The following is a 69,786-nucleotide window of genomic DNA, read 5'->3' as shown; positions in this document are numbered from 1 at the left end:
AATATTTGGCAACCAATTCGGATGCATGCTTCCCAGTCAACTCTTTACCAGCATCACCAAGAATGGCAAAAACTGCTTGTTCACTCTTGTCATAAACAGCAATCTTAGTGAGATATCTGCAATGAAAGATGATTAGTTATTATTTCTTGCAAAAAGTAGATAAAACACTGTCTAAAATACTTACTGAGGAACGCCTGTAACCTCCCTTTTCACACACTTCTTATTGTTGCAAATCAGTGAAGTAGGCCCTTTGATTGCCTTACTATTACATCCACCGCAAGAAATATAATACCAAGAAGAACTCTGGACAATATCATCTATAGTTGCTGTGCACTCAAACCAAGCAACCTGCAAAATTGAGAAAAATATTCATAAATACCCAAGCATGTCACAATGAATGATAAAACAGATCAACCTTGTACCTTAGCAGTCTCCTGCTTGATGTAAGTGTATAGCTCCTCTAGTGTTACTGGCTCAGGCTTAGTGACAACCTCTGCCGTAATCTTATTAGCAATGTCCAAGTTAGAGCTCAGCCTGAGGAAATTGAGGAACACAAAAATATGTTAGAGAGTCACATGAAATGACAAAGCAGAAGCTGTATGAAAAATGATCTGACTACAGAAATGCCTACCATGCAAGATAATCCTTGGTAGGCTGGACATCAGTATCCATAAACACTCTAGATGATGCCATAGAAGCAAGAGCAAGGGTTCCTGATCATAACAAATAAATTGATTACCAACAAAAAAAATATAAAGGAAGAAAGCTATAGACTTGCAACGATTATTTCATTGATATTATCACATATTGTATTGAAACATTTTAAGTAAAATGATAACCTCCAAGATGTTTAGGGTTTACTGTGGTGACCAAAAGAACGGTTGGAGTCCGTCCATACGATATGAACTTCTGGCAGAACTCGGATGCAGCATTGTCCCATAGATAGAGCTTCATCACTGGTCCGCTGTGTAAGGATAAAAACCATTTGTTAAAAAAAGCACACAGAGATTGCGTCTAAAAAATAAATAAACAAACTTACTCATGTGTTTGTACATGAACACACAGATGCCGCCTCTCTGCTATGTCAACTTCATCAAGAGCAGTGTGGTCAGTGATAGTCTGCCCATTCACCAGTTTCATGTGGCCAACATAATCTGAAATAGAATATATAAAGGTCCCAGATATCAGACTTATACAACTAATATCATTTCAAACGTATATAGAAGTTATTCATCAGCTGTTCACAAATCACATATCTACTATAAATATGTAAAAAAACTCATTGAAATAGTAGTTACTGGATGTGATTAATTATTCTAACCAAAACATAAATATGTAACAAAATGAACTGAAATAGTAGTTACTGGAGGTGATTAATTATAACCTAAAGATCTAAGTATGAACACACAAAAAAAAGTCAGCAGAGCTTACCATAAAGATCAAGTCTGCGGTCGCAGTTGGCCTGAAACTCCTCGTAGCTATGGAACCTGAACCTGTCTTCGAGAATTGGGACCGGATGGTTCTCGAGAACTTTCAAATCAGAGTTCCAAGAGAACGAAATGGTGGCCCTATGATCAGCAACCCGAAACTGGACTTTGCTTCTGGATCCAAAGAAGTTACTCAGTTTATAAATAGAACCTGATGTCAGTTTATACATCCCAACCCGACCTGCTGTAATAAAACCTTGGATGACAGTTCCCTATAAATCATTTGGAATTGACATTATCAGAAATACCATCTCAATCAACCAATTTTAAAACAGTAGAAATTAATAAAGAACAATTTTTAGAAGAACCTCTTCGTCAATAAGAAGCATCTCCTGTCCGATGAGTTCTTTCGTGTTTGGATTTCGAGCCTCCCAAAAGTGAATCAGACGAAACCTCAGCTCAGCTTCGTGTGGGCCGAATGAAACATCTCTGAAGAACATCGATCGGTCGCCATGCGCGGAGGAGAGAGCAACAGCAGATTTTTGCTTCTTCGGAATGTCAGATGAAACAACACTCTTGCCGTTAGGTTTCGCCGCAATCGCCGAGGCAGCAGTAGACTTCCCGTGTGGCTTCATAGTCACGGAGGAAGCGAACGTCTTCTCGTTGGTCTTCTGATCGCTGGAGACCGCAGAGTTGTCTTTGGATTCCATCGAGATAGTTACTTGAGAGAATCTTATGGATTTTAATGGAAACATAAACTATGGAAAGAGATTTATAAATAGAGAAACGAAGAGGAAGGTGAAAGGAATCCATTGATTAAGTTCAATAAGATGATTGATTAGATCAGATAGTGGTGAAACGGATCTGGAGAAGAGTAACGAAAGAGGTGGAAGGGGAAAGGCAAGAGAAGAAGAAGATACGACAGTCGGCTGAGAAGAAAGAAACGATACTTTGGAAAATTGTTGGTGATGACCTGGGCTTAAAATATTTTTAAAAGCCCACTAAATCAGATTAGTTTTTATGACCCAAACACATATTCAAAAACTCGTATTTCTCTAATGAAATCTCTAATGAAAATATACAAAAACGTTTGTGACGTGGAGTAACCAAGCTGTGGGATTGGCTATAATTAACTGTCCTACGTGGACACCTTAGAATGCCATGATATCTGGCTTTTAGTAGTGTTAGATTAAGCAGCCGTAGATTATTATTTAGCAGACGACATTGTTTTGACAAAACAAAATAACCATAATCTAAACCTTCAAATCTCCAATTCATCTCCCTCAAATCTCAAATTCTCTCACTTCTTCACAATCTCAAACATCTTTTTCTCTCTTCACAAAACTGAAAACTCTATAGAAAAAGATGGGTCTGAAGGAGAGAGATAACTTCCTTATCGATAAGGAGGAATGGTCGAGTAGAGTCAAAAAAGTTCAAACCAAAAATATCAGAGGTGAAGATATTCGAGCCAAAAAGACTATAGTTGAAACAACTGTAAAAAGAAAAGAGGGAGGAGATGAAGAAGGAGAAGCAACTGGAGAAGATGATTGTGAAGCTATTGTGGATGATGATAATGATTAGTTAAAAGAGGAAGACGAGACCAGTGGAATCAGAGTTGATGAAAAAGATTGTTCATATTTAAAAGTTTATTTTGGGGATGTTGCTAGAGAAGCAGAAGAAGCAAGTGATGTGAATAGTGGCGACGACATATGGGATGAAGATATTATTCACGACTCGTTATCATCTTATGACGATGAAGAAGCTGTGGTGCGTAAAGAGATTTGTGCCAACACAGTCGACAATGAAGAGTTCTTGTTTCTGGAGCAATGCCAGCCCTGATGGGAAGTACGCCAAGCACCAGCTTACAGCCCATCCAAAAAACTTGGAAAACCCAGCCTTTTTAAAACAAATTATTGATATATATGGTATTTTAGTAAAAAAATATACAAAATAGGCCAAGTTTTAGAAAAATGCTTGTGGTCTTTCTCATGTCAGGAGTAGCTCCGCTACTGTTTTGGAGAAGACGTTTGACAGTGATGCTGCCTTTAAGGTTGCTTTGCTAAGGTACTCTTTACGGACTAGATACTAGATACGACATTAAGCTTTACAAGTCTTCATCGAAACAGTTTGGTTAAATGTTCAGACAAAGAGACAGAGTGTCTATGGAGAGTGTATTTCTCTAATGAGAGAAGGAAGCACAAAATGTAGATCAAACTATACATCAATGAGCATATATGTTTGAGATCGGGCCACTCAAAGATGTTATAATGTCATTAATTGCTTCAATATTTGAAAAGAGATTAAAAGTAAACCTGAAGTTCACAAAAAAAAAAGGCTGATGAAATAAAGAGAGAATTCAATTTAATTGTCACCGAGGAGCAATGTGCAAAAGCTAGATCAAAACTATACGGAGAAAGAAAAATAGGCCATAAAATACACTTCTCTCGCATATACGATTATAAGACAGAGGTTGTGAAAACGAACCCATCTTTGTGAAAACGAACCCATATTCTATGGTAGGGATTGAGACCATTTCAAGGAAAACTCCAGCAAGCAAACAAAGGTTCAGTGGCATATATGTTTATTTTATCGCAAAGGGAAGCTTGGATAGAAAGTTGTTTTTTATTAGTATGTTTCTTATTATACCATCAATATTTGTTAAAAAAGTATTTACAAAAACATTTACAAAGTATTTACAAGATGTTAATGTTCACTAAATGTTTTTACTCAATTCTCATATTGATCTTTCGAAGAGTATTTGCATTTTGAATTTATATATCTTTAAAATAATTATATGTACTTTATTTTATTTTATATCAAAACATTAAAAAATTATTTTATATCCAAAATTAATTTTAATTTTTATAATATTAAAATATTAAATTTTTTAAAACAATAATATTTCACTCTTAAAATATAATTTTCATTACTTTAATAACAAAAATATAAAACTAATAAATATAATATTAGATATAAATATATTTATATTATCTATAAATAAAGAAATTATATATCATATATTACTTTTTATTATAATCTTATATATGAATAATTTACTGCTTGACCAAGAACTTTACTAAATATATTAGTGATATCATAATTCTTCTATAGCATACTGGTTACTGCTTTATCATAAGCTATACCAACCAAGAGAGTTAGTAAATGATATAAAATTTTGGTCTCTTTTATTTTAAATTAAGAAATGGTTTTATTTCTAACAATAATGGTAAATAAATTAATTAATTAACTAATAATGTAAAAACAATTTTGGGGTTTTTTCAAATATTACTCAAAATTTGGAGTCAACCCCAAAAGTATTCACGTTTTTTTGAAAATTTCATTTGCCCTATTCACCTTAGAAGTTAGATATTCACGAAACACCATTGTTTTTTCTGAAAATGAGTGTTTTACTCTATCATCCTCATATTCATCAAGAACAACCAATATGAAGCTATTAATGCACCAAAAATTTGATTTTTACTCTTACTATCTCATTTCTTATGCACATAATTCACATCTCTTTCATTTTCTTTTTACATTCATCAAAAAAACCACGATTTTGATTCTAAACTTTGTAAGGGATCATATAAACATTGAATTTCATGATTCTTGATCATTCACGAGTGGGTCACTTTCGTTGTGAAGTTGTGTGTTTTGAGATGATGGTAAGCAAGTTATCTCACAAGTTCAACGCATGAATCAAATTTTTTTTTCAGATTTATTTGCGAATAAGACTTCTCTAGATGAATTGCCTAGAAAACTTTTCTAACTTTTCTTTGTTAAAAAAAAAACGAAAAGTCTTCTCGGATAAACATATTAGTTTTGAAATTAACCGAAATTTGTTAGAAATTTAACTTTTTGTAAGACTTCCCGATAAGTCTTATTTACTGTTAGATGAAGTCTTCTCAATTTCGCAAGAAGTCTGTGACTGTGTAGATTAGTTTTACAAGAAGACTTACCGAGAATAGAAGCCCACATCTTAATTCAAACACTAAAATACCAAATCGGCTAAAGAAATGCTGATTATAATTTTTCACAAAGCAAAACTGATTAATAATTAACTGAATCAAAGAATAATCATTGTGAAATACAAAGAACAAACGAAGCCGATTAAATCAATTAGTAGCAAATCGAATCAAAGTGGTATACAACAACATTCAAAATATTCTCACAGATTTAATCAATCAAACAGCGACAACCGCTTCTTTCTCTTCTTTAACCGGTTCAGCCTCGGCCGTTTTCGTGGCTTCCACGTCAACCTCAACCTTTTCCGGTGTGGCAACGACAACCGCCTCCACCGCTGCTTCAGCGTTTTCTGTTGCAGCCACATTCTCCGGTGCTGCAGCCTCACCAGCAGAAGATGACTCTTCCACGGCCGCTGCAACCTCTGGCTCAGCAGCAGGAGATGTTTCCTTAGTCGGCTCGACCTCAGATGCTTCTTTAGGTTCGACAGAAGTTGTTTCAGTCTCTGTCTGGTTCTGTTTCTCACTGCTTTCTTCTGTGTTGTTTTCTTGTACAACGGTTTCAGAAACAGGCTTGTTAGGAACAGAGCTTTCTTCGTTGTTCATGTCTGATTCCTTGGGTCTACTCGCACAGCCACCCATTATTTAGTTTTCTTTTTGGTTGGGTTTAGGCTGTGCAAAGTGAAAAAATTACACAATATTTTATTGTTGACCCGAGGACTGAACAGATGAAGAGGACATGGTTCGGGTTAAATAGATGAAGACGGGTCCGAACTTTATGGAAAGCCTTCGATCTAGTCTTGTGTGCTGAGAAATTTAATTTGGAGATTGCTAAGATTAGTTATCTACAGAAGGTTAGAGACTTATATTAGAGATTAACAGATAGACTCATGAGCAAATTTAGGGTTTCTGTATTTGAAATTGATATGGTCAAACTCAGACTTATGGAAGAAGTTTTGTGGACCACGAGATTTTCGCCCTGTTTTTAGTCGTTCCTATAGTTTACTGTATCTAACTAAATTAAAATACTGATTATCTTCCAAGTTTGGTTCAAGTTCAACTTTAGAGGCAGAATAAAATACCGGTTTAGTCAAATAAAGTAATTACTTTTCTTTATGTGTAAAGCTTTGTCAATGTCTTTTGAATAACTAGGACAATCAGTATTGTTTCTTTTGAGTAATGAGTTCTCCCTGAGCTTGCAGACAAAAAAAAAAGGAGTTAACTCCCCGAGCCGTCTCTTTCTGTATCTCCAGGCAACTTGAATCTGCGTAGCTGCTCGCACCCTGCAATAAGGAAACTCATACCTTATTGCTCCTCATCATGCAAGTTGTAGTCCATAATTAAAAGTTTGTGAAGCCAAGACACGTGACCACGTCTGCAACAATTTTTTTGTTCTTTCATTGTCGTCAAGGTCCTTTTTTGGTAGTATATAAGAAACGGTAATATCACTAACTTCAGTTTCTTCTAATATCTGGGGAAATTAGAACGTTATTACAACTAATTAACGTTTATAAAAAACTAATTAACGTTTTCGCTACAGTAGGCCAGACGAAAGTGCTCCCTAACATACTCAAATGGTTGCTGCTGCGTGCTTCATAATAAAGATCGTGGAAAGTTTCGAATATTCAGAGAATAAAAAAAAAGACAACTTCCCCCAAAAAGTCAAGATCAAGAAATCGAACCTTCCGAGAAACTCAACATCTGAGAGACCGACAGCGAAACTTCAATCCCTCTTCCACCTGTCATCATGCCATTTGTTATCTGACATAACACTTACCAACATGTCATACTAATTCCCTATTTTACCCCTAATTCTTGTAATTGTTACTGAGTCATCAAACTTCCTATTTACCTATCGTAAAGGGTAAAGTCGTACTTTTATTTCCTTCCATACGCGTAATGTACTCGGTTAAGCGCGTGCACTTCACGCGTTGCTCTCATCACCTCTATAAAGTATAAACCCAAAGAAAAAGAAAAAAAGAAAATCAAACTTCACATCTTCTTCTTCACTTTACCAAATAGAACCCGATCTTAGGTTTTAAAACATCTGTAAAATTTGAAATAGCATCTCTGATAAATAAAAAGAAATCGCAACAATGAATCAGAATATTAAAGAACTATCGCTAGATTCCTTACCAGTGGGATTAAGATTCCGTCCAACGGACGAGGAGCTAGTCCGTTACTATCTCCGCAGGAAAATAAACGGTCACGATGACGACGTCAAAGCCATTCGAGAGATCGATATCTGCAAATGCGAACCTTGGGATCTACCTGGTACACCTAACTTTCTTCTTCTTCTTCTTCTTCTTTAGTAAGTAGTGTGTGGACTAAATCAAAGCTTTTTGGTTGTTATAGATTTTTCAGCGATCAAAACAAAAGATTCAGAGTGGCTCTTCTTCTCCCCATTGGACCGGAAGTACCCTACCGGAAGTAGACAGAACCGGTCAACGATCGCAGGCCATTGGAAGGCCACAGGAAAAGACCGGAAGATCAAATCCGGCAAGAACAACGTTATCGGATTGAAGAGAACCCTGGTTTTTCACTCTGGTCGTGCTCCTAAGGGAACGCGAACGAACTGGGTTATGCACGAGTATCGCGCCACCGAGCACGACCTGAGTGGCACCAACCCTGGCCAGGTATTAAAAAATCTAGAGGTGTAATAACTAAACTGGTTATGTAAGTGTGACTTAATAATAATGTGTTTGTTTTGATAAATGCAGAATCCGTTTGTTATATGCAAATTGTTCAAGAAACAAGACCCAAGTTTAGTGGAAGAAGCTGTCTCGTCTCCCACATCTTCCCCAGATGAGACTAAAGTGGTCGTTGAAGCACAAGGGGTGAAGCCTGAGTCTTCTCTTGTGATCTCTGGTGATTCTCATAATGGTGCTTGGAATGAGGCTACAACCTCCCAGGTGAGTTTTCTTCTTATCTCAATTCTCATTGCTTCGTGGTTTTGTAAACTAAACGACATTTTTATTTTGATGTGTCACAGCTTGGAGATCTTGATTGGCTGTCTTTTCCAGAGCTGGAGTCCCTGACAGTGTTCTCTCCATTACACGAGCTTGGATCCTCCTCCTCCTCTTTAAACGCATTTCTTCAGCCTAGCTCTAGTGACCATGACAACACCTTCCAGATTCAGACTCAGTACGGTACAAACGAAGAAGATACATATGTATCCCGCTTTCTCAATTCGGTTCTTGATTTCCAAGACGATTTAGAGGATCAAGACTTTGTTTTCCCGTCTGAGTTCGACGGTGCAGTTCCAGATCAGGTTCGAAACTCATAACTTCATTTTGTGTGTGTTTCATTAAGAAAACAGTATCTCTAACTAACTCTTATTAATATATATTATATATATAATTCGTTGCAGACTGCACCAGCGTATCAGCAACAGCGCTCGGCAGGTGACATGAGCGATGATGTTTCAAGAACTGGTATCAAGTTACAGCCTCGGCGGGAACAACCCTCAGGTTGTTCCACTGACTATATAATCCATGGAAACGCCTCAAGAAGGTTGCGTCTGCAAACTATCAAGAGAGAGGTGAGAGTAACAACCATTTTCACATGAATTATTACTCTCTGTGAGATTAGTATGGTAACAAATAAATGGTAACTACACAGGTTGAGGATACGGACGGGGAAGCTATAAAGAAGGGGAAGCTAATGAGATCAAAGAACAGAACCGGATTCTTGTTTAAGAAGATTATATCCGTGAGATGTTCATACGGAGGACTTCTTAGGGCGGCCGTTGTTGCGGTCCTGTTCTTGATATCAGTGTGCAGTCTAACCGCAGACTTCAGAGCTTCACTGATGATCTGAAAACCGTAAAACCTTGTTGTTGTATATACTTTATAGTGGTTCTTTTTTGTTGTTGTTGCATGTGGTTGTTGTTGGTTTCAGTTTTCACCTTATCCGGGACCAGTTTATGAGGGTAACTTGCGTATACTGTATAATGTGGCTACTTCTTGACTTTGCATCAGTAATGTTTTTAAATAGATAAGTTCTCTTCTTTTTTCATTCTGACATGTATCTGTGGAATTTCACAGATACTCCAATTTATTATATAACTAGTTTGGAAATTGCTTTGTGTTCTTCTGAAAATTTTGATGGGGAAACAAACTTCTTGCCGTTTACTATCTACTTGGCTTTGCTTTCATTGTATTTTGATATTCTATACGAAATTGGCTTGGCGTTTGGTTTACCAGGAGTGGGCAGAAAACCCGCAGAACCCAAACCGAACCAAAGTATATGTTAATTTCATTTGGTTAAAGATTTTATCAACCCAAAACCAAACTGGAAAACCATAAGTATTTTTTAATTAAATTAATTAAATATACTAATAATATTAAATTTAATATATTTAACCATTTAGCCTAAACAACTAAACATAATTTTATACATTTACTTTAAAATAAATAAAATAAGCACAACTAAAAATAAAATAAAAGAATATGAATCTCATACATTAACATCAAAACGGAAAAGTTATTTTATAATTTTTATATTAGGCTTAAAAATAATAATATAAAATTATTGAATTACATTTTCTACATTTTATTGTGATGTTTGGTTTACGTTTAAATACGAAGGAAATAATAATTTAGCATCAAATGATGATTTGTTTATTTTTTTTTATATTTATATTTTTGTAGTTGAACTAGAACAAAACTAAAAAGTTAATTCGGTTGAACTGAAAAATACAAATAAAACCAAATTAAACCAAACCAAACACAAACCAAAGTAGAACCAAATCAAATCGAACAAAAACCAAATCATATTAATTTGGGTTGATTTTGGTTCAAGATTTTTTAGATCCAAATAAATCAAACCAAACCAAACTGAACCTATAATTAAACCGAAATGCCCACCCCTAGGTTTACATGTGAGACGAAAGAAATGAAGACGTGATTGTTCACAAGGAGGCACTTAGTTAAACAGTATGCTTTTTTTCATTTATTTGTACATTTAGTGTTTTGGGTTGATCAATAAAAAATATTCAAATGGAAATCTATTTTGTCAACCAGGAAATATATAAAAAGTTAAAAGAGATTAAATATTATATTTTTTTGTCTGAATTGTTAGTTTGTATCTTTTTATTAAACAACTAGGTGTACGCCCGCACATGTGAATATAAGCATCTTATTATTAATATATGCTTACTAATTTAATAATTACAATAATAAATTATTATTTATGTTTTCATTTAAATTTTTTTACGTATTATTATTTTTTGAATGTTTTTTTGTAAACTAAATTTATTATTAAAAATAAATCTCAAAAATCATTCATCTGTAAATTATATAAAATTAAGAATTTTATTTGATTAATATTTAGTTATGTGTTTTCTGTTTTTTTTTTAATTTTAAACTTTTTATTAAAAGATATTTTTCGAATAAGAATACAATATATATATAGAAATTAATTTTATTTTAAAATATATTTTCTAAATTTTGCATAATTCTTATTACTATTAATTTTAGTTACAGATTTGTGGTGATAACTAATTTGTTACTTAAAAAAACATTTTTCATTATATTAGTCAAAGATAATTACATGGTTTCTCTGGGCCATTAAACGGCCCATTAAGGGACTTCCAATGTTTATCTAACTATGATAAGTGATTAACTTAGCTGCAGAGACACTTTTATTTTCTTCTATCACACCAGTCGCTTCTACTTTTTGGGGTGGGAGAGAAAAACGATGGCAGATGGATATGGCTACGGCTACGGCTACGGCGGTTTCTCTGGAGTACCGTACCCGATCTTTCTTACCTCTCCGTCTCCTCATCCTCCAACTTCTGCGCCGCCGATCCAACCTTTTGATTCCTCCTATGATCCAAACCAAGGAGGGTTTGATCCGATGATTTCTCATGGCTCTTATCACCGATCGCCGGCTGATTGGTCCAATCATCCATCGTATGGTGATAATTCTCGCTCTCAGACGCCTTCTTCATCGTTTGGTATATATATATATCTTAATCCCCTTTTGAAATCATATTTGGGGGTTTAACTGTTTAGTGTTTAAATAGTACTGTGATAGGTTCGAACTGTGGGTTTTGAGGGGAGAGATTTAATTTGATGTTATCGGCTTTAGAATTTTCACCCGCCATGTTTGTTTTGATTCAGTACATGCTAATTTTTCGTCTCATGACCTGCTCTGTTAATAATAATGTATGATAATGAGTTTACTGTTTATTGGATCATTGTTTCTCCGTGAAAACACATTTTTTTTATTTCCTCTAATGTTTTGGTTCTTTGTTCGAAGATTTAACGCAGTACGGATTTGTGTTCTTGCAGGAAACCGTGGTCCCAGGGCTGAAGATTCTCATAAAGACATGTTCTCACCGAGTGGATTTAACCCTTCAAGGGGATCATCATCTGATGCTGTGCCATTTCCCACTGAGAATTTCTTAGAGAGGCAACGCTATGAGTGGGTGCCTTACACCTCAGCTTCTTTAGCAGATATGCTTATCAGAAATTCTCAGGAACCGTTCTATAAGCCTATGCCGCCTTCTGGTGTTAATGCTTTTGATGATAAACGTCCAGGATATTACCATCATCATGGCTATGATAAACCTGAGAGTATGAATGCTCCCCCTGGTCTTTCCGTGGAGCCTTGCGTACCTGTTCCGTCTTTACCAATGTCTAGCATGAAAACTGAAGCTCTCTTTGATGGAAGTCAGACTGGGCTTCGTTTAGGAGATGGGAGATCATTCTTTGGTGATGCACCTGAGAATATTCAATCTAGCTTGCACGGTTCTTCTGTTGAACCGGTGAATTTCGACGTGTTGCTTGGATATGGTGAAGCCACTGGTCATGTCAAGCCTTTGTCCGAGAAGACTGTTGGCTCGCCTAGTTCAAGGAGTCTCCGTTCTTCCCTCCCGCCACAATTCAATGTCGAGTCCTCGGGTTCTCTGTTTAAGGAAAAACGAGAAGGTAGTGGTGTCTCCTCCCTTTATCAGATGCCGAATACGTTGGTCGCTGACATTGAGAATGGTATTTCTGAGAGCTCCTTGAAGAATGCGATTGAAGATTTGAATTCCAATGAGCATAGATCCTGGAACCACTTCATGGTATCTTCTGAGGGGCCTTCAGCTCCTACTGTGTTTTCTATGGGAAGTGAGCCATGTGGTGCAATGAAAGCGGATAATGGCTATGCTGCTTATTCAGCTGTCAACTATAAAACCCCTTCCGAAGGTAGTGCTATTCAGCCTAATGAAGATGTTCAAGCCGGTGTAGAGACATGTAAGCCCCAGGAACAACTGTTCGATACGATGAATAGAGCTAAGAAGACCAGTTTGTTGACAGATCTTTGTATCAAAGGGAGTAGTAGATCTGATGGAGATGATGTCTCAACTGGCCGATCACCTGAAAAGCATTTAAGTGATGAAGGAGATTTCCCATCCCCGCCTTCTTCTCCAAGAGTTTCTTCCGTGATTAATGCCATGCATAATCTGTCAGAAGTGCTTGTATATGAATGCCTCAACAATGGGAGCTGGCTGATGCCGGAACAACTTGAGAACCTTGATAAAGTAGTAGAGAATCTCACCAAGTGCTTAAAGAAAATCACCAGTAACAAGACAATAGCAGGGGAAGCATCAGTTCCAACTCCAGCTATGAATGTTTCATGTCCAAACGTGGTTGATCTTAATGAGGTATGTGATGCAGCTCGACCCTGACATTTATGAATTATATCGTAGGTCGAAGTTAAGCAGATACTTATTTGCATGCTCTATGAGCGCATCATTTATTTCTTATGAGCAGCACTTGAGTTTTCACATGAGAATAGGTCAATTCTTGATCTGTGTGCTATGTTCCGGAGCTATTTGTTTTTTTTTTTTTTTGGATAGATGAAATACATTGATTGTTCTTGTTTGCTATTAGTTGCTTAAGAATACACTTTTCAGGCCCCAAATGTAGTTGCTAAAGACTGTCAAGGATTTAATGTCAAGCCACTAGACAGCTTTGGACTCAAAGAACCGGTGGTTAAGGATACGACTGATTTGACCCAGGTATTTACTTACATAATATTTGTGCCATATTTGTAAACTCTTTCTTTTATACGGAATCTTAACTTTGCAGAGTATTAAGAACATACTTACTTCCAAATTTCCTGATGGTGAAGAAATTCACCCACAAACACTCTTGTACAAGAATCTCTGGCTCGAAACTGAAGCTGCCTTATGTTCCTCGACTTGCATGGCTCGCTACCATCGTATCAAGAACGAGATTGATAATCTCAAATTGCAGAATAAAGGTTGGTAACTTTATAACTTACTCTGGACGTTATCTTGCAAATATTATTCAAAAGTATTTGTTTTACTTTTACTTTTCTCAGAACACCAAACTGAGACAGACACATATATACATACAAGTTACAGTCATCTTTTACTTTTAACAGTTCCATATTTTACATTTCTCAGAGGTCTCTGCAGATGCATCAACCTTTATGCAGGAGCCTTTTCTTAACCCGACGAAATCGGTTTCCATCATAAATACTGCAGAACAGGAGACGACTGAATCACTCATTAAGCACGGGAGCTATGGTGGGAACAATGTAGTGACAACGAGTCATGACGCACCACAAAGCTTTAAATTCAACTCTAATCCCGTGGATGCAGTATTTTCACTTATGTCCAGAAGCTTTACCGGTGGTTTAGAACAGGAAAATCATGGGAACGTCAAGCCCACAGCAGGGGAAAAGTATGATGACGTTATAGACCGGTTTCAGATTCTGAAGCTTCTGGAAACAAAGCGCAAACTCAAATCTCAGAACTGCCCGGATTCAGATATTGGTGTTGTAAACAGGCTTCAGATTCTGAGGCCGCAGGAAACAGATTGCAAACTCAATTCTCAGAACTTCACAGAGACGAGAGAGGATAATCCAGATCATCAACCTTCGGAGATGGCTAAAATTGGCAGAAGCAGCCACGTGACTGATGTGATGGATAGATTTCAGATACTAAAACGCCGAGAAGCTGAGCAAGTTCAGAAGAGCTTGGACACAAATTCAGATTCAGATTCAGAAGACGATCAGCCAAGAAACAAGACGCAAATTTGTGATCACCTCTGGCCAGACTCGATGATGACAGTAGGTAGAGATTCGCAGAACGAGATGCACGTCGGTGCTGAACCATCTGGATACTCGGACTGGGAACATGTCCTCAGGGATGATTGATTACTGGAACTTCCTTGGACAAGCAGTTTCGATCCTTTTTAATTGCTTTGTTTGTGTATAAATAAAACGGCTTTGTGTGACTGACATTAAATGAAACTGTGTGGAGTGGTATTTACTGTCTTTAAATTTGATGTGTTGTTCCTAAGTTTTACAAAGCGAGAGGGAGGGAGGGAGATTCATTATTGTACTAACAATGTCTCCATCGACATGCTCCCTTGAGTGCCATGACAGAGCTTTGCTGCGTGAACTCCAGCCTGAGTCAAGACCATGTCAATGTCAACACACACACATAGGCAAGGCAATGTTGCATTAAAGCGTTTAACTGTTTCCTGTTTCGTTTGCCAAGAATGGTGTCTCTGATCACAAGTTTGATTTCTGATTCCATGCAACCTTAATTTAAGTAAATATACATAAACATTAGGGTTTGTCTATAGGGTTTGCAATTGGGCCATAACCTAAGAACTTTGTAGTATATATATTATTGACCAGTTCCTCCTCCCTACCAACATTATTAATTATTGCTCTCTCAATAGGGTTTGTCCACCATGAGAAAACAGCAGAAGCATGTCTCAAAGACGGCTAATCCCAAAACTCGATCAGTTGAGAATTGAGAGTCGATCCCAGCTGATCTCATTTTGAGATTTTCTCGAGGCTAACCGCAAAATCTCTATCGAGATTTCGTCGCCTGTCCAAGGAATGGGCTTCTATTTTCTGTTAGTAGAAACTTCGCACATTCGTTCTTGACGAGGTCTTCCGCACGTCCGCGTCTCTTGTTCACGTTCCATGTTGACTGTAAGTTGTTTTCCTATTCGGCAGCTCAACCTCGAAATCCAGACCAGGACTTATCTCATCTAGTTGTCGATAATCATATGCCTATCCCGACCAGAATGGGGTCCTTTCTGATTCATCGCCCTGTCAGTGGCTTGATATGTGGTCAAAACGTGGATGTAATGATTCAAAGATGATTATGATATGTAACCCTAGCACAGGACATGTGAAGATCTACAGCGATTTGATCTTCTTCTCCGATGTAACCTCGAACCAACACGTGATATGTTGACCCGGTGTTCACCGCACCACACCGTTAACTAGGTGTGGCCGCTATAGCTCACCGGAGCTGGGATCAAACCAGCAAATACTAACCGCTCACAAGCGAGCTCCGATTTACAGACTCGATCGCGATCTCTCTCACTCTAACTGCTGCGACTGATACAATCCTAATCAGTTCACATCATCTAACAAACTCAAAGCTCGTTAGCTCTTATACTACGAGCTAACTCGCTCATCACACATGCGTACGGTTTACTAAGAGAGAGACCGGTTCAATTGGACTTACAAGACTTAACCGGATCAACTATAATCCTATCTAACCAATCAACCTAAACCTTCCGAGTCATGTAGAGTATCTCTATCTTGTCTACAACCTTCAAATCTCCACCTTAGACAAGATACCTTCATACATACCTGATGAAGATCTTTGATGAAGTCAGCACATTCCTCTTTACCGAGACATTCTTCTTATACGTCCTTTACCAGACGATCCTTGTAACCTTAACCGGTCACAAGCACTCCTTTAGTTCTTGGAGACTCGAAGCAACCTCAGTGCTTCGCGGAATTTGAATACTGGTAACACCTTCGTGAAGATATCTGCAGGATTGTACTCTGTTGCTATCTTCAAGACTTGTACTTCACCCGCAGTTATGAGATCACGAATGAAATGATACTTTGTCGCAACGTGCTTCGTCTTCTCGTGATATACAGCATTCTTTGATAATGCTATGCCACTTTGTGAATCACAGAAGATCTCTACAGAATCTTGCGGGAAGCCAAGCTCTTCTGCAAAATGCTTCAGCCACACACCTTCTTTCACAGCATCAGACAGAGCAATGTACTCTGCTTCCGTAGTTGACAGAGCCACTACCTTCTGAAGTGATGACCTCCAGCTTATGGGATTGCCTCCTGCTGTAAAGACCATCCCAGACGTTGACCTTCGTTGATCTAGATCGCCATTATAATCTGAGTCTGTGTAGCCTTTAATAACGAACTCTCCTTTCTTCTTGTAACTCAGTCTAGTATCAAATGTTCCTTTTATATATCAAAGAACCCATTTGACTGCTTGCCAGTGATCCTTCAATGGCTTCGACATGAATCTACTGATTAGACCAACTGCATATGCAAGATCCAACCTCGTTCCCACCATAGCGTACATTACACTACCCACTGCGCTTTGATATGGAATCTTGCTCATGTAATCAGCCTGATCCTTTAGTTCCTTCTCTGTTCCAGACTTAAGCTTAAAATGAGCTCCAATAGGTGTAGTAACTTGCTTTGCTTGATCCATATCAAAATTTGACAGTACCTTCCATAAGTAACTCTCTTGAGAGACCCACAACTCGTCTGTCTCTCTGTTTCTGTGTATCTCCATCCCTAGTATCTTCTTCGCATCTCCTAGGTCCTTCATCTCAAACTCAGAACTCAAAATTTTCTTCAGTCGATCCACTTGAACCTTATCAGCTGAAGCAATCAAAATGTCGTCCACGTAGAGAAGCATATACACATAAACTCCTGAACTGTTCTTCTTGAAGTATACACACTGATCATACTCACTTCTCGTATATCCTTGAGCTCTGACAAAATCATCGAATCTCCTATTCCACTGCCGAGGTGACTGTTTCAAACCGTACAAAGACCTCTTCAAGAGACACACTTTCTGAGGATTCTTCTTGTCTACAAAACCCTCCGGTTGATCCATGTATATGGTTTCATCAAGTAACCCGTGGAGGAAAGCCGTCTTGACATCCATCTGCTGAAGCTCCATGTTGAAATGTACCACTGCAGACATAATGTATCTTATTGACACATGCTTGACAACTGGTGCGATGATCTCTTGAAAATCCACGCCTTCTCGCTGCGAGTAACCTTTCGCAACTAGACGTCCTTTGTGCCTTGGTGGCTCAACTCCTACGATTCCTGGTTTCCTCTTAAACACCCATTTACAGCCAATTGTTTTCTGTCCTTCTGGTTTATCAACTAGGACCCATGTTCCGTTCTTCTTTAACGAAGACATCTCATCACCTGCAGCTTCTTTCCAAAGATCACTATCAGGATCTTCCATTGCTTCTCTCCAAGAAGATGGTTCTGTTATTCCGTCTTCAGGTAAATCACATATATAACACGCATATATGTCTTCCCCATCAGCTGCATCGCACTCATAATCTTCGAGTCTCTTCAGAGGCCTCACCTGTCTCCTTGTTCTATCTTTTGCTAACTGATACTCCCCGAGATATTCTCCACATTCTTCTTCATTCTCAACTGATGTCTCTGTAGCTCCACCTTCAGATTCTTTCGATGCTTCTTCAGTAGCTCCACCTTCCAACTCCAAACTTATCAATTTTGGAGCTTCACGCCTTGAACTATCATGAGATGTAGACTCACGTCTGTCTTCTTTGTATACTATCTCCTCCCTGAAGACTACATCTCTTGATATAATGACTTTCGTTTCTTCAGGGATCCACAGCTGAAAACCTTTAACCCCTTCGGGATAACCCGTGAAGTAACCCCTCTTTGCTCTTGGATTTAACTTGCCATCACTTGTGTGTACAAACGCTAGACACCCAAATCTTCTTAAGTCTTTAAAATTCGGTGTAACTGTAGTCCATCTTTCTTCTGGTATCTCAAAATTGATAGCAGATGATGGTGATCGATTAATGAGATAAACAGCTGTTGCCGCAGCCTCTGCCCAGAACCTTACCTCAAACCCGCTCTCACTCAGCATGCTTCGAACCTTGTTCATGATCGTCCTGTTGAGCCTCTCTGCCACCCCGTTCTGTTGAGGTGTGTAAGTGCATGTCCTGTGCCTCACTATCCCTTCTTCTTTACAGAAAGAGTTGAACTGTATATTACAGAACTCAAGACCGTTATCTGTTCTCAGTTTTTTGATCTTTCTTTCACTCTGTGTCTCCACCATCTTCTTCCAATCAACAAAGCATTCAAAAACTTCATCTTTTCGCCTGAGGAAATAAATCCATACCTTCCTCGAGTAGTCATCAGTAAACGTGAGAAAGTATTGAGACCTGCTTAAGCTTGGTGGAACGTTAGGTGAACCCCAAAGATCCGAATGAATATAATCCAGCTTCTCCTTCGTAATGTGAAGTGCAGGACCGAAGCTTACTTTGTGAGTTTTACCAATCACACAGTCTTCGCAGAAGCTCATCTCGGTCTTCTTCAAATCTCCAAAGCAACCTTTCTTAATCAAAACTTTTATTCCCTTCTGTCCAAGATGACCCATGCGACTGTGCCATAGTTGAATGTCTGAGATCTGACCATCCTTCTGTTCTGAAACGTTTCCGGTCTCTCCAATATTGAAACCCGTTTCCCTAGCTTTAGCTTGTAGAATGTACAGAGACTGTCTTCTGGCTCCTTTCATAAACACCGTGCAACCTTTGATTACTTTGAGAATACCTTTAGCAGCCTTGAACTCACAACCTTTCTCTTCAAGACTTCCCATGGAGATTAGATTCCTCGCAATACCACGGTCTTTGAATCTTCTTTGACTTGAGGAGTGAGAACATCCTTTAAGCCTTGCACGCTGAGATTTGCGAGCATCCTTTTCTTCCAGATCCCAAAGTCTCCGGTACCGTCGAACATCGACATTTTGACTTTGATCTTGTGACTCGTCATCTTGAGGTTGATTGATTGCCGGATCTTGATTGTGACTCCTCTCTCGCCGTATCTTGAAACCTATGCTCTGATACCAATTTGTGAAGATCTACAGCGATTTGATCTTCTTCTCCGACGTAACCTCGAACCAACACGTGATATGTTGACCCGGTGTTCACCGCACCACACCGTTAACTAGGTGTGGCCGCTATAGCTCACCGGAGCTGGGATCGAACCAGCAAATACTAACCGCTCACAAGCGAGCTCCGATTTACAGACTCGATCGCGATCTCTCTCACTCTAACTGCTGCGACTGATACAATCCTAATCAGTTCACATCATCTAACAAACTCAAAGCTCGTTAGCTCTTATACTACGAGCTAACTCGCTCATCACACACGCATACGGTTTACTAAGAGAGAGACCGGTTCAATTGGACTTACAAAACTTAACCGGATCAACTATAATCCTATCTAACCAATCAACCTAAACCTTCCGAGTCATGTAGAGTATCTCTATCTTGTCTACAACCTTCAGGACAGTTCAAAAAATTACCTGCAGCGAGAACAAGAAGGGTTCATGTGAGAACCTACTTAGGGTATGATCCCATTCCCATAAAAAAGGAGTATAAGGTACTGTGCATGTCGCTTAGTAGAACATACCCTAAAATCTCTGAGGAGCATCAAGTTTTGACGTTAGAAACAGGAAAACTGTTTTGGAGAATGATTGAATGTTCCCTACAACGATGCCCTGAGAGTGGTGGGATATGTATCAATGGAGTTTTGTATTATTCAGCTTATCAAGACAACTTGTTTGGAGTTGTACAAAATTTTATTGTTATTTGCTTTGATGTTACTTCTGAAAAGTTCAAATCTCTGGAAATCAATTTAACTTGCTCTTCAACCCTGATAAATTACAAGGGTAGATTAGGTGCGATTCAATTTGATTCCGTTGGTTTTTACAGTGGAAGAACTACAAGTCTTGGTTTGATGGTTCTAGATGATGCTGAACAACATAAATGGTCGAAGAAAACCTACATATTGCGGCCCTTTTGGAAAAATCTTGGTGTGGATACCAGGTTAAATGTTGTCGGGATGACTGGTGACAGTGAAATTGTACATGTTTTCACCCTCCATTCTTTCTGATCCTTTCTATATTTTCTACTACGATGCGGAGAGAAACACCACCGTGAAAGTTAGGGTCCAAGGAATTGATTTTGTTAAGAATCAATACATTTACACCTTCATAGACCACGCTGAGGATGTAAAGCCTATGTAAGTGCTTGGCTTTAAGGTTTCATCAGCTACAGAAAAAAAAAAGAAAGAAGGTATTGATGTCCATCTTTCAATCCATTTATAAGCATTGATATATGTACTAACTATTATAAACACTAATATATGCTCGTAACAATTATTTTCTTAAGGATTGATTGTATTTTTCCATGGCCAAGGAAGAGATTGATTAACTATAAGCTTGATTTGCTTTTTTTCTTTTATCTTTGCTTAAAATCAACTTCTGCTTCGTTGACTGAAATTTAGAAACCCCAAAATTAAATTAGAGATTTTGTCTTTGCTTCGCCATTTTATTTTCCACATTTCTGGTTAGTTGGTTTATATCTACATGCAAGAATGTGGTTTGCAATCCTTCTTAATATTATACATTTAATTTAGGTATATGAATCGCCAGATTTAATTATATTCTATATTAAAAAAATTTCCATAAGCAATATTAATAATTTTATATGTTTAATGGACAATTTTTTTTTTTGAAACTATAATGGATAATATTTGATGTGTTCATCCTATCAAACTATTTTTTCTCTACAAGAAATCTACAACATGGCGCAAAGAATACCGTCAAGTGTAGATCCGATAGGGCGGCTCAGATGATGCAGTTAGGCGTGAATCTTCATACGTCAGGTAGAATTATCGGCTGTAGGCAATATTTCTCATAGTTGTAATAGCATAATTATCCAGCGTTAAAAAAAAAACTATTTTTTCTCTCCTTACTTAAATTATAGATTTTCACATTTAACCTTTAAATCAATCTAGAAATTTGAACTCTAATTGTAGCATCCCAAAGTCAATACAAGAATACTATTAAAAAAAAGAATCCTAAAAAAATTACTTAAAAAAGTTGTTTGGCTTATTAGTTTGTTAATATTTAGTCCTACCGTACATCACACCACTCCTTTCGTATTAATTTAAAATACAACAAACTATACATGTATATGCTTACAATCGTGTGGGCTTTATTGGTTTTTTTTTTTTGTCATCTGAACTTTCATTCACCAAGTATCGTAATTTTACAACCATCACAAATTTACAAACCCAACTATAAGAACACTGGTCAAAGAAACTAACAAACACAGATAATTTACCCCAACCAACCCTAGATCAAACCAAAAAAATTCCCCTAGTTAAACCACCCAATGTCAAGGAGAGGCCAAGCGTTTCTCATTCTCAAAGATATTCTTCAGCCAAAAGGGATAACCTGCAGCAACATAGGATTGAAACCTTCCACCTATAGTCACACTTTGAGCAATTAGAAAAGCACCTCTGTTCCTTCTTTTATTTCCTTTAAAAACCTCCACCATTCAATTTTTCTGAGCCTGATTGAGAAGTCAGAACTCAAAGCTTTGAAAGATGGCCAAGCCATAGGTCTTGTGATCGCTCCAACAATCATTTCATCATCAAAAGCAAAGATCACCCTATTCATCTTATGGCTCACCATACTATCAATCGCCCATAAACACACATGAACCTTCAGTTCATTTAAGTTACTGAGACCAGTAAAAGCTCTCCTACTATGCAATAGCACCTTGCCTTCAGAATCTCTTAAAACCCACGCAGCTCCCCCCCCCCCCCCCCCCCCATCAGTCTTTTCTCCAATGCACTCCAATATTGCATTTAACCCAAGAGAATTGGGGAGGCTCCCATTTCACTAATACTGCCATCTTTAGCCTCTTTTCTTCCTCTACTCTTTTCACTTGAAATTCATTTGCAATAAACCAAGAATCAGCTTCATGACTGATTTTCTGCACTATCTCAAGGGCATTGAATCTGTTTCCTTCAAAACCAAATATATTGCGATTCTTCCACAAATGCCATATAAACCAGGAAAACCTTCTTCTTGCCTCCAGCGTAGAATTTGAATTGTTCAACCCAAACATCAAGAAATGGATGTTAGAGTAAAACGAATTCTCATCAAATCTATTATGAGGAATAGGGATGAGCGACAGTGCCCAAACCTGACGCGCCAAGGGGCAGGTAAAAAGAAGATGGTTAACAGATTCATCCTCAAATCTGCAAAGCTGACAACACGGATCCAATTTGACTCCTCTCTTGATCAATAATTCTCCAACTGGAATGGCATTGGAAATAGATTTCCACAAAAAAGTTTTAATTTTGGGATCTGTTCTGACTTTCCAAATAGAGTCTTTCAAGAGGTTAAGAGACGGGAGAGCTTCAGCTTCTCGAAGCATAACAGAGTGTTTCTCATTATTCATCATCCAATAACCAGATTTCACCGAGTACACTCCATTTCTATTGTGGCACCAAGTCCAAAAGTCTTCTTCATCTACTGCTGGCTTCATCTTCATAATGCTTGCTATATCTTCAGGGTAGAATAGCTCAGCCAGCACCGACGACTTCCAAGTCCTGGAATCTTGATCTATAAGATGACTAACCTTAAGATCCAAATCGACAATGGGGTTCATCATGAGAGGTCTTCGCATAGTCTCCCCTGCAATCCAAGAATCCATCCAGACATTGATAGAATTTTCATTACCAACCTGTTTTCTAAGTCCCCGAACAAGCAGTTCTTTCCCAAATTGAATACTTCTCCACCCGTACGAAGGTCTGGCCCCCAATCGAGCATTTAAAAAGACGTCATTAGGAAAATACCGACTTTTAAAGACTCTTGCAAACAGAGAATCAGGCTGGTAAAGTAACCTCCATGCCTGCTTAGCAAGAAGGGCTTGATTGAAGGTCTGAATGTCTTTAAAGGCTAACCCACCTTGTTGTTTTGAAAGACACATTTTCTCCCACTTCATCCAATGGATCTTGCGTTTATGTTCCAAAGAATCCCACCAAAAAGCAGCCATAGCCTGAGTCAGGTTTTCACATGAACTTTTAGGTAACTTAAAGCATGACATAGCATAAAGAGGCATAGCCATTGCCACTGCTTTAAGTAAAACTTCTTTGCCACCCTGAGAAAGAAGCCTAGCAAAATACCCTGAGAGCCTGTCTTTTAATCTATCATAAATATCAGCAAGCAACTCAGATTTAGAGCTACTGAAGCACTCAGGCAGACCAAGGTACGTTCCTGTTCCTCCTTCCTTCTCAATACACGTGATTCTTTTGATACTAACCTGGTTCTGAATCGAAACCTTCCTTCCAAAAGTGATAGCAGACTTTTCCAGGTTAATCCTTTGACCTGTGGCTCTTCCATAAGTATTCAATATCTCCATCAACACTTTAGCTTGTTCCTCACCGGCTTTACATACAAATAAACTGTCATCTGCAAATAAAAGGTGATGAATCATCGGTCCTTTTTCATCAAACTGAATGCCTTCAAGTCTTCCTTCCTTCTCTGCCTTCTTAATAAGATGAATCAACCCCTCAGTACAAAGAACAAAAAGGAATGGAGACAAAGGGTCACCTTGTCTGAGTCCTCTACCCGGCTTAATATTTCCGAAAGGCTGATCATTAATTAGAACTGCAAACGAAACCGAAGATACACATTCCATAACTCTGTCAACCCAAGCGCCATTAAATCCCATTGCCTTCAACAGTCCTTGAAGGTAAGCCCATTCAACACGATCATAAGCCTTCGACATATCAGATTTGATTGCCATGAACTTATCCGAAATCTTGTCATTGGTACGAAGGTTATGAATCAACTCATGCGCAATAAGAATGTTATCGGAGATTAGCCTTTTATATATATAATGTAATTAAAAATATAATTATTTAGCCATTAAGAAATAGAGATGTTATAAAAAAGGAAAAATATTTATTCCTTCCTTTTCGATTATATTGAGTGTTGTATCCTTCAATTAAATCTGTGGGTGGAGTGATTAATTGTTGGTTCCTGGTGATAGCAACTTTTCTTTCGTTTGAAAATTCAAGACTTCGGGTATAAAGAGGGCTTTTACTGGTTGGGGTCTTAGAAGAGTATTGAAGGTGATTCTGGTATCTACGTCTCAAGAGTATGAAGGATATGGATCCTTTTTTGGATAAGGCGATGCATGGTATGACTTTAGAAGAGGGTGAAGAGCCGTTCGTTATTCCGGATTTGCCGGATTATTACTCTACAGAGCGGAACGCTGTAAGTTTGGTGGGGAGATTGCTTAATCCCCAGTGTCAAAATATTTCAGAGGTTATTCTGGAGATGCCTAGGAAGTGGAGGCTTTATGATCGGGTTAGAGGTGTGGCCCTTTCTAGAGACAGGTTCCAGTTTATCTTCAAGCATGAGCATGACTTGTTAGATGTTTTGAACAAAGGTGTTCATACTAGTAATCAGTGGACACTGGCAATGGAAAGGTGGGTGGAGAGACCACCTCCGGACTATTTGCAGTTCATTGAGGTTTGGGTTCAGATGCGTAATATTCCAGTGAATCATTATACGAAGGCGGCGTTAACGTCGCTAGGAGATTTTGCTGGCCAAGTCATCGAAGTAGCGTTTGATCCAGATAAACCTCAACTCAAAGACTATATAAGAGTCAAGGTTAAGTTTGATCTTTCTAAACCTCTTAGGCGCTTCAAAACGGTTACTGTTCCTGGAGGAGAGGTGGTGAAAATTCTGTATGACTATGAGAGATTGCAAAAAAGATGCTACTCTTGTCAAAGGCTAACTCATGAACAGTCCCAATGTCCTTTCTTTCAAGCGGCTTATGCTCATGCGGAGATGAAAGGAAAAGCTGTAGAAAAATTTCAAAGTCAGCTTGCGGAGAGAGTAATTAAAGAGGATGATCCACTTTTTGGAGTGGTGCTTGATTCCCAAGTTGGGATCAATCCTTTGAATGGGCAACTTTGTGCGACTAATTTGCTTTAACAATTAGCCAATGTTGGTATGTAAGTATTGTGTATTTTTTATTAATTTATATCTTATGGTAATTTACTCCGTGACACTTATACAAATTTGCATACCATTTTTCATAAAAGTGGTATCAACATATATAAACTAAATTAACTATAAAAATACATTTGAAGTTAGAGAATATTTCATGGAATAAACTTATTTAATTGAGATCTTTAATAATATGTCATACTACTATTTTTGAAATGTTGGTACATTTTTTAAATATGTATTGGCAAATTTTAACGCCCAAACTTAATGTTAACGACGTTTTAGGCTTATGTACATTGGTTCAGGCTTACGTGCATTGGTTTAGGTTTATGTAGATGTAGATGCACTATTAATCTTCGACATTTGGTTTTAGTTTGGGTATTTTGGTTATTGGTGTTTTGGTTCAAGAAATTTAGGAACCGTTCAAGAATTTACAACGTCTAGTCAGTTGTATTATTTCGTTTTTTTGGTTTGATAGCAACGCTGAGAACTTGCTAATATGCAAACAAAAAAATCGGATAATTTGTGAGTTTTCAGCTTAAAAATCAGGCAATTTAAATTGTTCAAATAAAAATATCAGATAATTTTTATATTTTGTATAAATAGTATTTTAAGATATTTTGTTATTTAGAAAATACATATAATTAATATTGGAAAGTACATAATTTGTATTTTAAAAATTCAAGTACCCATTTGGTTTTTGATTCAGTTTCATTTTTTTTATTCTAGAGATATATGATCTACTCGGTTCTTAATGAAATTCAGTTCAATTTTTTTATTTCGGTTTTTTATTTTGGTAAAGCTCGGTTCGCGTTTTCGAATAAGTGGTCTCAAACCGATACACTATTTTATATAAAAAATTTTATATTAAAATAATTTATTTACTTTTAAAAATAAACATGCATGCGCTTTCTAAGCACGGATCAAAATCTAGTTCTTATTAAATCTTGCTGGACCTTATAAACAAAAAATTATAATGATAGTATGTGTCATTGAACTGTAAGAAGCCAGAAGAGGTTTGAACTCAAATACATATGGAGAAATATTTGATTTTGAAAGTCTAGTAAAATAAGAATCCAGAAGATATAATGTCAGACTAAGAGATCACATACGGTGCATCTAGAAAATATAATGAGTGGAGGCAAAAACAGTGAAAAGGGGTTCATGATTATTCGGACCTTGGTTCAGTGTGTAGACAGAAGGTTTTAAACAAATTTAGCTGCAAGATATATATATATATATAAAAATTATGGTACATTTAAATTTAATTGTATTTTTTACTGAGGGCAGATGCACCCATCCTACTCTATCTAGATCCGCCGCTGATCAAATACAAATACAATTTAAAACAAAAACAAAACAAAAAAGACTAAAAAGTAAACAAATACAATTTACTGTAGTACGCAGACAACTAACTTAGATTCTCTCTTTAGAATTTCGCTCTGTCTTCTCTCTAAAAAGTCGCAAATAAATTTCAACGTGTACGGTGGCCGGCAGCGACCCTCGTCTCCAGCCACCTCCACTTCTTTTGTTTTTTGGTCCGATCTTGTATAGCCTCAGATCGGTGTGAATCCGGCTTAGTCCGGCTTAAAGTCCGATGTTTTCGGTTTCCTTTTGTTTGGTTTTTATTACCTCCTCACCTTCTGCATTTTAATGTTCACTCTCTGATTTGTATCAGATAGTTATATTACTGGATTGATTTGTAAATATCTCTGTTTTCTTTGATAATGCTTATTCTTCTCTCTTTTGAGAGTAAATCTACGTTCTCTCTAGTGAGATGTTTGGAGCGGAGTTTCTCTTCAGATAAAAGTTTCAAGAGATCCAGATCAATTGATTTTGTGCATGGAGAAAGGGTGTTTATTCGCCGTGTTAGGTGGTGCGCCAAGGAGTGTTTGATCTCATTTGTCAGTGGGCATAACTCTCCGACGTTTCAGATTTAGATTCACTATCAATCCGGTGATCAATAGAAGGTGTACCTGCAGATTTTTAGTAGGGATCGTGGAAGTGATGAGTCTGATGACTACTGTAGTGACACCTCAGATGGAGAACCAGGAGACGCTTTTTCGGCAATGTTCCAGACTGGAGTCGAGCTTCACCGGTGACGTCATCTAAACCCATACTATTTCAACACGTGGCTGGCTAGTGTTTCATGTTTATCATCTTTTATTATTTGGGCCAATATTGGACTTAAAATCGTATTGAGTTTAAATTCTCTCTCGAGTTCAATATAAATTATAAATGGTTGACAAAAAAAATATATAAATAAATCGTAGAAACACATCAAAGTCTTCAAAGATTGTTTATGTCCATGTCCATCACAATATAAAAAGAAGATTTTAAAAGGATGGGTGCATCTGATTAAATTTAACTAAAAAATGCAATTAAAGATTTTTTACTCAGGGCAGATGCATCCATCCTACTAATGGTATTCAAAAAACCTGGACCAAATCAGGTAATATGATTATTTTTGGTTCAAATATCCAGATCTGTTTCAGATATATTTGTTATTTAAATATTTTTAGATTCATATATATCATAACCAAATTTATCTAGACTCAAAATGACCAAACTCAAAACCCACACAAAAATTTTATAATATTCATGCGGGTATAATTTCAAAAAAAAAATGATACCCAAAAAGAACTACCCGTACCTAAATAGATATTCAATGTTCATGTCTAACTGGTTTTATAAACTTATAAAAAGATATTTTTATGTGTTTGGCTAAATTAAGTGAAATTGAAAGAGGTTTTTATTCAGTAAAATAATTATATGGAATGAAAAATTAAGTGAAAATAAATGTAATACATTTTTATTATTTTGATTTAAGTTATTATTTTACTCACAAAACATGTCTTTGAATTATGTTTTTGGCTACCTAATTTTCCATCGATTGAAACTAAAAGAAAACTTTAGTTAAACAAACTAAACCGAACATTTAACCATGTGCAAAACCCAGTTATTTTATATTTTTAATTTTATAATTGTCACAAAATTAATGTTGATTAACTAATAAATAAAAATCTGTACTATTATTATTATGGTAATATAATTAATGACGTGATGTATTGTTAAATTAATATAATTAATAAATTTTTTAAAATGAGTAAAATATAGAAAGACAATTAATGTAGTTATATTAATGAAATTACTAAAAAAACACAATATTTTTTTATAGTGCTATCCATGTTTCCAAATCATTCTCATTTATATTGCTATCATGTTTTCAAACAGTACCAAAAAATACTCCAATTTTAATAATATAGATTCAAAGAAGGCTAAAAAATGATATATAAAAAAATAATTGTTCGTAGGCATATCTCTGCAAAGTTTCAAACCTTCATGTGCTTTCAAATCTTCCAAACATTCATGTGCTTATAAAATAGGTATAAATTGCTGGAAGAAAAAAGTTCACCAACTCTTCAAACTCACCAACTTTCATTCTAAAGCGTTTCACGTTTGTCTTACAAACCGCACACTATATTTCTTTTTTGTAAGTACAAACCACATTGTGTGTGTGTTAATCATGAATGGTTACATAAATCACTATGTACATGTGGTTAGTTTCAACTACTTCAGACATCGTAACCTAAATGTGTCAAAATAGCTTCTTCATGTTTATTTGGAGTGTTCATGTCTAAATGGTCATGTCTAATGGACCTTTTCTTTATTTGAACATTGATGATAATTGTCTAGATCAATTTAGAGCTAGAAGTAAAATTATTTAGAGTGTCTACTGGTAACGACTCCAGTCACTCCACTATAATTGTCTATAACAAAGAATTACATTTTGAACATGTGTCACACATCCATTTCACACCTCATAACTGTTACCAGACAACTTAGCTGGTAAAATCTATTTGACTCTGGTCTAAAAACGGAACATCGCAACATTACTGTTAATCTTCCTTTGTGTTAGACAATTTACCCCAAAAAAGATCATGCACGCAAGTTCGCCTCTTAAATATTCTTGAACAAGACATTTAGAAGTAGAATGAAAATTAAGTGATGAAAATATCGTTTCACAAATATTTCAAAGAATCGCTAAAATAACATGTTGTAAACACAAAGTAGGCACATAAATAAAAAAAAAGTATTCAACAGAGAAACCAACTACAACTTTGAGCTTTATAATAAAACTCCAAGTCTATCTTTGGCTTGACAACTTTAGCAATCATCCACTGCCTTCCCGAACCTGAGAAAGAGACCATTTTCAACAAGTTTCAGATTAGTCTCTGCTTGGCCTTTTTCCCATAAAACTAAAATGCAACTTATTTGTATACCTTGGCAGGAGATTTTGAAAGAGACCTGGACCTGGACCTGGACCTCGATTTCGACATTGCCCTGAGTAAAAGAAGGATTAGAAACATCAGTGATTTTGATACAGAAAGGGTAGGGACGAGAAGTTTACCTAGGAGGACTCTTCTTCCTGTCGGGAGATGGAGATCTAGATTTTGATATCGATCTGGAAAGGGAACGTCTTGGTGATTTGCTGCAATAGAGATTTGATAAACACACAACTTTAACTACTTGTTCATAACGGGAAGATATACAGAAGGGGTTCAGTGTACAAACAAACGCACCTAAGATCCTTCCTTGGGCTCCTGCTTCTGCTAATGCTGCGGCTAGGGCTGCGACCACGGCCTCGGCTACGGCTTCGACTCCTGCTTCTGCTTGGGCTTCTCGACTGGGAGCTTTCGTATTTCTTAACCTGCATATGTAAGGGAAAACACAGACACACACATTATATGGTAAAGGATGGGAGACGATTAAGACTGTAAGAAGAAAACCACCATACCCTGATATAGCCTCTGGCCCAGGGGTTTCTGAACTCTGTATCATCAAGTTTCCTTATCTGAACAACAATCACAAACCTTTAGCATCGGTAACTAAACAAATTCATAGCTTTGATATACAGAAAGAGAGGGGAAACTTACAGCATACTTCATGTCATCATAATTGGTGTAATCAACAAGACCATACGTTCCTGGCCATAATTAAGATAAAGTCATGTGTAAGGAAAAAGACATAACCACAATATCCCAAACGCGGCTCGAGGCTGGAATAAAAGGTAAGGTAAGAACATATAACGCACCATCACTGTCACGAGTGACCTCAGCAAAGCACACATCACCAGCTTTCCGCATATGATCCTGAAATGACGGTTTTTAATTTTTTTTTTTTTTAAAGAAGCAAAAAAGAAAACCTGAAGTAGTTAGTAGTCATCACACCTTCAAATCTTGCCATGAAGCAGATGATGGAAGCCCACGCACAATAACTGCATAAAGCCGTCCAAGAATACATACAAACCATCAGAAACATGTGAAGACTCAAACCAAATTTTACAAATACCAATTTTCTAATTACACAAACCTCGGAACTCAGAGTGTCGTGAGACGCCAAAGCGGGCAGATCCACCACCACCACCATAGCCACCCCCACCACGGTATCCACCACGACGATCACCTGAAGACTGCCCTCGACCACCATGGGCAAGCTCAACCTGCATTCATAATGATTAGACACAACGATAACAAATTAAAAAAAAAAAACATCAAAAGGCAAGGCAATGAATGTCTTTATTACCCTCAAGCGACACCCGTCAAAGTTGTAGCCATCACGGCCATCGACGGCGTCTTCCGCATCCCGAGCATGCTCAAACTACAAACACTCAACATAGAGTGTTTGGTTAACTATTATCTTGAAAATTTTGGTTAAGACAATGTAATTTAAAACAAAGAAACGCACCTCAACAAAGCAATAGCATGGAGGGCGAGGTGGAACCTTCAATTCAATATCAACTATGCGGCCATACTGCAATTGAGATACCATTCTCTTAGAAACAGTTGAGATGTCATGCAAAAACCAACTGAATCAAAGGAAGTAGGCAGAACTGACCTTGTAAAAGAGATCTTCAATCTCAGACTCCCTAATGTCTCCGGGCAAGTTACCGACATAGATGGACCGAGAAAAACGACCACTCATTGTTCACAAAGGTTGTTAAAAAAAAGTAGAGAGGTGTAACTGCAGATACGAATAAAAGAAGACAAATAAATAAAGGACTAAAGTTCACTGCTATTGACAAAGAATCTCCACTCAGACCAGCTTTCCATCCCCAAAATATGTATGAAGCAAACCAAGTGAGAGCAATCCTTGGTGAGAGCAGTGCTCCACAAGCTCCAAACATGCTTATTTGCTCCCATGTGCTCCACAAGCTACTATAAGAAAATCTATTTTTTTTCTAGATCTTCCCAATATTTTTTGGAGCAAGAATATCCAAAATAATGATTTTTTTTGAAAAAAAAAAAAAACAGAATATGAAACAAGTCCAACATTGATCTCCCATTCCCTCTCTAAATCCCTATGAACCATTGCAATGCTCATGTTCCAAGCGCTTGCCATCTATCATAAAGAAAGCATGTGTCATGACATCATGAAACATAGACCTCATGCATCTACCTTGTTCAGCTTCCTTACTCAAAACATCATTCCGTTCAAACATATAGCACAACTGTTTATCTGATTTTTTCTAGAAACAAATTGATCTACAAATCGCTCACTACAGGGAATCTCCTGTTAATTTGAATACATACCTACGATTTGCAGCATGTTCTCACAGTAGAAAACATATGTTTCAAATAAAATTTCCTTACATGTGTTCAAGTTTAACATTTTCAAGGCCAATTAAATAAATATAATGAAACCTACCAAACCATTATACCTATGCAGGAGAAATTAACTCTCCAATTCATAGTATCGCAACCAGAACTAACAATTACGATAAATAAAAAAAAGAGAACGAAACTTTATAGCTAAGGGTATAGCAATACAGAAGACACCTCAAGAGTCTAAGTCAAGAAAGCAACCCCACGACCAAAGCCTAAGTTTTTTTTTGTTCAGTGTCTTAATCATAATCACAACAAGCTTCTCGGAAACAACAAAAACAAAACAGAGTATATTCGCGCCCACAAAGACATATAATCAATCGAACAAAGCTTATCAGTACAACGAATGAAACCAAACACAACAGTTTTGTATTCAGAGAGAGAGAGAGATGAGAACGACATCGTACCAGTAGGAGTAAGCAGCAGAGGCGGAGGAGAACTTTAGCCTCTAAATGAACGAAGCCAATGCTGCGACTCGGGAATCGAGAATAGATATGTCGGCCGTGAAAGTTTTATCTTCTAGGGTTTGTTTTGTTAATATTCATCATGTAAATTGCCGGAATTACCCTTCCGCGATCCCTCAAGATTATCCTTTTATTTTTAGGTCCCTTTTAAGTGCTTTGTTTACTAATACCATACTTTTAATGTAGAGGTGGGAAAAAATGAATCGAACCGAGACAAACCGAACCAACCGAACCTAAACCGATTCAAACCGAATCAAAGTCTATTATCAAATCATTTAGTTGGAGATTTTTTTAAACTGAACCGAGAAACCAATATATTTTTTTTTGTAGTTATTTAAATTAAACATACTAGTATATCAATGTACTAAAATTGTAAGACTAAACCCACGTATTTCTCTCTTTTTTTAATTCAATAGCAATAGCATATATATTTTTAACCGAATATCAAAATATTTTATTAGAAAAAAAAAATAAAAATGAATTATCAGAATTCTAATATTCTTATATGTAAATTAAACGGCAGCTACTTAAAAGTTAAACCTAAAACCTAACTAATTAACCAAATTTCATTAAAACCCTAACTAAAACACAAAAATTCTTTTCCACAGCATCTCTTTCTTCGAGGACTCCTGCATATTAATTTTACATCCAAATCTTTTTGTGGTGTCAATTCTAAATAACTTCAGGTGAGATTTTTAATATCAAGTTCTAAGAAATTGTTACAATATATTTTGACAACTGAAAAGTGAAAACATCAAACTATTATTTTAGCTTACTAGCGATTTAATATGTTTGTAGATGGATAAAAGAAAATCGACCAACAAGAGCCGAACCAAAACCGAACCGATAAAATAACCGAAGTGCCACCCCTATTTTAATGTAAAGAATTCAATATTCTCCTTTTCAAGAGAAAACAGAAAAATATTGTGCTATGCAACTATTTAATGCGTAAAATTTAAAATACATTTCAAAAGGGCAGCAGAAGTATTTTTAACAAAATTTAATTTAAATTAAAGAAATAAAAATGTTTTGGCACATATGATAATATTTTATAATTTTATTGCTTTATATTTATACTAAATATAAAATTATACACCATTATTCTATTTTATTTTTCAATCTATACTATGGATTCTCGTAATGAGCTATTTTAAATTTATTTATTTTATTTAAAAAAATATGATACATGAAACTTTTATTATAAAATTTACTTAATATTAATTTATTTCTTCTAACATCTTATTTATAAATTTTATATGAATTTTTTTTTTGGTTAAATGAATGTGTCTCACATATGAAAATATAAATAGACTAACCTGTTAATTACTTTACTTCATATTAAATGAAAATATTTTAGTATTTAAACCTGAAAAGTTAGTTGTATAAGTTATTTAAGTGTTTTCATTAAGTTTTTATTTTATCAAATAATTTGTATTATGATTAATAAGAAAATTATTAAAAAGGTTAGATCTAATGTTTTATATTATTTAGACACAATTTTAACAAATTACTAGAGCTTGATGCGTACACCCGCATGAGTGTTTGTTTTAATATAATAGATATATGAAATTATTTACAACATAAGAAAATAATGGTTGCACAAACATGTCAGCATGGGTGTTTGTTTGATTTGTAAGATATAACATTTATGATAGATCGACGGTTTTTAATTGTTTATAATTTATTGGTTTTCTCATATTGTGGTAACATATAAAACCATAAAATGATATTTTTTATAAAATATTCGTCAATTAATAATTAGGGTATCTTATGTCATTGAAATGCATTTATATTTTTGGTTACTATTCAGAAATAACTTCATAGTTAAGCATAGTTAAATTTAGAGTAGTCGAATGACGGATGACTTACCATAAGTAATTCATAATACCATGCAAATTAAGTCAAACCACGAGAAAAGATGACGAGGTTATTGTAGAGTATGTAAGAATTCTTATGAGAGTCCAACAACTTATGCAATAACCATCGGTCAGGTGGTGGGTTCTGGCTGAGAGAGTGGGTGTGAGGATCCATTGGTGGAAGTTTTCGGGTGTTACAGTTTGGTATTAAAACTGGTTGGCCAATCTCAGTTATGATCCAAGAAGCATCTGAGACATGCACAAAGAGGTTGCGTTCTGTAAGGGTGACTTTAACATCTTTTTTGTTGGTATAAAGTGGTATATATTGAGAAATTAAGAGAATGCATTTGGCTATGGTTGTCATGCACTTGCATTTTTGGTTATTTATTTAGAACAAACTCCAAAATTATGTGTGCTTAAATTACTATATTAAAAAGATAAATGACCTATCAAAAATTGATTTGCTATATTGTATTATAGAAGCCAAGACACGAGAAAAATCACGTAGTGATGCATAATTAATAAATACTAGGTTAAGATCCGTGCAAGAATATTATATATAAATTATTTTCAAATATTCTATATTTTTTACATATTATGAAATAATAAATATATATTGAATAATTAAAAATTTAATAACTATAATAACTATTACGTATATAATTAAATTGGTACAAATACTTAAATAAATTTTATTAATCCAGCCAAATATTTTTTTCTATTTTATATGGCATAAAATTAAGTTTAAATGATATTAACATAGATATATATTACATTTTTAATATCGACATCTGTTAAAAAATATTTTATACTCATATTATTTTTGATCATTTGTATTTATTTATAAAAAAAATTAAATCAATGATAACAATAAAAAATTTGTGGGATGTTTAATAGTTTTAGTAATTTATCATTTTAAAAACATTCAATACAAAATTTAAAATCTAAATATTAAGTTGTCAATAATTGTTCAAAATGTTTATCAAAAAAATTCAAATCAAATTCGAAATTAAAATACTTATGCATTTTATATGGTATATAATTTATTTTAAAAAACTATTAATATACATATATATATATATAATATTTATTATATGAGACTTCCTACTTATGTAATTTCGTAATCATTTGTATCTTGTTATAACATAAATTTTAAACTATGGATCACAAAAAAATTTATGTGAGATTTTAGCAACTTAAGTCATTTATATTCCTTTTTAAAAATTCAAAATATAAAATATACGAAAAAATCTAATTTTTTATTATATAGTTAATGTGGCTGTTTAATTTATTTTAATAAGTTAAAATTTTAAAAAAAATGATAGAGAATAGACTAATTTTTATCAAATCTTTATTATTCAAAATCATTGATTGTCATATATATACTTTAGCCACATTAGGTAATTTTGTGATTTTTATTGAAGGAAACAATGAAAAACATATATGATTAATTTATGGTTAGTTTAATAAAATGCTTATTATATATTTATATGGACCACATATTTTTCTAAGAATTCTAAGAATAATTGTGGTGATGACATGTGGCTACAAAAATATGTTGTAATGTTTTTCTTTTAATATATAGGGGATTTTTTGAACTTTCCAAAATTAATACACGGGTTGTCGGCTGAATAATAAAACCCACATGTCAAGAAAATGGCCGTGAAGGGTCATTGGCACATACACAGTCAGGAGCGTTACGTAAAATGTTATTTGCTGCAATTGGCTCTATTATGTATCCAAATTTTTTATCATTTTTTTTTGCATGACATATTGATCCAATCAACTATATCATTGGAGGCATTTCTGCCTTTTTATCACAGGATTAAATGGTACAACATGATCATCAAGAAGATGAAAAAAAAAAATTCCTAAGCTAGAAAAGCGAAAAAAGAACGAGCATAGACACATAAATATATATTTTCTTTTATATACTATTTAACTTGCGTTGTTTCTCTTTCAGATATTTTCTGAAATATGTTTCATATTCTAATAAATCCACCAAACAAATATAAACAACGCATGTCAAATAATATTACTCACCAAAGAAGAAAAAACAAGCCAAAACATGTCGCAAGCTTTGAGAGCATCTCCAAAAAAGACTTTCTATTATAGAGTTTTGCAAACTCTATATTTGAAAAATCATAGTATTTTTCTCTAAAAACAAAACTTCAAATTTAGCTTCAAAATTATTTGTAATTTACACTATACTCCTTATATTTGTCATAATTAAAATAAATCCATAAAACTTTTGTAGATAACTAGCATATATATAAAAATATTATAATAATATTAATTAATAACATATTACACTAAAATATAAAATTATAAATAGAAATATATAATTAAATATTAAACTACAAGAAAATAACACATTATTACATAAAATTATTTTATTAATGCTACATTTTCGGTTATACAAAATTTGTTTGAAAAATATTTTAGAAGTTCCGGAGAAAATTTACTAGACTATTAGTGTTGTTTTAATATTTAAATTTGTGTAATAATTATGTCTTCATGTATATATCTTTTTTTAAAAAAATATTAAGTTTCTTTTGTAATATTTATGTTGTCTAATTCTACCTTTAAAATATCATGAATCTTATTTTTATTTTAAAAAAACTTTTATGTGTAAAATTTTAATATATAAAAATAAATTTGAAATATTTAAAATATACAAAATATTTTAAAGGTTAAAACTATGAATGAGAAAATACTTAAGAATCATAAATGTGATGTATAATTAATTATAAGGACCAATATGCAAATAAAAAGATGAAACTTCAAATTTAGAGTTTTGAGTAGTGTTCTTAAAACTCTAAATTTGAAATTTTGAAGTTTTATTTTTTGAAAGCAAAAAACTCTATATTTGAAGATATAGAGTTTCTTTTAGAGATGCTTTGATGCATAAAGTTTTATATCTTGAGGAACAACTATTAATAAAACTCTGTTGTGCTTCTAGGTTCGATTCACCGTGGAAAGAAATCTTTAATGCCATAAATGGAGAAAGATTATGTGGACCGAAGGCCAGACACCACTTGATTAAAAAATATTATTGATAAAACTGCCAACAAAAACATTAAGTCTAATTAATTTTTCCATGTTTTTTTTTGGTTAAATGTATTTTTAGTACATCAGTAAAACAAAATATGAAATTTATTTTTCAAAGAAACCCCAACATGAACCACTGTACAAAAAATATTATAAAAATAAAAAAAATCCAAAAAAGTCAGAAAACTAAGAAATATTTTGTTTTTGTTCATAGTTCCATAATTTTGCCTTTAAGTTTGACAAAAATTCCAGAAAACAAATAGTCAGAGCTGTTTAACATTGACTCAATTTAATCTGCAGATGACACACTTACCAAAGACCAGTTCACATAGTTTCTTACGGAAATTAATTGAATGACATTTTTTTCCTTTTTAATATTGAATTAGTTTCATCATCTCCAAGTTACTGATACCATTGAAGGGCTTGTTTTCTTGTGTAATTTTGATATCTTCTGAAATTCTATATAATTTGTCAATTGTCATCATATGTGACGACGGACGACCAAAGAAAACAGTGTTGAAAAGTATGGATAAGCAATAGAAACCGCCAATAGCACACGTGTAAATAAACTTTATTCCAATGTGATATAGGCCTCCATTTTCTTAATAAATTATATATTTACGACAAGCTTACATTATGAAACTTTTCAATGTAGTTTTGAACATTCACGTAACGTAAATTTTTTTTTTTTACCAATCCTAATCCTGGTTTTGGTAAAACTATTATTCTTAACTTTCTATATCAACATTAATAATCCAAAAACACTAAAAAAGTTAGTGGAACTTGCAATTTAATAAAGTTAGTTGATTTTTAAAGTTGAGAAAAAAATTATTTATAAAATGTTATGCTTTATACATATGTTTACTATACAAACAAGTAGTATATTTTACAAAAAAACAAATACAGTTCAATAGCGAGTAGAATCTTCCAAAAACGGTGCGGGAATACAATGAATGTAGTTTATGTGAACATCACATATTGTATGACCACCATGAATAGAGAAAAAGACATTCACTCAATTTTATGACTTTATCCACTATATTGTTAATAAACGCGAGAATGTTCACATAAGGCATATCTCTAAGAAATGTGATGTCTACTCTTCTCTATCACATTGCTTTATGTTTTGATTTGCATGCTCTCATGCACGAACATAAGGCATATTTCTAAGATATATGATGCCTACTTCTCTATCACATTGCTTTATGTTTTGATTTGCTTGCTCTCATGCACGAAAGGACGAGGGGATTGATGTCCGAGAGTGCATACAAAGAGTGAAGGAGAACTCGAACATAACAAGTGAATAAGACATCAGCCGGATGTATTAGCTCTAACATCACCCATTAGATCAACGATAGAGTTTGGGCAGCAATAGTGCAAAGTTGTTCAAAACGATCATATGCTTCTTGATATACTACATACTTCCATTCATTTTATTTTATATGTTGTTCAAAGATTCTTCACATACTAAGAAAATTATTAAATCTTCTATTACAGTTTTGGTAAAAGAATTTTGGTATGAGAAGCAGTTCTACGTACTTGATTTGTTAATCTATTACATGCATTCATGATTAATATATTGTCTTATTTGATTTTGTTAATCAATGAAATAAAAGAATCTATCCTATACTAAAAGTTAGATATACTCAACAGATAAGGTGTCCACATAGGATCCAATAATCAACCAATAGAAAGGTTTCTTTTTTACCACGTCAGCACTGCTCCAAAACCTAATGTTCTTCGTTCATTGTTGATCGTCTCACTATTGAACTTCGTTTCAGTTTTCTGTAATTTCATCTCCTCTGCTAATCATTCGTAACGTTTGTCTCCCAGTTCTAATACTCTTTAATATCCATTATTACTGCATCAATCCAAAGACGGGATGAGATTGTATCAGGAAGTAAGGGAGCTGAGTCAAATCGCTGACGAAATATCTCCGAATCAAAACCCTAATTCCTCAATCCTGATCCTTTCTCTCTCCATCTTAGTCGAATCCCCCAGCAGCGAAGATGGTTTTAGCGGAGCTCGGCGGGCAGATCGCCAGCGCCTTGCAGAAGATGAGCAATGGGACGAACATCGATGAGAAGGTTCTCAACGAGTGCTTGAAAGAGATCACTCGTGCTCTTCTCCATTCGGATGTCTCTTTCCCTCTCATGAGGGAGATGCAGAACAATATCAAGAAGATCGTTAACCTCGAGGAGCTAGCCGCAGGCCACAACAAGCGACAGATCATTGAGCAGGTTTTTTCAATTTGGGATTCGATTAGAAATCGGATTTGATTCGTTATTGAATCTGATCGTATTGTTTGTTTGTTTCAGGCTATCTTTAGTGAACTGTGTAAGATGTTGGATCCAGGAAAGCCTGCGTTTAAGGAGAGGTATTTGTAGATTGAGTTGGTTTCTTGATTGTTTGTGTAATCTCAGTGGACTATTAATGTTTAGGTGCTGGTAAAACCACAACGTGTACCAAGTATGCTTATTATCATCAGAAGAAATGCTACAAACCTGCTCTGGTGTGTGCGGATACTTTCAGGGCTGGTGCTTTCGATCAGCTGAAACAGAATGCCACCAAGGCTAGGATCCCCTTTTATGGAAGGTATAAACATTTCTTTTCTTAGTAACAGATTTCTTCTTGCATGTTTATAATATAACATTAGCTCACGTATAGGAGTGATCTAAGTTCAGTTGTCACGGTAGGGTGGGGTAAGTGTCTAAAGTTTATAAAATCGTTTGATTTAGTAGGTTTTGTCATACTTTATTGGCTCTGTTGAGGTCTTCTGTTGACTATGCTGTTTGTAGTTTTGGATTTACATCAATGACAGTAATAGGGGGAGATGGAAAAAACTGTTGACTATGCTGTTTGTAGTTTTGGATTTATATCAATGACAGTAATAGGGGGAGATGGAAAAAAAATGCTGTGATAATAGAATTGCTAATGCTGGGTTGTGATTCTTTGCAGCTACACGGAATCCTATCCTGTGAAAATTGCTGTTGAGGGAGTTGATACGTTTAAGAAAGAAAACTGTGATCTTATTATTGTTGACACCAGTGGTCGCCATAAACAAGAAGCTACTCTCTTTGAAGAAATGCGTCAAGTTGCTGAAGCAACTGTATGTTCTGTTGTCTTGGAGGCATTGTTTTTCCTTAGTTGATGTTGCAGGCTCTGAACATGGTTTAAGGAGCTTGAGGAATCTCTGGGAATTCTGAGACAGAGCATGAAGATGCAGCATGCGCAGAACAGAGAAGAGGTGTTTTAATCTCGAAAATACACACTATGTATTGAATTCCTACTGGTAAATTTTTTTAAATTTTTAAAAAAAAAACCCTTGATGGTTTGAAGATTGGATTACATGACAGTTTTTCCAAAGCTTAAAACAGACAGATGCATGTCAAAAGAGACCCAAAGGAACATAATTTCCAGAGGCTCCAACAGCAGGAGCATGCTAAAGTTGTTGATATAAGCAAGAGGTATGCATACATACTTACATAAATCCTGCGCTACTGGTGAAAACTAAATTCTTCTGATTTGATCTTCTTCAGGGCTTGGGAGTTCTCAAGCTTCATAGAGTTTCAAGAGAAAGAGATGAAAACTATTATGGGAGAGAGGGAGAAGAAGATGGCAGAGATGAACAAGAGATATTTCGAGGAGATGCTTGATCTAGAGAGGGAATTTGATGTCTTTGGCGCTGTTCATGATCAAGAACGGCTTAACGATGCAGATGACGCAGACTACTAGCTTTCATGTTGTGCTTTTGATATGTTTGTGAATTTATGGAGATTTTTTATTGCAAACCTAATGGAAGGTCCCTTTATATTCTTTGCAGTGGTTATAAGTAGAACAACAGTAGCCGAAAAGCAGAGGGATACAACTTCATATCGACAGGTCGAGACATTGAAGCAGAAGCTAATGAAACTGAGAAAAGAGAATGAGATCCTTAAACGGAAACTATCTTCTTCATAGAAGAGCCAGAAACACCTACTGCTCGGTAAAACAAAAACTTGATAGTAAAACAAGAAACACAGCTGTCTGGTTTAAGTTTTTAATTTTCAATATAAATTTATATCTTTTAATGCTATGTGAATTTTTATTCCATAGTTTATTTTCTATTGGTTGAGTTGTGATTTGGTAAATAGTTAATGTGCTTTATTTTCTAAATCTTAAAAAATAATTCTTTTTAAGTTTGTGTGCATAGATTTAGAACAAATATATAATTAAAATTATATAACTATTCATACTTTACTCATATCATTTGTTGATGTTATTGTTAAGAACTAAATAATAATTTACTTATGCATTTTGGTTTAAAAATATTATCCATCACAACATATATCACTACAAAATAAAGGTTGTTTACCATCATTTATATTATATATTTGCATTAGTTATAAATGATGTAAAATTATTTTACATCACTTAATTAAATGACTCTGAAAGTGGTGATGCAAATAATTTACATCATTTTATTAATAACTGATATAAATATTTTTATTATTTACATCAATTAGTGTAATTGATGTTAATATGTGTCAATTGCAAAAAGTGATATTAACACATACATCAGTTTAAAAAAAATGATGTTAGTATTAAATCAGTTGAATAAATGATTTCAACTATTTCTATGATTTAATGATAACTAAAATAAAAACGTAATATTAATTTTTAAAAACGTAATGATGTTAGTATACTTCTGTACATTTATGATCAGTCATTTTTCTCTAAGAATACATTTACACCTGACCAGAATTAGTTTCCTCCTCCAACACCTCATGCTTCTGCTGAAATCAATGTCAGATCTCTCGACATATGTTTCCAGTATAATCTGTAATGGTTAAAAAAACAGAAGAGAATGAACTTTTACAAATAAAGATCTTTAAGTCATAAGCAAAAGACAAAAAAAAATGTAATTTTAGAAAAGGATAAAAAACAGAAGATTCATTGGATTAGCAAACCTTAGTTCGTTGGATTAAACAGAATAAGAGGAAGAAGAAATAATAATACCTTTTCAGAATTTTCCATCAAGTTCGTTGATTAGTAAACCTTAGTTTTCTTTCAAATCATGCAAACGAAGAAACATAATCATCCTCATATAAGAGAAAAATTCTTCATGCCACCAATGGCTTTCTCATGGGACGTCATCCACTCATCTTTACTTACTGAGAAAAAAAATTTGATTGTTTGTAGAATTTATGTATCTAATAACAATATAACTGAAAAGAAGTTTAAACACCAGAGAGAAAAGTGGGGATCTAGATCATGAAGAAAGAATATGCTTTTGGATAAGAAAAAACGGTTAAGAATAAAGTACAATTAAATTAGTGCAACAAACAAATATTAAAGCCACAAAATCTTACCTACATCGTAATCTTTTTTTGTTGAAATGTTAGCTATTTAAAAAAAATTATTATAACAAATATTCAAATGATAAAACTAAGATAAATAACATCATTTTTATTAAACTGATGTTAGATTAATATATATTACATAATTTATATTAGTATCATTTTTGTAGTGATATAAGTTTTGTATCAATTATATAAGTGATGTTAAACAAAATGAGTAAAAGTATCAATTATTTAACTGATACAGCTACATATAATAATATCATTTGTGTTAAATCGATACAAATGAATAAAAAGTATATCACTTATCTTGAATTGATACCAAATAAGTTAATAATGACATTAATTATTATAATTGATGCTAAATAATGTATATTTGTCTCATTTGTAGATAAGTAATTTAAAACAGAATCATTTAATTTTCTGATACAATTTAAGTGATTTAATTCACCTCTTTTTTTGTAGTGTATCTATGTAAAATAAAAGTTTGAATATTCTTCAAATATAAAGTACGTAAGAAACTATTCCCTCCATTTCTTATTTTTTTTTAGAAAGTATCACCTTAAAATTGTTCACACAGATTTAGAAAAAAAATTGAATTCATTTATTATTTTATAAATTACATCTATTTGACCAATACTATTTGAGATAAATTAAATTATTTTCAGAATTAATGGATTTTGAAATTAATATTTTTTTTTGTCACTAGGATTTCGAAATTAATATTAGGCTGAAAGTATGTATAACTTTTGCATTGGAATTCTAAAGTGACATTCTTTGTTTAAGAAGAAAAATGTTAAAATGACATTTTTCAAGAAATAGATGAAGTATATATAACTAAAATAAAAAGTCTATACAATTTAGTTTTTTTACTGATTTTTAGACAAAAAAATATTTTCACGTAAAATAAACTAGAATATTTCAGAAACTATACTAGCTAAGTGATACATTAAAAATCTAAGATCTAAGATATGTGTGAAAATAACTTATAGAATCAGTTTTACAATTATTACTTTTTAAATACTGATATTTTTAAGTTTATAAACACTTTAAGTTAGCATTAACCAAATGTTGATGTCAACTTTTGAAAGTTGTTCTACAACGGGCATAAGTCCTGAAGACATCATAGTAAGTGTATCAACTCATATAGATTCTAAAAATCACAAATATTTTATAATCCTGTAAATTTGAGCTAAATTGTAAGTAAAAACTGCAAGCTTAGTGATTTAAAGTAAAAAATATATTAATCAACTGAGATTAACAATATATTTTTATAATAACCTAAATATGTAAGAAAAAAATATTTTGGATAATAACTAAAGTTTAACAAAGTCTATTCATTTCACACTTGACCATCATCCCATACATATTTTAGATGGTAAAAATAATATATTGTGAGTTTTACTCATATCTAATTCAATTTACTATTTATATTCTTATAACATAGATATAGTATATGTGTAATATACATATTAAATACAATGATATTTAAATAATTCCGGGCGTAGCCCGGATAAATTCTCTAGTAAAGATAAAAGTAGGAAAACTATCAAACATATGCATTGAAAATATAAACTACTCAATTAAAAAGTCAGTGCATTTTATATGGAAAGTTTTCAACATAAAGTTCTCAACTTATATCTATGTTTGAATATATAGAAGTATCATAATTTAATTATAAATACTTAAAATATTGATATGAGATTTTTGTAATTCAAGACATTCAACATAATAAATTATATTTTATTAGGTTTAGAGGGGAGTGCGCTGATAATGTGGATTGCAGAACTTCTAATTAACAACTATTTATAACTAATTTAATTTAATTGAAAATGAAAAATAGGAAGCTTCCTAGGAACAGTAAAAGAGGGAAATATATTGATGGAAATAGAATTTACAGCCAAACATTTATCATGAAGAGAGAAAGGTATATTGGTAATATACATCCCTTGGACTTTTCCAAGGTTTCTCATTTTTACTTTCTTTCTCTAATTATTTCCCAATTAAAAAAAATAAAAAATCAAAATTTGCTTCTTTGTTTCAGTCGCTCATTGATCTTTAAAGTTGGGTCTATGGAGTAACATTGATCGAGACATCTGCAAGCTCCTAACTTGTTTCAACTCTTTTGGAGACTCACAACTCTTTGGTCCGATCATGGCCGTCGCTGAGAATGCTGGTGTGAAAGTGGACTCTTCTGGTCACAATTTAGACAACAACAACACTGCTTCTTCAGCTACCGAGACCAATCCCTCCTGTCCTGATGATCAGAGCCCTAAATCCGATTCCTCTCTCGACTCCTCATCGGATCCTCCGACTCCAGACTCCGACGATCGGACCAATGAGACTGTCCAAAAGGGTGTAAAGAGTGAGATCAAGAACCTGTCTGATGCGTTCTCGAAGCTGAATCCGATGGCGAAGGAGTTTGTTCCTCCTTCACTTGCTCGAAGTCAATCTGGGGTTTCCAGAAATGGGTTAGCGTTTACTAACAGTTTCGCAGCGCAGCCTCTTGTTGCTGATGGAAATGGTCAATTCGCCACAAGGGTATCTATACTAATAAAGTTTTGACCTTTTGTGTGTGTGTGTGTGTGTTTGTTGGTTTGAATAAGCTTTTGTGTGTGTTAACAGATAACAGAAAGTTTCGATCTTTGCGTGTTCTATGATGAGTCTATCGCTTGATCAATCATTGTATGAGATGCAGTTTTTACTTTGTGTGTGGGTTTGTTAAGTTATAGGGTATTTCCTTTTGCTTATTCAGTTACACTTGGAGAAAACGATTGCAAATTTCCTTTTTGGTATGTCATTTTGTGAACTGTGTTGACTGACATTCTTCAGATGGCTTGCAAAACTTTCCTGTTGATTTGGATATCAATTGTTGTGTTTCTCATTTTACGGGTTGCTGCAGAGAAGGAGCTTTGGGCAAGGGAGGAGAAGAGTGAACAAAAGAACCAGCTTGGCTCAGAAGGAAGATGTAATCAAGAGAACTGTTTATGTCTCTGATATCGATCATCAGGTAAAGAAAAAAATAAACTATTGGCTTCCGTTACCATTTTTTTTTGTTTTCTCGTAAAGGAATCTATTTTATAACCTCTCTTAACTTTATTTGTCTGTAGGTTACTGAGGAGAACCTAGCAGGTGTCTTTGTTAATTGTGGACAGGTAGATCTTTGCTATGTTTAGAATGTTTTGATTACCTGCAGTAACTGTTTTCCTCATATGATCTTTTTTGGAGAATCAAAAGGTTGTTGATTGTCGTGTGTGCGGTGATCCAAACTCCGTCCTTCGTTTCGCCTTCGTTGAGTTCACCAATGAAGGTAGATTTCATTAGTAGTTGAGATTCGTTTACAGTACTGTATTACTTAATTACATGTTGCTGCAGAGGGAGCTAGAGCTGCTTTGAGCATGTCAGGAACAGTGCTTGGTTTTTACCCTCTTAAGGTGCTTCCTTCCAAGACCGCTATCGCCCCTGTTAATCCCACTTTCCTTCCCCGGGTAAAAAGCTCACATGATCATTGGTTAAACAGTTTTAGTCAAATCTTGAGGCATAATGATGCTTCTTTTTCTCAGTCTGAGGGTGAGCGTGAGATGTGCTTGAGGACTGTCTACTGTACCAACATTGACAAGCGGGTAACATTTTACCATTATCTGCTCAGCTCTTTGGAGAAACTAACATTCATCAATGTCTTTTTGTTTCTTAAATACTGCAGATTAGTCAAGTTGAGTTGAAAGGCTTCTTTGAAATGATTTGCGGAGAGGTAAGGATTTGGTTTTGGAATACCATTGTGTATTTTTTTTTGTTTCTGCTCTACAATCAAATATATATATATTTTTAAATATATATATATATATATATATGTTGTAGGTTTTTCGTCTGAGGCTTGGAGACTATCACAACCATACCCGCATTGCTTTTGTTGAGTTTGCCATGGTAACTCTCTCTCTCTCCCTGCCGAGTTTTGCAGTTAGCTTGTTCCTGTTTTGAACTTTTGTTTTGGTGATTGAATAGTTTCAGTTGCAACTGCATTGCATAAAGCTTCTTACTTTTAAAAGAATGTCTCTGAGCTTCTCTGAACCTCAAGAGTTAGATGCATAAATTTGAATATGGAGTTTGCATAAAGGAGTCCAAGCTTCAAACTTTAATCTTTTAGTTTCACTTTGATAAAGGTTCTTTTCAGCTATGGACTATGATTGTTAATGGAAAATTCAATACTTTGTTCTGATGTCTCAGGCGGATAGTGCAATTACTGCACTTCACTGCAGTGGTATGGTCTTGGGCGCACTCCCAATAAGGTAAAAAAGATTTTTATCTTTTCATTCTTTTTGCTCCCCTTTATGTCACTTTTTTTAGGCGTCACTAAACGCAAATTTGAATAGAAGCTAATGAAAATGTTGTTAGATTGCTTGCTCCTTTACTTCATTCTATTTACGATTCATTTGCATAAAATGTGACATCTTTTTACATATGTTAATAAATTAATAGCAGAATTTGGAGAATCTTGTATTCATCTTTGTGTTCATTTTATTTGGTGTGTTTAAAAGGGTAAGCCCATCAAAGACGCCAGTGAGGCCGCACATTCACCGCCCATGAATGCAACTGAAATTATCAAGTCTATTATAGAGAAAGAGAGAAAGAAGCAGAAGTCTAAAGAAGAAGAAGAAGGTACTTGAGGCGTTATGTGTTTATATATATATATATCAAAATGTTTTTAAGTCTTTTTAAATTTAAGTTTGCTTCGGAGTCGCAGAGCCCTGCCTGCCTGCCCGGTATCTTTGAACAACTTTAAGAACTTTGGTCTTTTAACTTTCTCCTTTCTATAGAGTCGCTCAAAAACCAAAGACTGTTTTTCCTTTTGTTATTATTATTGTCGAAGTACCCTTTTGGATATTTCTTTTATGAACGGTTTAAGACATTTGGTGCAATTTTTACTCTCTTTATTTCACTTTCATCTTGTCTGTTTCGGGTCTAGTTTGATTTTTGTTCTTCTTTGTATTATCTTTGGCATCACATGCTTTTCCAGCACGAGTCTTTTACATAGGATAAAAATTACAGTTTCTGCCGAAAAAAATGTTTTGTAAGTTTTTGTTCCGATAATTATTTTGAGAAATTTAGCTATTTCATGTTTATTTTCATGATTATATATTTTTTCTTACTAAAGAAAGAATTTTAAAATAATAAAATAAACTACTACGGAAAAAAAAGCACCTGCCTCAGCCGTGGCTAGGTTCCGGTCACGAAGCGTACCAATGCAGACATCAAACCAGACCAGTTTAGATAACGACGAACCAAAATTATATTTGGTTAGAAAGTGATTGTAATTTCATAACGACAATCTGCAATCGCATGGTTACTTTTGGTACGACAAGAAAACCGTGCTCATGAGGTTCTGCAATACTAAATTAGCCAATCGGTCAGGCAATTGATCCGGATTGACGATCAAAGATAGTTTATTTTATATTATATGTATTAATTTGACCCAAGTTGTTTTCTCTTTTTTTTTTTGTGAGAGCACCAACCAATTACCAAATTAGACTTCTTCAATGCTCAAACAGCGTGACTATTTCGATGTCAAACATATTCTAACATCCACAATTTTGTACCAAATGGACTTAACCGGTTGTATTTGAGTGGATTGGATTAGTAGGTAGCCGTATTCATTTGTTTTCCATTTTCACATGTACACTATTTGAAAGTGAAAGTTAGTGAGTCTTGGTTCATGATTATCAAAAAAACACATATTGTCCCTCACACACATTTATTTATAATATACAATGTAGTAAATAATACGTTATTACATAAACCTTTATATTCCACAAAAGTTTAAAATTGTGCCCAGGGTCAAACAATTGTCAAACTAATATATTTTAGCAAAAAAAAAAGTCAAACTATGTTGGTAAATTATAAATAGTATATAGAATAAAAATGAATGAAATAAATAAAAATATAGAAATGAAATATTTCTTCATATTTCTTCTTCATCGAAATTGCAGTGAACCATTTTGGATTTTGTTTATTTTTTACAATTGACAAGTTGCAAAAAAATTCCTTGAATTAGTGTAATAAACTATTTTACATCATATTATTATTCCATAAAATGATAGTTCCATAAAAGGATTTTAATACTATAATCATTTGTTTAATCCCTCCCAAAAATTATGTGACTGGCAAATAAACATTTTTAGTTAAAAACTGTCAAAGACATTTGTGATTTTGTATTTAAACATTTTTGTTCTTATAAATAGTTATTTACTACTAATTTCGATACTATCAATGTCTAACACCACTATAACGCTTATTTTGTGTTGTCCTTTCGTTACTTAATTACAGCAGGAAATTTCAGAAGGCAACACAGAAAGTAAATCATAATTGTCACTCACACGTAACATGGCTGTCGTAGGAGTCACGTTTCCTCCGCTGTCGTTTTAGCAAACCACCGGCATTCAACGCCTTCTCTTCCGTTATTTTTTATATTTTAAAATCTCCAACTCCCTTTTTATTTTATTTTTTATTTTCCGATTTAATTAATTTTCAATCATCGCCTTGTTTTTCCCTTTTTCTGTTGATCTCTCTAAAGCTTACTCTTCAACTTCTTCTCCTCACCGTCCGATGCTTTGACTTTTTAAACCGATCATATTACTTTGACTTCAGCGTTCCGGCAACGATGGGTCACTGTTACAGCCGGAACATTTCCACCGTCGAAGATAACGACGGAGATATCCCCGCCGGAGCCGCCCAGCTTCCGAATCATACTGATAACAACCACCGGACTTCAATTCCCAATTCTCCGGCTGCGTCCTCCTCTTCCGAAGTCAACCCTTACACCATCAGCCCATTTCAAAGCCCGTTGCCGGCGGGAGTAGCTCCGTCACCGGCGCGAACTCCGGGAAGAAAGTTCAAATGGCCGTTCCCGCCTCCTTCACCTGCGAAACCGATCATGGCGGCTCTGAGACGGAGAAGAGGTACGGCTCCGCAGCCTCGAGACGGGCCGATCCCTGAGGAGAGTGAAGAAGTCGATGATCACGGAAGAGGCGGCGGAAGCGGAGGCGGAGGCGGAGAGAGGTTAGATAAGAACTTCGGATTCTCGAAGAACTTCGAAGGGAAGTATGAGCTCGGGAAAGAGGTTGGTCGAGGGCATTTTGGTCATACGTGTTGGGCTAAAGCCAAGAAAGGCAAGATCAAAGGACAAACCGTAGCTGTCAAGATCATTGCTAAAGCCAAGGTCTGTCTCTCTGTCTGAAATGTTGACTTTGGAACATGTACTGATCATAGATATGTTCTTTTTGATAAAGTGAGGTTTTGTTCTGTTTCAGATGACATCAGCTCTATCCATAGAAGATGTTCGTCGAGAGGTGAAACTGCTGAAAGCTCTGTCTGGGCATAGACATATGGTTAAGTTCTACGATGTGTTTGAGGATGCGGAGAATGTCTTTGTTGTTATGGAGTAAGTATGTCTCTCTTGTTATGCTTTTATTAATGTGTTTCAATGTGTTCAGGTTTTGAATGAATTTTTGGGTTATATAGGACAAAGTTTATATTTTCTCTAATGATGACTGCTTTTGTGAATTTAAGTTTCATAATACAGTTACCTTTAAGATAGTTTTTTTCTAGAGCAGTGAACATTAGAGTTGTTATATAGTAGTACCAATGGTTAAGATTTTCTCTAATGATGGCTGTTTTTTTGGGCTGAAGTTACATACAGTCTCTTTTCAAGTAGTTTCTTGTAGAGCAATGAACGCTGGAGTTGTTATATACTACACCAATGGTTTTTTGAAAAATGATTTTGATATTTTACCATGTAATATGGGTTATAGGTTATGTGAAGGTGGAGAGCTATTGGATAGAATTTTGGCGAGGTAAATAAAACTATTCCACCTTGTATTTTTGCATAATCAGGTTAATTAGCTTAGCTGTGTATTGCATATGGATGTATAAACTTGTACTGACTACATCTTTTTTACTGCAGAGGTGGTCGGTATCCAGAGGCAGATGCTAAGCGTATCCTTGTTCAGATTCTATCTGCAACTGCGTTTTTCCACCTTCAAGGTGTGGTGCACCGTGACCTGAAGCCAGAGGTACACCTTCTTCTTCCACCACCACTGTGAAGAATATCACAAGTCGCTGTCGCTTGTTTCTTGAACAAACCCTCTACTATTTTGTGTTCAGAATTTTCTCTTTACCAGCAAAAACGAGGATGCAGTACTCAAGGTCATAGACTTTGGTTTATCTGACTTCTCCAGATTCGGTAATGGTCCTTGTCTTTGTTTCTAGAAGTTTACTTATAGAACTGACAAATGACAAGAATGGTGTGTGTTTTGTGTTTGATCTTTGTTAATCAGATCAGCGTCTGAACGATGTGGTAGGAAGTGCATACTATGTTGCACCTGAAGTACTCCACAGAAATTACAGCACTGAAGCAGATATATGGAGCATCGGTGTCATATCGTACATACTACTCTGTGGGAGTAGACCTTTTTACGGACGAACCGAGTCTGCTATTTTCCGCTGTGTGCTTAGAGCGAACCCTAACTTCGAAGACTTGCCGTGGCCTTCTATATCTCCTATTGCTAAAGAATTTGTGAAAAGGCTTCTTAATAAAGACCATAGGAAAAGAATGACGGCTGCTCAAGCTTTAGGTGAGTTCTTTGATCACTAGAGACATTGATAGGTGAAATGAAAAAAACATGAGTATGATTTAAAATATTTTGCAGCTCATCCATGGCTTCGAGATGAAAACCCTGGTTTGCTTCTTGATTTTTCGATATACAAATTGGTGAAGTCTTATATCCGTGCTTCACCTTTCAGAAGAGCAGCACTTAAGGTAACAGTCTGACATATGTGATCAAATCCATTCGTTGCTTGTGTAAATATTTATTTTGATGTCACTTGGTACCACAGTCTCTATCCAAAGCTATACCAGAAGAAGAACTCGTGTTCCTTAAAGCACAGTTCATGCTCCTGGAACCAGAAGATGGAGCCTTGTATCTTCGCAATTTCACTACGGTCAGTCTGTGATTTCTACACTAATCTTTCAGTTGGTAATTCAAACTGCTTAGTTTCAAACTATTGTGGTAATATGCAGGCTTTGACAAGATATGCTACGGATGCTATGATCGAATCTAGGCTTCCTGACATTTTAAACTTGGTACGCACGCACACACTAGCACGTGGATCTTCTTGAGTCTCAGCATTGTCTAATCTCTGTATAACTGTATCTATAATACTCTTCTTTTTCTTCCTTAGATGCAACCCTTAGCACATAGGAAACTTGATTTTGAAGAGTTTTGTGCGGCTGCGGTTAGCGTTTATCAACTAGAGGCTCTTGAAGAATGGGAACAGATCGCAACTATAGCGTTTGACGACTTCGAACGTGAAGGAAGCCGAGCCATCTCTGTCCAAGAACTCGCTGAGGTATGTTGAGACTTCAATAGAGTACCGTAACACCACGATCATTCTCATGAATCTTGGGTTTTACGCATATGCAGGAGATGAGTTTGGGACCAAATGCGCATCCTCTGCTCAAGGATTGGATCCGGAGTTCTGATGGAAAGCTGAGTTTCTTGGGATATGCAAAGTTCTTGCACGGTGTGACTGTTCGAAGCTCGAGCTCGAGACCTATTAGGTGACTTCTAACTTTGCAAATTCAAACCTAATCATACTCTGTCGTTTCAAGACAAAACACACCTGCACTGGAAACAAAGGTACCTACCTCTATTGTATTGAGCATTTTGTTTTCCAAGAGGAAACATTCCAAAATCAAAAACCAAACAAACAAAAGAAGAATTTTTTTTTTTTTTTTGTAAGTTATTTTTCTCTTTAATTTCCGGATTGTATAGATTATAGAAAGAACTGGATGGGTTGTTGTTGTTCGGTTCTGGTTTCCTTGGTATTGGAGGTGTAATAAATCAACCATTTTAGATACAATACAACTTTTACACTATACACACATTGGAAACTTAACTACCATCACTATTCTCGACAAAACACACACACTATCCTCATATTAGTGTAGATGCTCTATACTAATCTATGTAGCGGTTGTAAACTGTATAGAGTCAAAGTTGAGTTGCATAAGTTAGATAATGTAAACTAAAGTGATATTGGGAAGAAAAAAGAAGTTAAAACACACCGTTTTGGTTTTGGCTATTTTTTGACCGGTCTAGGATTTTGAGGTTTCGTTTTTGGCAAGGCTTCCTGCCGTTGCCGGCAAGACTTTCCGGTGAATTCGATGGCAAGTTTGGAGGCCCTAAGGGAGGACTTGGTGACGTTTCAGTCGGTGCAAGTTACAAAGCCTACTTAGAGTTGAGTTTCAGTAGCGCAGGATAATTAGAGTTTAAAGAAGTGTGAAATTGATGTGTGAACGAAGGATTAATTACATTTTGTGGAAATCTCAGATGAAGTGAGGATTTTTTGGTTGGAAAATTTTTGGTCTCAGTTCCCCACGTAGCAAAAATCCATATGATCCTAAATAAGATTTGGAGCTATGGTGATTTTTCATAAAAAACAGAGGTATTTGAAGTCAATTCTACTACGATAAGATTTAAGGTCAAAAACCCAAAATCTCGTGAGCGTATCGTGAAAAGAGGTATGTAGAATATTACGGGTGTGCCAATGGTGGTAACTAAATGGATGCCTAAAGCGGAAGATGAGAAGCATGAAGAAGACTCAATCACTACGTCAAAAATGTACCACTTCACATGTTTTCATGGTAAGGTCTCAGTTTTGTCACAAGTCTTGTATGTTTTTCAGTGAGACTTCATCTTGATACGATAGCTTGTTCATCCTTTGAGGAAGCAAAAGTGTTCGTGAATGTTGATGTTACTAAGGCCCTTCCTAGAGTAATCACGTTTAAGAAAAATGGGAAAGAATTCACTGCTGAAACCATCTCCAATCCACCTCTATTTTTATCTCTATATTTTCCTTTAAAATAGAGAAACTCTATTATAGAGGTGGATTTGCTCCAATGTATGCCTCTATAATAGAGTTCCTCTATTTATAGGGGAAAATATAGAGATTTGCTATTTTCATCTCTAAATATAGAGGTAAAAAATATGATTCTTCTATATTTTCCTCTAAAATAGAGGAACTCTATTATAGAGGCATACATTGGAGCAAATCCACCTCTATAATAGAGATCTCTATTTTAGAGGAAAATATAGAGATATACATTGGCGATGCTCTGAGTTTATCTATCTATGGCTGCCATCGAGGTGTAGTTTGTGTGATAAATGGGGACATAAGGAGGAAGTACGTGTGATTAAAAAGAAAGAAACGGAGGAAACAAGGGAGGTAACTACGCCTAAGAGTCAAAACAACTGTGGCAGTAGAGAAAAAAAGAGAAGTGCAAGATGATGCAGACACTTGAGAAAATGACATTGAAGAGCTGGAGAGGCAAGGAAAGTCAATGATCGAAAAAAATGATCAGGAAAGTAATAAAAAAGAGAAGAGGTAAATGAGAATTGGCTGAATGTTTTGCCTGGAAAGGTTGGACGTTCTCCATTGCGCTATACTGCGGAAAAACAAACAGATTTAATCATCTCAGCTTTAAAATTCTCTGTTCTCATTCTAGATGAGGAGGAAGAAGGAGAAATTCAAGAGGAGAAGATATATAATAAAGAGACAGTAGTATCTGAGACAAATCTCTCTAATACAGAGTTACAAACATTCAATCAAAGGAGTTGGGGAACATGTCCATGACTGATGCAGTTCATAATGAACTGCCACCACGTGAGTCTAGGAAAAAAAAACAAAGGCTATGGAGAACACAGCTCAGCTATCAGGTGCAAACCCGGTGGCAATGAGTACTAGGTCCTCCTCTCGCAAAAATCTTTAATGTCAAGTTTCTTTTGGAATGTTCGTGGTTTCAACAAACATCTTAAACATTCAGTTGTAAAAGAGTAGACACAAGGTAAATATATGTTATTTGGTTGTCTATTGGAGACAAGGGTAAATGAGGGTAAATCAGTAGGGATTATTAAATCGGTTTTCAGGGATTGGTCTTCAGTGGTCAATTATGAACACAATCAAGGAGGGCGAGTATGGGTTCTGTGAAGGGATACGGTCCGTATGAATCCAGTATATAAGTCAGGCCAACTGATTACTTGCTTAGTATGTTTAAAGAATGAAGAGGAGTCTTTTGCACCTTTGTGTATGCAAGTAATGGAGTTGAGGAGAGAAAGATGCTATGAGAGGATTTATAATCATTAAAGCTCCCCTCTGTTTCAGAACATAGCTTGGATGCTAATGGATGACTTTAATGAGATTCTGGATGGTGAAGAACACTCTGGCTACTCCCAAGATCCTATTCTGCCTATTGGTATGAAGAACTTTCAAATGGTGGCTTGATATTGCTCTTTCACTGATATGGGTTGTTATCAAGGACCTCTGTTTACGTGGTGCAACAAAAGAGATGAAGGAATAATTTGCAAAAATCTGGATAGAGTTCTATTAAATGATGTGGCATAGATCAAATTCGCTAATGCTTACTTTGTCTTTGAGGCTGGGGGCTACTCTGACCATATGAGATGCAGAGTCAAACTCACCCCAGGAACAACCAAGATTAAACATCCGTTCAAATATGTAAATGCCATTGGTAAGCTACCAAGTTTTCTTCCCATAATGGATGAATATTGGTCTTCCAGAGAAAAGCTCTTCTATTCAACTTCTGCCATGTTTAGATTCTCGAAAAAACTCAAGGCCTTGAAACCTTTGATAAGTGATATTGGTCGACAGCAGTTGGGGGATTTATCAAAGAGAGCTAGAGAAGCCCATCAACTTCTGTGTGAGAAAGAAAAGAAAACATTAACTACTTCATCGCAAGATGATATGTAGGACGAAGTAGAGGCGTATGAAAATTGGTTAAAGGTTGCTAGTCTAGAAGAGGATTTTCTCAAACAGAGATCAAAACTTCATTGGTTAGACGTGGGAGATCAGAATAACAAGACATTCCATAACTCAGTCAGAACTCGCCAAGCTCAGAACATGATCAGTGAAGTCACGTGCTCATGACTTCAGTACTGTTGTTCAGTCGGTTTTTCAGATGGATTTTAGCCTAAAGGAATCAACTCTACCATTCTTGCGTTTATTCAAAAGAAGACGGAAGCACCATGTATGAAAGACTATCGCTCGATTGCATGCTGCAATATGTTGTACAAAGTGGTGTCCAAAATTATTGCTAATAGGCTCAAAGTGGTGCTCTCGAGTATGATCACTGAGAACCAATATGCGTTTATCAAGGAAAGACTCTTGATAGAAAATGTCCTACTAGCCACTGAACTGGTTAAGGATTACCACAAAGCTGATATCAGTCCAAGATGCCCTATGAAGATCGACATTTCAAAGGCTTTTGACTCTATTCAATGGGATTTTGTACTGAAAAGTCTAAAGGTTATGGGATTTCCTGAAGTGTTCATTCACTGGAACAGGTTATGCATTACTATGCCTTCCTTCTCAGTTCAGGTCAATGGGGAGCTAGCTGGTCGGGGATTACGACAAGGTTGCTCACTCTCCCCATACTTGTTTGTGCTATGTATGAATGTTTCACTAAAACTCGACAAAGCAGTGGAGGATCAGAAATTTCAGTACCACCCAAGGTGTAAGTCCCTATACCTTACTCATTTATGCTTCGCGGATGACTTGATGGTCTTTGTAGAGGGGTCGAAACATTCAATAGAGGGTGCTATATCTGTCTTTTATGAGTTCGCCACTTGGTTTGGTATGAGTATCATCATTGAGAAATCGACAGTTTATATGGCGGGTGTCCCAGAACATACACGCATCTCTATCTTAGAGAAATTCCCATTCGCAGAGGATGAGCTCCATGTGAGATATCTTGGCTTACCGCTAATGACGAAGAGGACGACGTACCATGACTATCTTCCACTGATAGAAAGTATACGATCTCGTATAAGCCCAGGGACTACTCGATGCCTTTCATATGCAGGACGACTACAATTGATCCACTCTAAACTAATGAGTATAATCAACTTCTGGTCGTCAGCCTATAGACTTCCTGGAAAATGTTTAAAAGAGATAGAGTGTCTATGCTCTGCTTTTCTCTGTACATGACCGGAGTTACACACTTCAGGTGAAATGGTGGCGTGGAAGGAGCTTTGAAAACCAAAATGTGAGGGTGGGTTGGGACTCCGACCACTGAAAGAAATACACGTTGTAAATGAGTTGAAGCTCATTTGGAGAATACTTTCAGGAAAATCTTTATGGAGTAAGTGGGTTCATAAGAATCTGATCAAACAGAGGAATTTTTGGGAGTTGAATGGTAGGAGTCAGCTAGATTCCTGGATGTGGAAGAAGATTTTAACGCTTCGGGATAGAAATCAAAACTTCTATACAGTGGAGATAGGTAATGGAAGAAACACTTTCTTCTGGTATGATTGCTGGTCTGAGCTAGGTGTAGTATCCAAGCTGTTAGGAGACAGAGGTGTTACTGATATGGGAATCAGGAAAAGTGCAACAGTGGAAGAAGCTTTACTTACTGATGGGAGAAGGAGACGCCAGAGAACACATATGCTAAACAAGGTTGAAGAAGTATTGAGGCTAACACATGATCCAGAGAAAGGTGATACTAGTCTATGGAGAAGTAACACTGGTTATAAGACTCAATTCTCTCCACAAGAGACCTGATGTCTTATAAGAGAGGTGAAAGAGGAATGTAATTGGTTCAAGGGGTATGATTTTCAAAAGCCACACCCAAATTTGCATTTATCACTTGGTTAGCAATGTTGGATCGCCTATAAACCATGGACAGAGTGTCGCGATGGACAAATGGGGTGGATCAAGGGTGTGTTCTTTGCAACTCTTCTCCAGAGTCACGAGATCATCTGTTTTTTGATTGTTCATACTCCTCTGAAGTGTGGGAGTACCTCACCAAAGGAATTCTAAAACGATCCTACTCTCCTAAGTGGATTGAAGTCAAGAAGATTGTCTCGAACAATATTGTGGCAGTGGAGAAAGATTTTAGTCTTAGATATGCTATGCAAAGCGCCATCCATGCGTAGTGGAGGGAGAGAAATAGAAGAAGACATGGGGAGCCTCATACTCAGGTCCAAGTGTTTAAGAAGATTGTCGAGAAGAGTATAAGAAATAAGCTTAGCTTGAACAGCAAGAATGGACCCAAAAAGCTTAGAGGAACTCTTTCTTTTTGATTTGGCGGTAGAAAGTAAAAGTAAGTATAAGAAACAGTCTATTTAGATACTGAAACACTTGGATGTAAAATTTTTTTTTTGATGAATACCAATTTAACATTCATTCAAAAAAAAGTGATATTAAGAAAATTAAACAAACTGAAAACTTAGTTAACTGTTTCTTTACACCGTTTAATAATTTTACTTCCAAATTTCAGATATTTAACTATCCACAGAATTTTAACTTGATTAAAAATCACTTTACAAATTGTGTCTAGAGGATCATCATCAATGTATAAATTTTGAGAAGTCATCTCTATTAAATTGTCTATGTAGATTCATAATGAAAAGATATATTAGTGGTTCAAAATTTAAGTGGTTTAACTTTATTCCAGAATGTATTAATTTTAGAGACAATATGTTGAATATCTCCAATTAAGGTCCAAATTAGCTGAATGTCCATAATTATGGATAACCCAAAAAGGAGTAACTTTTTGATACTGTGTGGACGAAAATGCCCTCATGCTTTATAGAAAATAAGTAACTCTAGATCTATCAGCTAAATATTTACATAGCAGTTAACAATCTACATACCAACTAAAATATCAGCTAATAATTTCAGTATCATCTAACAATCTATGTATCAAACAAATGTATCAACTAACAAATCATATATTAGTTAATGAAACTATTAACAATTAATTGGTTATCTATCGAATAGCTCCAAATCTACTTGTAACAGCTAACACTCCATGTATCGATTAAGAATCCATTAAAAATCTAAATAATAGCAGGTAAGTAATAAAATACCTACTAACGTATATATTATCTAAAAGTTGATTGTGAGTCGAAATTAGAAACATTGGAATTGAAGTGAGATAATAAGATTAGCATTATGGGTGTCAAAAGAATCAGAATAAAAAAATAAAGATTTGTGTTGAATTAGAAGATGATTTGAAGAATCTGTACGAGAGATAAAGTGATTAGAACACATAAAAGAGAAAAGAGAGAGAGGAGGATAGAGATAAATGTATTATAGTCATAAAAATATTAAAAAGAAACAATGGTATATGGCAAATTATATGAGTTTCTGAGTATATCTACACCAATTTCTCTTAATTCTAATAATTTCATAAATTTTAATATGTAAGAATCTTTGAAACTCTTTACAAATTTAACAAAATTTTCAACTCTTAAAATTTAACAGATCTCTCAACTTTAATATCAATGAACTATCACTAATCCCTTTAAATTTTGTTTTTATGTTTTGGTAATAAAATAAAAAATAAGTAATTATCCAAGATAATACTTTTTACATAATTACGTTTTTATGACATTTTCTAAGATTGCTTTCAATATCTAGCATCTTAATATGAATCGAAGACTATACTTGTATTCAGATGTGGTGTAAGTTTTGATTGAGTTCATAGAAATGGATCACATCGACACATGACCTACAACTACTTAGGGCATGTTTGTTTCTCCATCTGGATGAGTCATCTGGATGAAGATGTGAGTTTTGTTTGTTTAAACACAAAAAAATACAATTTATTTAGATGGATCATCCGGATGACTTTTGGAAATTTAGGCTTAATTTTAAAGTCCATTCAGCTGAACCAGTTTTGATCATTTGAATGTAGATGGTTTATTCAAAATGGTATAATGTCTATTATGCCCTTAATGTAATTCACAAATTACAAACCTAAACATAATATCATTTTTGTCACATACGAAAACTGACAAAACTACAAAACACGTTTTCCCGCAAAAATTTAAGAACCATTTTTCACGCCAAAGCCCCAAAAATGTATTTTTCCGTCAAAATTGCAAAAACGTATGTTTGCCGTCAAAAATGCAAAAACGTGTAAAATCGAAAAACGTGTTTTCATGCCAAAATCACAAAAAACATGTTTTCACGCCAACACCCCAAAACATATTTTTCCGCCAAAACACAAAAATACGTTTTCCCGCCAAAACCGTGTTTTCTCGCAAAAACGTGTTTTCTCGCCAAAACCGCAAAACCGCGTTTTTCCGCCAAAACCACAAAAACGTGTTTTCCCGCCAAAACCGCAAAACGTGTTTTCCCGCCAAAACCGCAAAAACGTATTTTCCCGCCAAAACCGCAAAAACGCGTTTTCCCGCCAAAACCGCAAAAACATGTTATCCCGCCAAAACCGCAAAAACATGTTTTCCCGCAAAAACATGTTTTCCCGCAAAAACGTGTTTTCCCGCAAAAACGCGTTTTCCCGCCAAAACCGCAAAACGCGTTTTTTTCCGCCAAACCTGCAAAAACGCGTTTTCCGCCAAACCCGCAAAAACGTGTTTTCCCGCCAAAATCGCAAAAACGTGTTTTCTCGCCAAAACTGCGAAAACCGCAAAAACGCGTTTTCCCGCCAATAACGAAAGATCTCGTTTTCTCGCCAAAACCGAAAAATTTCATTTTCCTGCAAAAATCGCAAAAACGTATTTCTCTCCAAAACTGCAAAAACGCGTTTTCCCACCAAAAAACGTGTTTTCCGCCAAAACCGAAAATTTGTATTTTCCGCCAAAATCGAAAAATTTGTATTTTCCGGCCAAAACCGAAAAACCTCGTTTCCCGCCAGAACCGAAAAATCTTGTTTTCTCGCCAAAACCGAAAAATGTGTTTTCTTGCTAAAACCAAAAAATCTTTTTTTTTATTCCCGCCCAAACCGCAAAAAGAAAACTTCTTAATTTTAAAATAATTCTAATGTAAATATATTAAACTAAATAATTAAATGTAATATAGTTAAAATTAATATCATATGATTAAATCAACAAAAGGGTATTTTGGTAATTTGTTTACTAAACTCATTTGAATGAAAATGAAAATAAAGAAACAAACGTAAGATCTATTTAGATAATTCATCTGGATGAGCTATGTGGATGGACAAACAAACAAACATAAAAATCTGAATGAATCATCTGAATAGATCATACAAATGAATCATTTGGATGGAGATGACAAATGATGAAACAAACAGTCCCTTAATGAATTAACATCGAGCTGTAAAAAAAATTAGCCCAAACTTAAATAACAGAACATCCACTTCGAACCTGTTATACGTCCCGCTGACTATTAATTTTCATCGGAGTTTTATAACCCGGTTTTGAATAAGTAGGAGAAAAAACAGATTGAAAATTTAATCGGGATTTCCAGGTTTGTGGAGGCATCACCACCCATATTAGAGCTTTATTTATTACTGTAGACTGTAGTGTCAACAAACAGAATTTTGGTTGATTTAGACCGGATCTAAAACATTTTTGGAGCTATGCTCCTTGACCAGACGATTGAAGAGAAGCAGGCATGGGCATAAAATTCGGAACCCGACCCGAACCGAAAAACTCGATCCGTTATCCGATCTGAAATGTAAAATACCTAAACGGGTCATGTAGGGTGGTATAAAAAAATATCTGAACCCGAAGTGTTATTAACCGAACCCGAACGGGTAACCTGAAAGATCCGAAATTAATAGTCAATATAAATATTTTGAAATATATATGTTTTTCAATTATTAAATTCAATATTTGTGGTAATATGATATATAAAATATAAATATTTAAATTTTATAAAATACTTTAAGTATACAATTAGTTATAAATAAGTACTTTATAGTCTGCTCATTGAAATAACAAGTCTATTATCTATAAGGTAAAGCATATTGTGTATACAAAGATGTTTGTTTTCATGCTTGATTTAACTTTTTATTGTTATTTTAGTAATTTTATGTGTGGTAGATAAATTTTTATTTAATTTAGGTGTTTTTTTATGTTTTGTTTTAAAATTTTATTTTTTACTTCGGTTATATCCGTACTGAACCGATATAACCCGGATCCGAACGATATATGGTTACTTTATGGGTTTTAAGATGCAATACAATTTTGAACCAAACCCAAAGTGTTATTGTCCGAACCCGATCCGTACTAATAAAATTTTAGTATTGGACCTAGGAGCATAAACCCGAAAATCCGAAAAACCCGATCCGAACCGGAGCGCCCATGTCTAAAGAGAAGAACAAAATAAACTCATACGTATAATTAGTTGGTACTTACCACAACATGTTGAATATGTAAGTCTCCTAAGATGATTAATAACAGAACACGACTTTAAAAGAACTTAAAGGGTTCATATGCAAGGACTCCGACCATATAGGACGACGACCTACAACAATGCTACACTTTTACAATATATAGTTATGTATTGTTTTTGGGCTATTTACTACAACAAAGACATTACTGATTATATGTCAGATTCGCTTACTATACGATTTCTAGAATATAGAGAAGTGAAAAAACCCCAAGGTTTCAAATTCGAAGTTTTTCTATATGTTTAAGTGTATATATTATACATATTAACTCAAATCAAACATAAATAATCTTACCTAATCTAATAAAAAGCTAACTGACCTTTCCGACGTCCTATATTGTTATAGGAACACAAGATTTTATTATTCAAAAGGAAAAGTGTTATTGTCATATATATGAACTAATGTGTGATTCAGCTATCACTTCCCAAAGTCCTGTATAACAATGTTTAGGATAAAAAAAGTCCAGCTAATCAGACTACACACCTTACCAAGCCTCGTTATCATGAGGTTCGATTAAAAGATTCACCGTCGGATAAATAATTGGACCGAACAATGCGAATGATATGCGCTACTCCATTGGAAATTATGGCCCAACCCCCAGAAAACGTTTGCAGATTGCGCTAACACTTTTGAAATTGTTGGCCATTTACTTGACTTCGTATCGTATAGAAATTATACCAACGAAATTGTAGCAAAACTTGCGTTAGAAAATTCAAGAAAATATGCCACCACGCAGTTCATAGTCTATATAACACCACCTTCTAATACACTTTTATCGGCAAAGTCATACAAACCCATACCTTTTTGTAATTAAAAAAAAAAACATTTCATACATTTTCTCTTTGCAAGAATGGCTTCGATCACTATCTTGATCCTAGCAATTATTTTGAGTTCTAGAACTTCAGGAGCCACTTCTCGTGGGGGACTCTTTGAAGCTTCTGCTGCCACGGATAAACATGAGCAATGGATGTCTCGTTTCCATCGTGTTTACTCCGATGAGTCTGAAAAAACAAATAGGTTTGAGATCTTTAAGAAGAACGTGGAGTTCGTCAAGAACTTCAACATGAATACAAACATAACGTTCAAGTTGGATGTCAACCAATTCTCTGATCTCACCGACGAGGAGTTTCGGGCGAGGTACATGGGGCTAGTGGTACCGGAAGGTATGACCAGTATAAATTCAGAAAAAACGTTGTCGTATAGATATGAAGATGTCAGTGAAACCGGTGAAAGCATGGATTGGAGAGAGGAGGGGGCTGTTACATCCATTAAGTACCAAGGCCAATGTGGTAACTAATCATCATCATACTCTTTATTATTCTTTTAACAACATGAATTTCATTCCAAAAAAAAAACTAGTAGGCTACATGGTAGGTCCATAAATTATATTTTTGTTCTTTACATTTCAAAAATATGGAAAGCGAATCATAAAAATCAAACTGGTTTATAAATATAAACAAAAACTAAGTTAAATATTTGGTTTTCGTTAAATTAAATTCTACATAAAAAGATAATTCACTCTTTAAAAACGCTTATGAGAACCTAGTTCAATTTTAATTCCAAATATAGTAACAAACGACATATGAACCACTACTCCACTAGGCTACATGGCATGGTCGTTTTTTTTCTTTCTTCTTTACATTCAAAAAATGTATAGAAAACGAATCATGAAAATGCCACAGGAAGTTGTTGGGCTTTCTCGGCCGTGGCGGCTGTGGAAGGCATAACAAAGATTGCTAAGGGAGAGCTCATATCGCTTTCAGAGCAGCAACTTGTGGATTGCAGCAGAGACTACAACAAAGGATGCGGCGGAGGGATTATGTCGAAAGCTTTCGAGTACATAATCAACAATCAAGGAATCACCACAGAAGATAACTATCCCTACCAGGGATCACAACAGACATGTGGTTCAAACACCCAATCATCTGATTACCTTGCTGCTACAATCAGCGGATACGAAACCATTCCAAGTAATGACGAGGAAGCATTGCTAAAAGCTGTGTCGCAACAGCCTGTTTCCACGGTGATAGATGGGTCAGGGGATGCGTTTAAGTACTACTCAGGTGGGGTGTTTGATGGTGAATGCGGGACGGAGATGAGTCATGCGGTTGCGATTGTTGGTTACGGGATAAGTGAAGAAGGGACTAAGTACTGGTTGGTGAAGAACTCATGGGGAGAATCTTGGGGAGAGAATGGTTACATGAGAATCAAGAGAGACGTTGATGCACCAGAAGGAATGTGTGGTTTGGCCAGACTTGCTTTCTACCCACTTGCATGAGTCGGCTTACTCAAGAGTAACTGAGAAACCCTTATCCAATAATTTTATGAAACTATATTCTCATGTTTTCGTTGCAGTCATATGTATTTGGACTTAGTGTTGGTGGACGCATTTTTTTATGTTGGTGTGGTATTTATAAAGTTTGTATGAGGAAAACATTATCAGTGAGTTAAGACTATTAACACTGATATAGAAAACCTGATTGGTCTAAATTTTACAAAGTTGTTTAAGGATAACTGCTCAAGGGAAGCTAACTGGTAATATCAAATATTTATACTCTTTAATTATTTATACGTCTTTGATAATGTTTCCAAAACATAGTTGTTAGCCATCTATCTATTACCGTCTATGTTACATGAAATCAGAACCAGGTATACGTAAGTGGAATCGTATGAAAACACGGAAGAAAGATTTTTAAGAAGATTAAGAAGCAGGTTCGTATTGGAAATATATATATATATATATATATATTAAAAATATAAGAATAATTTCATAAAACATACGACTAAAAATTATATAATTTGAATTAAAAAAAATCACTAATTCATTTTTAGTAATTTTATATCCTTAAGCTGATTTCATACATAGTTGTAAAAATATAACAAATTAAGTTTATAATAACATATTATCCAACTAATCAAATTACTTATTTTTAATATCTCACAAATAATTGACACACCATTTTGAATATATATATGCAAGATCTCTTAAAAACTATTATGCACAAAGATAAATTTTTAATATTTGCATGTTTTTTCTAATTTAATAATATTAAATTTTAGATTTAATATAAAATAAAACATAATAACATAATTTTATATTTTTATTTATTTATGATATTGGGTTTTAGAAATAGAAGCGTGATTCCAAAGCGGAAGTAAGCTTCCAACATATTTGTAAAAAGGTTATTTTGAAAACGTTTTGGAATCGAGATTCTGAAAGCTTCCACAAACTTCCGATTCTGATTCCGAAGCGGAAAGCGGATGTCTGATGAAGGTTCAGTGGTACCTAAAATACATTATTACCCATTCGGTTTCGCAAAATGTCACTTTAACATTTTCACATAAATTAAAAAATGATTACAATGTATGTTTTTTGTTAATTATACATATTTAACCAATAGTATTTGAAATAAATAAAATTATTAAAAAAACTAATATATTTTTAAAAATTAATATTAAACTTAAAATAAGTATAAACTAGATTGAAATTGTAAAATGACATTGTATGTATAACAAAATAATACTCTTTATGAAACAGAAAAAGACATGTTCACGTCTTATTTTTTATTGATAGAAATCTTGGATCAATAACTCCCATGTACAGTTCAAAAAAACTCATATGCAAATCTATATATATATAAATTTGGACTTTTCCCTTTTTCTGACAAGTGGTAGGGAGGTTTTTCGACACATGTCCTCATATTATTTTTTGTAGTTTAGATCTTTCTTCTTTTATATTATTACAATTTAGTCCATCATTTTCTAATTATGCACTATCTAATTATTTTCACACTACCCTTCATCGTAGTTTAAGAATCTATTTTATTGGTCACTAAAATTCAAGAAATAAGTAAAATAATATAAATATATTTTAAATGTTTAATTTATTCACAACTGAAAGTATCATAAACTTTTACTATTTTATTATTTTTACTGTTTTCTATTATTTCTTACAAACTATATTTTTATTAAACTATTAAAATCACAAAATAACCAAATTTAAACCTAAAATCTCAACAATCGTTGAGAAAAACAAAATGTCATAGTAATACTAACTCAATAAAGGTCTGGAGAGGAAAAGAGATCAAGACCGAAGACTAACTTACCTTACCGAACTATAGAGTGTCTTGGCCAGAACAAATAGAAATAAAGAAGGATATAAAGATAAAATCTGAAACAAAGTAATCTCCAGAACACAAAGAAGCTGTATCAAGCACCAACAAAATCAGCAATATACTGGTGCCGTCCTCGAGTTATGAAAAAGAGCATATAAGTCAAATCACCAAAAACTAGATCTTAAAAACCAAGACGAGCAATGACTATTAACGGTAAGCCAACAACGAGAAAGACAACATCAAAAGACGACTAAATTCTGATTCAACCCAAGGAGATATAGTTTCTAACATCAGCTGAAATCTAAGGAAGAAGAGGAGCATCCAATATTGAATGGAACAGCCTAAAATGACACGAGAAACAACCGCACAACTGGAAACTCCTAAACCCCGATCTACAACAAATACCAAAAATCTCAAGGTGAAGAAGGCGATAAAGAACAAGAGCAGGAGGTGAGTCTTTTTTGGTGATGGTGAGAAACACCGCATGCCAGAAAGATAGACAAAATATATAGATGTTGACGGCTCAATGCCAAAATATGGGAAGAAGACAAAAAATATCTTAAAAGTTATAATTTTCAAAAATATGAAAAATATAAAAGACAATTTTATCTTAGAATCAACAAATACATAAATACAAAGTTATTGAAATTTAATATATTTTTATATTAGAAGCTCACTTGACTACTAACAAGCACACAAAACATATTATTGAAAAAAAAAGATAAAATAAATTAACATATCACTACTACTACTACATAACACAATAAAAACACCAAATAATGTTCTTTAACAAATAAAAGTGACCACATAATTACATTATCCGAAAAAATCATATTCTTAACAACAATAAATCAATATTATGCGCGAAGCGCGGACACCCTCTAGTCTATATTATAATGAGAGAGTTACTCTTTCCTGAAGGCGACACGTTATCATCAGGTGGGTCACACTTTAAAAAAGTGTGAAAAAGTGTCAAACCCATGGTTCGAACCCAGATTATTGAGATACAAACACCAAAATTTATACCACTAATCTAAAAGATAATTTGTACATTGATGGCCGAAACTAATATATATTTATGAAGGTCGGAAGCCCTTGCTTCTTCGGTTCTTCTGAGGGCTGGGCATGCAAGTGTATTATGGGTTTCATTTTTAAATGGGATCATCATGTTACATGAAGAAAAAGCTCAAGTTTGCAACAATTATAGTTTTCCCATATTGTATACCGTCGTCGTTTAACATGAGTTAGGATTTTTTTCATCATTGTCTCAGATATGTCTGAGCTACAAAGTTGTGTCGTGTGTCTGTTCGTAGTCTGTTTTTTCATCTATGAACTCTTCATCTCCCCATCTTAAATCGTTTGATCATAAATGTTCCTGATTTGTAGCCCATATGTAAACCCTATATATATGATTCTCATCTTTGATGAACCCAATTTGCATCTCCACAAAACTCATTGATTCATCTTACCTTTAACCATCTTCTAGAAGATGTCTCTCTGGCTCTCCAGTTCCTTAAACCGGCATCCCCGACATTCGTCACTCAACCTTCGAGTCTCTCCGTCTTGGTCAAAGTAGTCAGAGCATAGCCACTGGCCTCCTCCGCTTCTGGGATTCCCTGAACTTCAAGGAAGACACTGCGTTTATGAGAATCACGGTTATTTTCCTTGATGAAAAGGTAAGTCAATCTTCGATCTATCATACTTATTTAACATTATTGTTTTTAATTGATTTCCTGATTCTTTGTTGAATAATATTATTTGCAGATTCCGTGATTCATGGGTTGATTTCTGCTGGACGTGTTAATCATTACATGCCATCTTTGAAAGCCGGTTCCATTGTGAAAGTCGTTCGTTTTGAGGTTGCTAGGTGCTCAAGCATGTACAATATAATTGATCATCTATTCCTCATTTGTTTTATCCCACCAATCATTATTGATGAAGTCCTTACGGGTGTTCCTGAGATCAATCTCCAGTCATGATTAGATTGTTCGACAATCTCCAAGTGATTACGAACACAAACCTAGAACTCCCATGTATATTATCATATTGCAGTTGGGTTTATATTATGTTTCGATATCATAGCTGATATTTAAACTCGCAAATGTGGTTGGGCAAATCCGTTATGTCCAGGGCTATGACCTCACCAAAGAAACAGCTCGAGTCGCTATCCGTCTCCTTATTGACCCGTAAGAAACAATCAACACAAATTCTCTCCAGATTACTGTCTATATTGTGATAACATCAATGATCAAAAATATTTCCTACCCATGTGGTCGTCTATTTATCTCTCTTACTTATCAAACTAATTTCACACAAAACTTTATTTTACAACTTAAAAGAAACCACAACAACCCAAACAATCAAAACACCAAAAACTAGAATCCCAAAAAAGACGAATCATTAATGATCACTTCTCTTTTTGTCTAATCTTACAAATAAACTTCAAAATCTAACAATACTAAAAGCTAAATATACTCAATGGAGAGGCTGCCACGTCCTCAAAAAAAATCGACCAATAAGAGATTACATTTCCGCCACGTCAGAATCACTTTCTACCGAAGAAGAGTAAAACTGGGCCTTTTTTTTAGTTAACATTTTAACTCAGCCCATACCAGGCCCGCTTTGCCAAACCTTTGTTTTTCCTCTAGAGTTTTGAGAGTCGATGATCTTCCCCGACTCTTCCACTTCGTCTTCTTCTCCGAAACTCAGAACTTTCAGTTACCTTGAGACACTACTGATCAATCAATGATGATCTTTAAACTCTTCTTGATTGTTTTGTTTCACCTCCCGTTGATCCTCCTCCTATATAAAGCGCTACATCTAAACCTAAATCCTTTCAAAATCAAGTTGGCTGTAGAAACGCATCTCAGTGATACGATCGAAATCAAGAGGCACTTCAGGACCAACAACCACTAAACCCACATTCTGTTTTCGACAGAAGGAGATGACAGCTGAGCTGTCTGATACGTCGAGGTCAGGTACGCAAGTAGCATCTCCGGAGCTCGTGATGCCAGGGTTTCCAGGCGCGCATAGCACAGAGTTGCAGGAATGAGAGCGTTTCAAGGCGTGACAAAGGGCGTGTTCTCTCCCTCCGGTACCGATTACAAGAACTATCACTCTCTCTTCTGCAGTAACTGAAACGAAGTTAGTACACTGAATATTAAGCGAGCAAAAGGGTATCGCTGGAACTTACCAGCGCCGCCGTTACCGCCGGGAGCAACTGAAATAGAGGGCTCAGACTCTGACGTGACACAACGAAGCCAAAGTTGGCGGCTTTGGATATGGTTTGAAGGGAAAGGAGAGCTAAGGGTGTGGTTGGTGGTGGCGAAACTGAGAGGAGCAACAGAGGAAGAAGGAGAAGTAGAGGTGGAGAACCGGAGAGAGCTGAGAGATGGTTTTGGGGAGTTGTTGTTGTTGGAGAAGAGATTGATAGAGAAGATGAAGGGTGGAGATTAGATGTACACAACGACATGTCGGAAAGTTGGAACACAAGTTTGCGACAGAGATGAAGAGAGACACAGAGACAGTTAAAGTTACAGTCTTTGAGAGAGTTTGACTCAGACCAGATTCGCTCAACAAGGGGTTAACAGAGCACTCACTTCGTTTGTTTTTCATTAGTATCCTTAAACAGAACTACTACTTCGTGTACAAGTTATGTTTAGGTGTTATGGGTTTCCAAGTTCTCTTTGTTGTCATTAGCTTTAAATCGAAAAACTTTCTTATGGATGTGCTTTGTATATTGTTTAATGATACTAATGAGTC

General features: G+C 35.1%; 9 protein-coding genes and 1 long non-coding RNA gene across 17 annotated transcripts in view; 7 read left to right on the top strand and 3 right to left on the bottom strand.

Moving 5' to 3' along the window:
• LOC106392539 overlaps nt 1-2,513 on the bottom strand; it is a 3,209-nt gene extending 696 nt beyond the window's left edge. The window contains exons 1-7 of the mRNA XM_048781855.1: nt 1,432-2,513; nt 1,040-1,154; nt 840-964; nt 632-713; nt 423-534; nt 185-348; nt 1-116 (exon numbers count right to left, since the gene is read on the bottom strand). The exon at nt 1-116 is cut by the window's left edge and continues 5 nt beyond it. Of these exons, the coding sequence (XP_048637812.1) occupies nt 1-116; nt 185-348; nt 423-534; nt 632-713; nt 840-964; nt 1,040-1,154; nt 1,432-1,657 (940 nt within the window). The 5' untranslated portion in view covers nt 1,658-2,513. The remainder of the gene's footprint in view (nt 117-184; nt 349-422; nt 535-631; nt 714-839; nt 965-1,039; nt 1,155-1,431) is intronic.
• A 2,943-nt stretch (nt 2,514-5,456) lies between these two features.
• On the bottom strand, nt 5,457-6,130 carry LOC106351796 (neurofilament heavy polypeptide-like). Its single transcript, XM_013791533.3, has one exon. The coding sequence runs from the start codon at nt 6,029-6,031 to the stop codon at nt 5,612-5,614; it is 420 nt and encodes a 139-aa protein (XP_013646987.1). The 5' UTR covers nt 6,032-6,130; the 3' UTR covers nt 5,457-5,611.
• A 1,231-nt stretch (nt 6,131-7,361) lies between these two features.
• Nucleotides 7,362-9,406, top strand: LOC106347780 (NAC domain-containing protein 62). The gene is made up of 6 exons (XM_013787377.3): nt 7,362-7,663; nt 7,745-8,025; nt 8,110-8,301; nt 8,382-8,660; nt 8,760-8,930; nt 9,011-9,406. Exons 1-6 carry the CDS (start codon nt 7,486-7,488, stop codon nt 9,206-9,208), a joined length of 1,299 nt encoding a protein of 432 aa, XP_013642831.2. The 5' UTR covers nt 7,362-7,485; the 3' UTR covers nt 9,209-9,406.
• A 1,620-nt stretch (nt 9,407-11,026) lies between these two features.
• On the top strand, nt 11,027-14,711 carry LOC106347781. 3 transcript variants are annotated; one of them, XM_013787380.3, is made up of 5 exons: nt 11,027-11,309; nt 11,686-13,043; nt 13,296-13,400; nt 13,471-13,645; nt 13,812-14,711. In XM_013787380.3, the coding sequence occupies exons 1-5, from the start codon at nt 11,090-11,092 to the stop codon at nt 14,564-14,566; spliced, it is 2,613 nt and encodes an 870-aa protein (XP_013642834.1). In that variant the 5' UTR covers nt 11,027-11,089; the 3' UTR covers nt 14,567-14,711. The 3 variants fall into 3 exon arrangements, with proteins under 3 accessions (XP_013642834.1, XP_013642832.1, XP_013642833.1); XM_013787378.3 differs by having other exon boundaries at nt 11,027-11,348; XM_013787379.3 differs by having other exon boundaries at nt 11,030-11,348; nt 13,824-14,711.
• Nucleotides 14,712-24,448: 9,737 nt separating this feature from the next.
• On the top strand, nt 24,449-25,282 carry LOC106350341 (uncharacterized protein At4g02000-like). Its single transcript, XM_013790242.2, has one exon. The coding sequence runs from the start codon at nt 24,449-24,451 to the stop codon at nt 25,280-25,282; it is 834 nt and encodes a 277-aa protein (XP_013645696.2).
• A 3,997-nt stretch (nt 25,283-29,279) lies between these two features.
• On the bottom strand, nt 29,280-32,518 carry LOC106347782 (serine/arginine-rich splicing factor SR34A). 2 transcript variants are annotated; one of them, XM_048781854.1, is made up of 13 exons: nt 32,370-32,518; nt 31,196-31,699; nt 31,046-31,111; nt 30,884-30,958; nt 30,671-30,800; nt 30,529-30,575; nt 30,393-30,450; nt 30,235-30,284; nt 30,096-30,152; nt 29,881-30,008; nt 29,709-29,789; nt 29,581-29,641; nt 29,280-29,492 (listed from the first exon to the last, which is right to left on the bottom strand). In XM_048781854.1, the coding sequence occupies exons 2-13, from the start codon at nt 31,280-31,282 to the stop codon at nt 29,472-29,474; spliced, it is 861 nt and encodes a 286-aa protein (XP_048637811.1). In that variant the 5' UTR covers nt 31,283-31,699; nt 32,370-32,518; the 3' UTR covers nt 29,280-29,471. The 2 variants fall into 2 exon arrangements, with proteins under 2 accessions (XP_048637811.1, XP_013642836.1); XM_013787382.2 differs by having other exon boundaries at nt 31,196-31,321; nt 32,370-32,499.
• Nucleotides 32,519-39,298: 6,780 nt separating this feature from the next.
• Nucleotides 39,299-41,511, top strand: LOC106347784. Of its 5 annotated transcripts, XR_007340112.1 has the most exons (7): nt 39,301-39,573; nt 39,652-39,710; nt 39,775-39,928; nt 40,292-40,580; nt 40,690-40,800; nt 40,873-41,075; nt 41,157-41,511. It is a non-coding gene; the product is annotated as an uncharacterized LOC106347784 (long non-coding RNA). The 5 variants fall into 5 exon arrangements; XR_007340113.1 differs by having other exon boundaries at nt 39,299-39,573; nt 39,652-39,928; nt 40,292-40,608; XR_007340111.1 differs by having other exon boundaries at nt 39,299-39,573; nt 39,652-39,928; nt 40,292-40,625; nt 40,701-40,800.
• Nucleotides 41,512-44,663: 3,152 nt separating this feature from the next.
• On the top strand, nt 44,664-47,608 carry LOC106347785 (polyadenylate-binding protein-interacting protein 10). The gene is made up of 10 exons (XM_013787385.3): nt 44,664-45,213; nt 45,575-45,682; nt 45,783-45,827; nt 45,910-45,982; nt 46,048-46,160; nt 46,236-46,295; nt 46,376-46,423; nt 46,531-46,596; nt 46,897-46,958; nt 47,208-47,608. The coding sequence occupies exons 1-10, from the start codon at nt 44,827-44,829 to the stop codon at nt 47,254-47,256; spliced, it is 1,011 nt and encodes a 336-aa protein (XP_013642839.1). The 5' UTR covers nt 44,664-44,826; the 3' UTR covers nt 47,257-47,608.
• A 1,329-nt stretch (nt 47,609-48,937) lies between these two features.
• On the top strand, nt 48,938-52,605 carry LOC106347786 (CDPK-related kinase 6). The gene is made up of 11 exons (XM_013787387.3): nt 48,938-49,885; nt 49,977-50,107; nt 50,478-50,519; nt 50,630-50,738; nt 50,830-50,908; nt 51,003-51,299; nt 51,375-51,484; nt 51,562-51,666; nt 51,746-51,808; nt 51,907-52,074; nt 52,149-52,605. The coding sequence occupies exons 1-11, from the start codon at nt 49,328-49,330 to the stop codon at nt 52,287-52,289; spliced, it is 1,803 nt and encodes a 600-aa protein (XP_013642841.1). The 5' UTR covers nt 48,938-49,327; the 3' UTR covers nt 52,290-52,605.
• A 9,617-nt stretch (nt 52,606-62,222) lies between these two features.
• On the top strand, nt 62,223-64,474 carry LOC106351797 (macrodontain-1). The gene is made up of 2 exons (XM_013791534.3): nt 62,223-63,198; nt 63,592-64,474. The coding sequence occupies exons 1-2, from the start codon at nt 62,760-62,762 to the stop codon at nt 64,185-64,187; spliced, it is 1,035 nt and encodes a 344-aa protein (XP_013646988.1). The 5' UTR covers nt 62,223-62,759; the 3' UTR covers nt 64,188-64,474.
• Nucleotides 64,475-69,786: the final 5,312 nt, after the last annotated feature.

The sequence above is a fragment of the Brassica napus genome, chromosome A6 (assembly GCF_020379485.1).
Source record: "Brassica napus cultivar Da-Ae chromosome A6, Da-Ae, whole genome shotgun sequence".
Lineage (NCBI taxonomy): Eukaryota > Viridiplantae > Streptophyta > Magnoliopsida > Brassicales > Brassicaceae > Brassica > Brassica napus.
The sequence above is the reverse complement of the archived record's forward strand: the minus strand, read 5'-3'. Positions and strand labels throughout refer to the sequence as shown.

Bases quoted from the DNA above. Each gene is read 5' to 3' on its own strand.
- LOC106347781 (XM_013787378.3), top strand. From the start codon at position 11,090: ATGGCAGATGGATATGGCTACGGCTACGGCTACGGCGGTTTCTCTGGA. The intron at 13,044-13,295 runs GTATGTGATGCA...TACACTTTTCAG, and splicing joins ACGTGGTTGATCTTAATGAG to GCCCCAAATGTAGTTGCTAA. The intron at 13,646-13,811 runs GTTGGTAACTTT...TACATTTCTCAG, and splicing joins TCTCAAATTGCAGAATAAAG to AGGTCTCTGCAGATGCATCA.
- LOC106347782 (XM_048781854.1), bottom strand. From the start codon at position 31,282: ATGAGTGGTCGTTTTTCTCGGTCCATCTATGTCGGTAACTTGCCCGGA. The intron at 30,451-30,528 runs GTGTGATGACTA...CCGTCATTTCAG, and splicing joins CTTCATGGCAAGATTTGAAG to GATCATATGCGGAAAGCTGG. The intron at 30,153-30,234 runs GTAAGTTTCCCC...ATTGTTGTTCAG, and splicing joins ATGATGACATGAAGTATGCT to ATAAGGAAACTTGATGATAC.
- LOC106351796 (XM_013791533.3), bottom strand. From the start codon at position 6,031: ATGGGTGGCTGTGCGAGTAGACCCAAGGAATCAGACATGAACAACGAA.
- LOC106347780 (XM_013787377.3), top strand. From the start codon at position 7,486: ATGAATCAGAATATTAAAGAACTATCGCTAGATTCCTTACCAGTGGGA. The intron at 8,026-8,109 runs GTATTAAAAAAT...TGATAAATGCAG, and splicing joins GTGGCACCAACCCTGGCCAG to AATCCGTTTGTTATATGCAA. The intron at 8,931-9,010 runs GTGAGAGTAACA...GTAACTACACAG, and splicing joins TGCAAACTATCAAGAGAGAG to GTTGAGGATACGGACGGGGA.
- LOC106350341 (XM_013790242.2), top strand. From the start codon at position 24,449: ATGGATCCTTTTTTGGATAAGGCGATGCATGGTATGACTTTAGAAGAG.
- LOC106347786 (XM_013787387.3), top strand. From the start codon at position 49,328: ATGGGTCACTGTTACAGCCGGAACATTTCCACCGTCGAAGATAACGAC. The intron at 49,886-49,976 runs GTCTGTCTCTCT...GTTCTGTTTCAG, and splicing joins AGATCATTGCTAAAGCCAAG to ATGACATCAGCTCTATCCAT. The intron at 52,075-52,148 runs GTATGTTGAGAC...ACGCATATGCAG, and splicing joins CTGTCCAAGAACTCGCTGAG to GAGATGAGTTTGGGACCAAA.
- LOC106347785 (XM_013787385.3), top strand. From the start codon at position 44,827: ATGGCCGTCGCTGAGAATGCTGGTGTGAAAGTGGACTCTTCTGGTCAC. The intron at 45,983-46,047 runs GTAGATTTCATT...ATGTTGCTGCAG, and splicing joins CGTTGAGTTCACCAATGAAG to AGGGAGCTAGAGCTGCTTTG. The intron at 46,597-46,896 runs GTAACTCTCTCT...CTGATGTCTCAG, and splicing joins CTTTTGTTGAGTTTGCCATG to GCGGATAGTGCAATTACTGC.
- LOC106351797 (XM_013791534.3), top strand. From the start codon at position 62,760: ATGGCTTCGATCACTATCTTGATCCTAGCAATTATTTTGAGTTCTAGA. The intron at 63,199-63,591 runs GTAACTAATCAT...AAAATGCCACAG, and splicing joins TAAGTACCAAGGCCAATGTG to GAAGTTGTTGGGCTTTCTCG.